Here is a 62225-nt window from a genome sequence, read left to right as displayed (position 1 = left end):
AGGACCTTGTTCAAAACATCTCAATAGGTCAGTTTCAGTCAATGAGATGTAGTTCATGAACCTCTATTTGAAGTCGGCAAAGTTGTCATCTAAGGTCATAAACTTAGGAGGCTTCTGAGAGGTTCCCACTTGGTTTTCCAACAGCAAATAACCCTTTAACAACTCAGAATCAGTGCTCGTCATGGTCTTGGCAGTCTCAAACACGTAATAAACAAAAAAAAAAACTTAAATTTTAAGACAGTCAACTTTTTCGCGCGAAACAGCTTTCAAGCGAAGCGAAAAAGTTAAGCAAGTGAAGCAAAAAAAATTAGGCAAGCGAAGCGAAAAAGTGAACGGTAACGCGAAGCGAAAAAGTTCCAAACGAAGCGAAAAGTGAAGCGAAGCGAAACTCCACGCGAAGCGAAAAAGTAGGCGAAGCGAAAAACTTTCTTGAGCGAAAAAGTTCAGTATTCTAGAAGAAATCCTTCTTGGGATCTGTTCCACCAAACTTGTCAGTACTAGGTCAAAGGTTGGTGCACTGATTTTGATGCTATGAGAAGCGAAATTCTTAACTTGTTAATTTTAACACTTTTCAACAACACGTAACACCAAAATTTATCACTTTTAAGCCTAAAACTTTTTAGATCTAGAACTTGAACACTTGTTATCTTCACCAAGAACACTTTCTAAGACATTTTTATGAACTTGAAGCCGAATCTTTTTGTAGTTTTCGTGATTTTTCTTGTCAATAACACTTGTTTTCTTCTTCTCAAAATCAAAATCCAAGGTTATGATCCAAAACCCTCAACTAGTGAGCTGAAGCTCTGATACCAATTGTAGGTCTCAATGTGGGTGGATTTAATAATAATCTTGGATCAACCGAGCTTAGTGCTAGCGAAAATCACACTAAGCCACCTAAGCGGTTTGAATATTGAGAGGTTATTTTCGGTTAGTTTGAGAGAAAGAGAGAAAGCCGAGAGAGAATGAGAGTTTGGCAAAAAGGTTTCTTTTTATTAACAATGAACAACCAACCAACAACTATCTCTCATGGCATGCTTCCTATTTATAGGGAAGCATGCATGAGAAGTAAGTCACATCAAATGTCCAATAGGCTTTAGAATATTATTTCTCTTGGGCCTATACATTCAAATCTAACAACTAAAGCCCAAAACATATAATTACAATACAAAATGGGACTAACATTATGTATTAATATTTGTCATGTGATGAATAATAGTATTCAAATTAAATTAAATTCTAAATTTCATAATAAAACTTAGATACTTCTTAAAGGGTTCGGGTTCTTCTGTAAAAACTCAAGTTTGAATCTAACTTGTATCATATTTGGGTGGATATTTGCAATAAATGATTTAAGTTAGGCCTTGTGTAAAGATTGTCTGTTCAAATCTTGAGCTCACCCGGGTTTTCATTACACCGTGTGTTACACCAGGAGTTTTTGCTCTTGTGGTGGCACGACGGTTGTTAAGTGACAGTTGGCGGTATGGTTTCACGAGAGGACGCCCAAGCCAAACTCTGAAGCCAGTGTGCGCCCGGTTAAGACAACATAGTCTGACCTGAGTGGGGACATCGGGGCTCTTCAAATATAGAGAGTGCGGTAGGCTAAATACAAAAAAGTCATCGTTCAAATAAAATAAAAACAAAGCTTCTTAATTTGAACTGATTTACATTTGTTGTGTATCATTGTCTTGTCATCCGCTACAAGTTTATTTAGTTGCTACATATTTAACATAAAACTAACGTCCAGTTAATAGTAAAAAAATATTTTATTAATGTTATACTAAAATCAAAAATAACAGAAGATTTTGATAAAGTAAATTAAATAAACAAGTTTTTTATTAGTTAATTATCTTTTTCGATAGGTAAAATTAATATATCAGGTGTCGGTTCTAATATATATAAAGGAAGTTTTGTGATAGGGTAGGATGAAATGAGGTTTGAATATTATTATTCATCACGTAAAGTTTATAAATATTAAAGAGTAATTTGTATATCAATATTCTTTTACCAGTTTGATATGCCTCAAACCACATTTCCTAGAAAGTTGGATATTTAATTCACAAGGGTCAAGATCTGGCATTATTTAACAAATAAATTGCTTATTCTTATCTTGACACTCTCCATCCACACAACTTGGCCACACAGTTGCCGGTTGGATTATCCCACATGCGCCTTATGACCAAATGCCTCTTGTTCCAAAGTCAAATTTTTAACGTGTTTTGACTTTCTATTTTTCAAAATTTAATTTCCTATATAAATAAGAAGCTAGGGACCAAATCATATCAATCACAATTCACAAACCAGCATTCACCAATTCAAAAACCTCTCTACTTTTGCAATCATATTATTCAATATCAATGGCTGATCCACAAAATGAAGTTGAAGTTCCTCGGTTTTTCGTATGCCCGATTTCGCTCGAGATCATGAAAGATCCTGTAACTCTCTCAACTGGAATCACTTACGATCGAGAAAGCATCGAAAACTGGTTGTTTTCAAGAAAGAATAACGTTTGTCCGGTAACCAAACAAGTCGTTCACGATATCGAGCTCATCCCTAACCACACGCTTCGCCGGTTAATCCAGTCTTGGTGCACCCTCAACGCCTCATCCGAAATACAAAGGTTCCCGACACCACGACCTCAAATCTCCAGAACCGAAATCATTAAACTCCTCAAAGATTCAAAGTCTCCACAACATCAAACCAAGAGTTTGCAAAGATTAAAATCTATTGTTCTAGAGAATGAAAAGAACAAGCGGTTGATGGAATCTGTTGGAGCAGCTGAATACTTATCAAGCATCATAAGTAACGTAAACACTAGCATGATCACTTCATCTAATGAACAGGCGTTATGTATTCTTTACAACCTTAAACTATCACCAACCAGTCTTAAAACATTATTTGGAAAGATGGGTGATTTCGTTGAGAAGCTGACGCGCATGATGCAACGCGCGTCAAGCTATGAATCGCGTGCTTACGCGGTCATGCTATTAAAGTCCATGTTTGAGGTGGCGGAGCCCATGCACGTGACGTCATTAAACCCTAATTTCTTCAAAGAGCTTGTAAACATCTTGATGGATCAAATATCCGAAAAGGCTACAAAGGCAACACTAAAGTTACTAATAAGCGTTTGTCCATGGGGCCGGAACCGAATAAAGGCGGTGGAGGCTGGAGTGGTTGCGGTTTTAATCAACACGCTTTTGGATTGTTCGGAGAAGAGAGTGTCCGAGATGATTATGATGGTTTTGGTTCAGACGTGTCAATGTGCGGACGGGCGAGCAGAGTTGTTGAGACATGGCGGTGGGTTAGCGGTGGTATCGAAGATGGTGTTTGGGGTGTCTCCGGTGGCGAGTGAGAGGGCGGTGAGGGTGTTGTACTCGGTGGCGATGTATTCGGGTAACTCAAGGGTGTTGCAAGAGATGGTGGAGGTGGGGGTGGTTGAGAAGCTGATGTTGGTGTTGCAAGTGGATTGTGGAAGGAAGATGAAGGACAAAGCAAGGGAGATGTTGAAGGTGCATTCTAGGGTTTGGAACAAGTCTACTTGTGTCACTTTTGATTTTAGTTAGTAAGAAAAATGAAAGTTAAATATTGAGAAGAAAGAAAAACTCATTTTAGGGAAAAGAAAAAAGAAATTGTAGATATGCCCTTATTGATGATAGTTTTATATTTAAGAATCAAGTAATTGTTGTTAAATATGCTTATGATGAGTTATTATTATTGTGAGATAAATTTAAGGTTTGTATGGGATGATGGTAATGTTTGAAATCTTTAAGGTTTTAGGTTTGAAACTTAATTCAAGGTGGTTTTCTTATAACGGTTTACGAGTGAAATACTTTTTTAATTTAAACGGCTTACTCCAACTTCTATAGTTTTATTAAAGTTATTCCTAAATTTATTTGAACTTCTCTTATAATAAACTCTCGTATACGATAATATACTTTTTATACAATAACAAATTCTTCTTTTTTATTAATGTATTAAAGTGACAATATAAAACTGTAAGAAAAATAGAAATATATCGAGACTGCTAGCTGCTTTTTGTGATGAAGCTACTGAAACAGCTGCGCACTTGTTTACTTCTTGTGATTTTACACATCGGATATAGTTCGTTAGCTAATAGTGTAACATCCCACCCCCCCTGTTCGCTTTCTCGGTTTGTGATTTACTCGATATTCATAAAACTACACCTTTATGCAATAAAAAAAGACTTCAAGGGATTATTATGACAACTTGTTTGTGTATTTGAAAATGGAGAAAAGAAGCTTTTTTTTTAAGGAAATAAGATTCTGATCGGTAAAGTGATTGAAGATGTTAAATCTTTAGCATTTCTATGGATAAAAAAAGAGAAAATGACTGTTTTAGTCCCTGTGGTTTTTAGACGGAGTCACTTTGCGTCCCTGATAAAAAATTTGAACTGTTTACATCCCCGTGTTTTAAAAGTTAAACCATATGCGTCCCTCAATCTAACATTTGTTAAGTTTAAGGTTAAAATCAGGGCCATATACGAAAAATCAGGGCCAAAAATTTGAACCGTTTACATCCCGTGTTTTAAAAGTTTTTTACTGGTCTGTAATATTGAAGTTATCCTAGGTAAATATGAGTGTGGTGCAAAATTACATATATGGCCCTGATTTTAACCTTAAACTTAACAGATGTTACATTTAGGGACGCATATGGTTTAAATTTTAAAATACGGGGATGTAAACGGTTCAAATTTTTTATCAGGGATGCAAAATGACTCCGTCTAAAAACCACGGTGACTAAAACAGTCATTTTCTCAAAAAAAAAATAGATGCTCGTTTAAATCTTTAAATTGAAAAGATTCACGTAAATTTTCTTATTCAACTTCCTTGAATTTTTACTGGTCTAACGTCTTGCTAGTCTGTCTTGTTAATTAAAAGTTTGTCGTTCAAGAAGAAGAAAAAAAATAAATAAATAACCCACTTCTAATATACATAAAATTAGAAGGTTAAATGTTAAATTCACGCCGTCTAAAAGGAATAAAGAATATTTGTTTAGTTCATAGGGTCAAAATCGCACATTTTTAACAAAGGAATTGTTTATTCTTGAATCTTCTCACACTCCATCAACGCCACTTGCCCACACACTTGAATCATGCCACATTCATTTATGACCAGATTTAAGTTGCCTTTCTGGATAACCCCATGCCTCTTTTGTAAAGTCAAACCTTTTACGTGTATTTTGACAATTTCGACTTTCTCTATTTTTTTAAATTAATTTCCGCTCACAACTCACTATATATAAATATAAAGGTAGTTGTAAACGAACATGAACACTGATATATTCGTGTTTATTCATTTAATTTTAAACGAATACGATCATTTAATCAGACAGATATTTGTGTTCATGTTTATTCGTTTAAAGAAATGAACATGTTTATGTTTTTCTGTTTAAAATCTAAGGAAATAGCTCACGAACATAAGGGTGCGTTCGTTTCACAGAATGAAATGGAATTGGAATTGGAATTGGAATTGGAAGGAATTGGATTTGGAATCTAAACATTCCAATAGGAATTGGAATTTGAAGGAATTAAAATCACATTCCATTCTTGATGTGTTCTTTTAACAAATGAATTGGAATCGGTTTTTTTTAATGAGGATAACGCCGGAAACATTTTAGTTTTTTTAGTTTTTTTGTTTTCGATTTATATTTTGAGTTATGATTTTTTTATTATTATTTTTTAATATTTTTAATTTGGGGGGTTTTAAAAACCCCTCAAAAAAATATTCAAAATAGTAATAAAAAATTCATAACTCAAAATATAAACCGAAAACAAAAAAAGTAAAAAAAATTAAAATGTTTCCTTCATTGTTCTCGTTAAAAAAAAAACCCTTAAGAAAAGATTCCAATGAATTCACTTGAAATCCTCCACATTTTGGAAGGATTTAAAATCCCTTTATTTAAAGGAATTGAATTCCAATTCTTTGACAACCGAACACACCATTTTAGATTCCCACGAATTAAGATTCTAATTCCAAGGAAATAAACACAAATAGACATAAACAATCATAAATGAATACACTTAAATGAACACAAACGAACAAATATAAAACCATTAAGTAAATAACTCGTCCAGATAATATTTAATTATTTTCTATTAATATATAAACGAGCATAAATAAACGGACATTCAGCAACATAAATGAACGAACAAAACATATGCTCATGTCTCATTTAATTAAAAGAAACCAAACTTTTTGTTCAAGTTCGTTCATTTATTAAATAAGCAAACAAAAACAAATTTTCCGCTGAACGGTTCACTGAACATTCGTTTCATTTGCATGCCTGCATATCATACCATTCATAAACCACCAATTCAAAAAGATCTCTACTTCTGCAATCTGTAAATTCATCTTTTTTTTAGGGTATTTATTCAGAATCTTGATTCCTGGCGGGTCTTCAAAATAAAGTTTATTACAATAATGTTTGATTTAGAAAACAAAAAAAAAAAAAAAACTTGGTTTTCAATATTCATTAGGTTATTAGAGATATCTTTTAAATGGTTTTAGACCTTCATTTACGTCTCTTAACCTATTAACTGTACTATGACTAATTTAAAAGTTAACTCATTCATTCAACTGGGAGCAATAAATACAAATGCCTACCACCAAGAAAGGCATGTCGGCCATTCATCAAACATTATAAACCTAAAACTACAAACACCATTTCTACATCCAAAACACAAACATTACGTGAATGGCATATACATTACGTGAATATGCATAGCAAGAAATCAGATTTGAGGGTGGGCCGGTGTAAGAATTTGATTATGGGCCTGTAGCTCTCCGCCATAGGCTGATTATGGACCCACTTAACAAATTAGGTTCATTCATTAAAAAAAAAAAAGAAAAAAAGAAAACCTCTTCGTTAATCAGCATAACATATAGCTCATTCATGCCAACAAAAATGTACTGGAAACATTTAGCAAACATAACCTAAAATAACAATGAACGTCAACAACAACATTATACTTAGTTTTGACCGGGATGTGATAGACAACGTCAAAAACAGAATTGATCCGCCATGAACTAACGGTACGCCTTGGAAGTTATGTGGACGCCTCCATTTTGGTAGAATCCATGAAGATGTTCTAAAAACGGGTTGCAAATTATACTCATCAGCCCTAGAATTTTGGTTTTGTTTTTTAAAATAAACTATAAAAGCATTCAATATAAACTTTAAATACTAGTAAATTCTAAATGCACCATAACAAATTCACCTAACTTACACAAACAAATATTCGCTTGCCTATTTTGTCTGGTGAATCTCCTCGCTAGTTTTGTTTTCATACAATATCTTTGCGAAGTCCCAACGAAATTCCATTGCAACAGATGTCTTTTTATCGTTAACAAATATGTCTTGTCCCTTAGTCAAACGGTCGAGAAAAATGCATGTCCAAACACCGCAGTCACCAAGATCACCAGATTGAACAGGAACATTTTCCGGGTATATTCTATTGAACGGTGGTTGCCTAAACTTCGGGCCCATGTCATATTTAGCAGCAGCAACCCAAATCGGAAAATTTGAATCGAGAAAAGCCAAAAGTTCTTGTGTTTCAAGTTCGCAGAACGATGGTAAGCTGTTTTAAATTAACACACAAACATTAATAAACACGGAATGGGATAGCATATTTATAGACTCAATGAAAACAATTATATATATACCTGTTGTATAGTGTCATAGTCCAACTACTCATATCAACACATGCAACGAGCCAATGCTGATACGGGATATTAACGGGAATATAAAACTACCAAAAAAGTAAGAAAGACGGTTATAATATATAAAGGTTCCTATTGGAGAAAAACTCAAAATGATAACGGTTATATATATCTTTACCTTTTGAATGCCATGAAGTGATGGATAGGGGTGCGTCGAACCATCAACAAATTCGAATTGCCAGCTACCGTGATTTTTGATGGATGATAACCAATCTGCTGGCAAGATTGTCCAATTCGCATCCGTCGGTCGACCAAGTAACATTATGGTGATCCACAACTGAATATGCTGCCCGAAATTTAATAAAATATATAAATATAAAATATATAATCAGTATTTTGTCATCATAAACAAGTTATAATAAAACTAAAACACTTACCTGAGTCTCTAACCAACCGTTTTTGTCGTCACCAATTAGTACCTCCCAAAAATGACCGTCCAGGCCTAAACAGGACTGAATAGAAGTGTAAACAAACAAATGCTCTTTTTTAATCCAACCGCGAATAATGTCTTTTGAGAACCCCTTTTCATCATCTTTACAACCTTTTATTTTCTTGATCAGAGCTTCGTACTGGCCAACTAACAACTTCGATGGCTTTCAGACTCTCTTCTCACGTTTACTTTTAGGGTTCGCCTATTAATATTTAAAAAGGTTTTGTGATAAAACCGTCCAAAAAAAATTCTACAACATCAGAATATATGCTTACATTTGGCGATACTTCAGTCACCGAACCCACAAGAGGAGAACAGAAAGCCAAATCATCCATATGTATATCACCCTATGAAAATACAAATCATTATCTTTATATATTAAACCAAATTAAGTTAAATATACAAATGACAAAAATACCTAACATGTTACCTCAACATTCTCCATACTTCCAGTTTTCTTTTCCCGAACACAACTTATATCGTTGGCTAAATTCGAGCTTAATTTCTGTGTTATTTAAAAAAATTAATTAAATGAACTTCATCAATTAAACAAACTAATTAATCTAAAAGCTTACCATTAATGATGTGATAATGTCAACTTGATGCTTCTGACTGGTTTTAATAAATGCCTGGTTTAATTTAATAACATATAGCTGATTAGCCTATAATAAGCATATATAGATAAAAATGAGGTCAAAATATCTGAAGTTTTACCGCGTACTCTTTGTGATACTGTTCAGTTTCCCTCTTGTGATCTTCCTGATTTTTAATGATTCTAGCAAGTTGTTCAGAAACATCCTTGAGTGTAGGATTCTGAAACAAGCTGTTCACAGAGTCCTGCTTTCTCTGGCTGGTGTCGAGCTGGTTACCTTGAAGAGCGGGATTATTAAGTTCACATCTACCTTGGTTCTGTAGGAAGGTTGACTGGTTATCATGACGGCCAGTTTGATTGATTTGGTTCATTTGAAATGTGGATTGATTACCTTCGAAACAGGTCTGGTTAACTAGGTTCGATGGAAGGTCGAAAGGGTTTACTTGAATCACAGATTGGGTTTGAATATGTTCATAAGTGCTTTGAGTATTGGGTACGGTTAATGTTTGCTCTCGTTTCATCTTTAACAACAGGAATTTTCTCTCTGACCATTTTTCATCTAAATACTTTAACGTGTCGCGAAACCATGGAGTGTTTTTCTCTTCTTCTGTAAACGACATCAATCTTGGCAGAAACGGAGGCTGTGATGTAAGTAAAATAGAAAAAAAAATAAAATGTCACTCGGATACCATAAAGAATAATAGATGACCCTAATTTAAAAAAAAATTATATTGTATACCTGCGAAGACTCTTCCATAACAGCTGCAACCGTGCCCCATTGTAGCCCACTTGTTTGTGTCCACCCGAAACACCGTGGAATAGTATTAGAATACTGGCAATGCCGCCTTGATAACAAGTACGGTAGAGACTCAAAGATCCATATCTACAATTATAAACAATAACTTTTACTTAACGAACAATAGGTAACTAACAAACTAACATTAAAAGAATGTTAATATCATAATGATTGAGGTATAACAAACAATAAAACAATAAATAACGTTAACACTTAAGTTTAATGAACAATCAAAAACTAACCTTAAAAGCCCAAACAAAGCCGGTCGTGGAATATGAAGTAGATGGCTTTTTTAACTTGTCTTTGTCTCTTCGAAAATAGCACATGTGTATACTCTTTGATAGTCTGTCCCATATCGGCACACCCCAATGATACGCGTTCCACATTTCTAAATTCTCTACTAAATTGAGATGTACAGGCTCAACGACTTTCGTTGACTCGCATCCCAAAAATACCGAATACAGGACTAATAGATTACATAAACGCACAACGTCTTCCTTCTTTAACTTATGGTAATTTACGTCTAAAAACCGCTTCAACTTTTCTCTTGTCATTGTACCGTTAAACTTGATTCTTTTCGAAAACCGGTCACCAGCACCATCGTCGGTAATATCACAATTGTCACCAAATGTTAAACCTGTGATGCATGAGAATTCTCTAGGACCGAAACGAAGCGGACAAGGCCCACCAACATCGTAGTATAAACCGTCGAATTCGATATCGTAACTCATACGTGATTCCAGTTTAAAAAAAGCGTGCATGAGCGGTGTATCGGTTTTCGTGGTTTGAACATCAATCCACTTGCTAAAACATTGTAAGTTCCAAAGGTCGATCAAATCTTGATCACTGTGAAGTATTGCAATCATGTTTTCCAAGTTATTCCAGTCAACCCTTGTATGAAGCGTTAACTACATCATCAAAGAGTATATATATTAGTGATATTACATTACTAAACTCCATTATTTTATTATTATTTATTCATCATAAAATTTAGGAGGGTTTAGGGTAGGGATGAGCTTACAGGCAGGCAAGGGTCTTAACATATTAGAGACGACTCGATAAACACAAGCATTAAACATGAAAACAAATCGTGTAACACTTGACTTGGCTTTGATGATTTAAGCTTATACATTTTATCTAATTTTATGTAGAAAGCCTCTTAATTTTAATTATTTTAAAAAAAAAGTACAAAATTGCATCGTGCACTTTTTTTTGCTAAGCAAGTCATATCCTGTCTAAATAAGCACGTGCCCAATTTCTCAATTTTGATACGGGTACTGAAATATTGGGGTAGCGTGTCATGTTCTACCGAAAACTCAAAACGGTAGCTGTGTCATGTTGTACCAAAAACTCAAAACTTGTTACCGTTCGGTAGCCGTACCCGTGCACAAAAACGAAGCGTACCTCCTTAACTGGCTTGCCCTTCTTATCCACCTTCGAGTCCGGGTTTGTATCAGGATGCATATCCGAATTCGTATCCTGATTCGAATCCATTCTCTTTGAGAGTGAGTGCTGGCTGGGATGAATACAGGCGTGTGGTATTCTTTCCCCAAAATTGTTACCGGAAAGTATGCGTCGCGACGCGCTTAATTGTCAAAATAAGCGTGACTAGGGTTTCGGGGAGTGATTATTTGGGCGTTCACGGGATGTTAAGTTGGACGATCTGGCCTATTATTTCATTTTTATTTTCCCTTTTCTTCTATACTATTTCCCATTTCTTCTTCTTTTATCCTTTTTTTGTGTTTTTTTAAATGTTTTTTTATGTGATCTATTATATGTGATTTGGTATTAACTTTTTTTTTAATCACTTCTAGGTTTTATTATTGTATGTTAAAAAGATGATTTTCAGAAAAAGAAATCCAAGCTTTTTGTTTTGTTTTTTTACTTTTGGAATACCAAATTACAAATATACCGTCATTCCATTATCTATAAAACTAGTAAATATATTAGATTGTTATTTTTGATCATGTTACCTGCTTAATTATTTTTACAATCATAAAAACTAATCCAAACTTTTTTTTAATAAATTATTTTTAAAAAAACCATACACTTTTGTAAAGTCAAATCTTTACCCGTTTGTTGACCTGAACCTGGTAAACAGGCCATGTTAGTCACACAAAACCTGTTTTTTTCATGTCGCGTAAGGGTTTTGTCGGCAATTCTAATTTATAAGTTCACTCATTCATTCATTCATCAGGGAGCAATAATTATAAATTCACCATCAAGAGGCATATTGGCCATTCATCAAACATTATAAACCTAAAACTACAAACACCATTTCTACATCCAAACTATATATTATTATGTTTAAATTTTCCAAGTCTATCTTACAACCCGTAAATCGGGTTTTCTACGTGTGGAGGCAATAAATTAAGATCTTTACAATGTTGTTTATTGTAATCACGTGTTCCCGGTACCGCACCAGTGCACTGCCTCAGAAATTCATTACCCGTCAAACAATAATGTGCAAAAGCCAACCCTCCATCGACCACAGACGTCAAATTTGGGACTGACTTTGACTTTCTCACAATCCCATTGACTTTATCCGATTCCAAACCGGTGGTGCTGTTTAGTATCTTGTCAAGTTCAGAATACTGCATGAACCTTTGGGTAGCTGCTTCCCATGAGAGATTATATCTTTCTTCAGGTGTGAGAGGTTGAGGGTCACGCGACATTGCTTCATTTATTTTGTTTACAAATTCTTCAGGTGTCTTGTAAGTCAACCAATTGGGAAATGATCTGAAGAAGTCGTTTGACGGGTGGTCTGCACACACTACAAATTTCCCCATTGCTAAGGCTTCGGCTGTGGCGGTGCAGAGCACATCACTTACACTCGGGTTTACGAACACTTTGTATCTGCAACCAATCAAGTATTTAGCAAATGTTTTATAATAATGTATGAATCGCGACTAACTTGCAAATTTGGCCTGTTTAATTATCAAATTGTTAAATTGAGTTATATTTAGTTTGTAACAGGTAAATTTTAATGATTTAGTTAACACTGAAATAGGTTAAACAGGTCCCCAATAATATTCGAAGCTTGCTTCTTACAACTTTTCATCAAAGAAAGTCAGATATTATATTCGAATGCTTACTTCTTACATCTTTTCATTAAAGAAAATTAGATTAATATCTATATATAATAAAGATTTTTAATTACATTAATATATTAATTATCGATAGAACTCAAGAACAATGGTACAAAAATAGTTGGTTGGTCAGTCAGACCCGTTTTGGCATATATTATGACAGGTAAACTTTACAAAGCTTGGTTAAAAGTAGGCTTGTAAACGAATCGAACTTTCAATGAACAAATAAATTTGTTTCTTCAGTAATGTTTGTTCATCTGTGTTCAATTATGTTCGTTCGTTAATCATTCATTTGTACTATTAATGGACAAACACGAACAAGAAAACCCCCACTCATTTAATTCTGTGTTTGATCATTTTTTCAGTTAAAATTGAATGAACGAACACGAATAAGAAAACCATTGTCCGTTTAATTGTTCGTGTTTGATTGCTTGCACGGTTGGAGTAAAACAGAAACACGTACATGCTCTGTTCGTGTTCATTAGGCTCGTTTGCAAGCCTAATTAAAAGTGAAACAAGTCGAATATTACTCAGTGTATTAATTGTTTACAACCTCTAAAATCTTTTCATTCAAAATCCTAGATTAGCATATAGATAATATAGTTTTTAATCACATTTAATCCATAAAATAACTATCAACAGAATTCAAGATAAAAATAAAGAAACATTTTTTTCTTGGGGCAAGCTCAACACGTTTTGACACCTTGACTCAATATAATCTGTTTTAACTTATAACCGAAACTCTTTTAACCCCTTGACTCAAAAGTCAAAACAATCTGTTTTTAACTTTTAACCGAAACTCATTTGGTTCATTTACCCAAACCACCCTGCAGTCAGCACCAACAGTAGAAAATAAGGTGCAGAAATCTTACCCGTGAAGCGAATCATCAGCATGGTCTCTGCCCTTCATAAAATTAACATTTAAGTCCAAACTTTTTGCTGCACTTTGTACTTCATGCGCATCTTCTCCATTGCCATAAACATCAAGTTTAAATCCATTAAGATCCTGCTTTTGTTTGGCCAGCAAATCTATTAGCTCCCAATACCCTTTGGCCCAAACCATTTTACCCAAGAAATATGCCCCTTTTGAAAACTTTTGTTCCTCCTTATCTGCAGCCATTTTTTCCCCAATTTCCAAAAACTTAGGGTTCACACCATGAACATTGCATATCACGGATTTGGGTAAATCTTGTGTTGCAGCAGAAAGACGAAGAACCTGAAATGATAACATTAAAGAACTGGGTAAATTACCGATATAATTTCAAGAACAGCAAAACTAATTTCTTGAACAACATGCTTGTGTAAAGTAAAGGTGGCAATTTTGACCAATCCACCAACGAATGTGTTGATGTGGGACAAGGTTGTATTTATCTCTAACGAGTCAAAATGATATAATGAAAGAAGTTAGATAAAAAAAACATTTCAAATGGTTTGGATTAGACTAACGGGTAGATAGTCCTACAAAATATATCGATAATGCATAAAACCCCCTAAATCATTTTATACAACGTCCAGTTTACAACTGAAATTATATTAACTTTTATAATCTTTGAGACACTACAGATTTACATAAGTAAATAATAAGACAAAAAGTGTGCCTGTAGACGAACCGAACGTTCAATGAACCGTTCGCTTATACCAAACATTTTTGTTTCTTTAGTTGAAAAGTCGAACAAACACACCCCTCGTTCGTTCAATTATGCTCGTTTGTTTATGTTTGTTAATATAATCATTTAAATTTGTTAGGCACATTACATTTTAGTCTGGTTTCAATAACTTTTAAGGCTTAACAAATTGTTCTTCACGTTTACTTGTAATTGGTTTTAGCTCAGTTATGTTCCTTCAGGCTTCATCTATGTTCACTAACATTCATTCGTTTACTTAAATGAACCGTTCGTTTATTATTGTTAGCAAACGAACATAAACGAGCACAAACATGTTCATTTTCTTAGCGAAATAACACAAACAAGAAAACCTCGGTCGTTTAATTTTATGTGTTCAGTCTTTTGTTCCATTAAAGTTAAACGAACAAACACAAACAAGCTTTGTTCATGTTCATTCAGTTTGTTAACAAGCATGAAAAAAGTGCTTTCGGTCAACCCAGCACAGCCCATTTGGGCTTGTACAGGAAATTTACCTATTTCAACCCATTACACAGCAGGCTAGGCCCAACCAGTTTGTGTTTGACGCCTTGATTAGTTATTTTAAAAAATACTTTTTTGGACAGGGTTTTTGTTCCATGGTCAACTCAAGGCCCGCTTTTGCTTGTAAAAACAAACTTAACATTGCCAAACAAGCTCCGGTTGCACATTAAAAGTTAAAACGACCATGACCAAAAAATGAAATGTAAGAGTTGTGTACCTTATCACAATAGGCTCGTGTGACCCAATTGTTGATGTGTTTAACAAAGAAAGCTTGCAGAGCTCCATTTTTCTCCCTTTTAATATACTCCAAATAATTTGTGTGAACAACACCAACAACATGATTAAATTTATCAGTCCACCTTTTACCATGATGGTACCAGTTTAAATGTTCTGGTTCTTCAAGAATTGCAATATCTGCATCCTTTGATGAAATAAACTGAGACGTATCTCCAGCAGGTATTATACTACGTCTCTCTTTTTGAAACTGCATATTTTGACCCATTAAAGATAAATTCAATCCCATTTAAATGATTACCTAAAAAATAAACACAGTGGTACCTTTCCAGGGTAAAATGATATTTTAAAATCAGCATTGAAACCAACTCTTTCTTTAAGCCAATCACGTATATAAACTTCTTGTTCTTCTGGTGAGCTGAAAGTAATATTATTTGGATAAACTAATTCTTGATCGGTTCTAGTAAGCCAAGGAACCAATAGTGTGACACTCTGTTTTTGAGATTTTGCCAAATAAGCAGCCCGAAACAATGGATTGACAGCGGTCCCTGTCATCCAAGGAAGACTGGCGGTTGTAACAATGGCTACATGTCTTCTTTCATCAGAGTCCCGTTTAGTGAAATCATCCCATAATCCACCTTCATAATGATGACCTGTACTTTGAAGCACACTCGCTATTCGTATATCTAGCTCATCGGTTATGTTTTCACTTTCAATAATGGATGATTCTCCAGAAGGAAAGGACCTTAATAACAGTTGGTTTTTCTTTTTGCTGCATAAGCTTTTGACTATCTTGTCAGATATACCTGTCACATATGTATTTAACACAATATTTAGTATCACATAATTTTGGACTAAGAAAGAATATAAAGATTTCTGTTACCTTTCTTAACACCAATATGATCTAAAAATGGGCCAGATTGCCTAACCAGGCACGCCAAAAGCTCTTGAAAATCTAAAGGCGGAACTTCCTGCAATATTGATGCAAAACTAAAAAAAATTTAGCATAAAAAACTTCTGTTCTAATACAGCTTTAACCCATTCTACGCAAAAGGTAGATTCAGATTGTATTTCATTTATTAAGAATCACACAAGTCACAGCATAGACATGATTAAAAAGGTCAAAAGGATATTCAATTTGAAAGTTGCATAAAGTGTATCAAAAGCATACAACCTCAAACATCCTGCTATAAAGAATTGGTCAATTCTGTTATAATATAGTAGTTCTTTAATATTAGTACATCAAGTCAACCAACCAATTTTGTGATTTTGTCCCACTTTTAATATGAACATTAGAAATGTTATTCAACTAGTGAATAGATAACAGATTGCTAAATCGAGATATATACCTTTAAGTACTCTGGTTCTTTACAAATTGCTTTCTGCAAAATAAACAAAAACAGTATATAAGTATACGAAAATATAGTTTCCCGTTGCCAATAAACTATGTACATGTTCCAAAAACGTGTTGTTCTGGACACGCAAACCGTATATGTGCCAATAAACTATGTATAACTAGTAGACTAAAAGAGTTCTCAAACGTATAATAGCATCACAAATCACTAAACTAGTAATAACCAATTCGGCAAAATTAAATTAGTAGCAATTACCAGACTAGATTTAACTTTCTCCACTAGCTCACTATTCTTCAGCCCCTCAATAATCTCCGAAGACGAACTCTTCTGCTCGAGCTCCCTCAACCGCGTCTTCAGCGCCCTAATCGGCTCCCAATTCCTCACAACCTGTCCCTCATCACCATCACCAACACCACTAAAATCCCTAACCCTAGTCCTCCTATACCTATCTCTCCCATCAACCTCCTCCACCTCCGACACAATAGCGTTCCGAATCGCCGACAGATCAATCCCAATTTTAGCCCTAGGGCTCCACTTCTCCAACACTCGTTTACTAAAATCCGGTGAGGAGTAAGCTCGCCGGAACTCCGTCAGCTTCGGCTGCAGCTTCTTCTTCACGAAATCAATCTCCGCCGGAGTCAGTGACGACGAGTTTGAGATGGCGGGAACGGGGAACGTGGATCTGGAAGCTGACGTCAGGAAGTTTTCGAACTCACGGTCGAATGATGACGCTAGGTTTTTGAACGATTTCGCTCTGTCTTTCATCAATTGGAGATCTGCTTCCGTTGAGTCCTTCACTTCTCTCCATCCTTTCGATATAAACGAGAACGCCTTCTCAGCCGTCACGGCGGACGTATCCGACGGCCGGAAATTAATCATCTTATTATTAATAATTAAAATTAATAACTGTGTGTGTGTGTGTGTGTGTTTTTAGGTGTGAAAACGTGTGGGTGAGAAATTAACGGCTGAAGGTTAGACGATGGTGGTGATGAATGATGATTTGTTGCGTTTTGGTATCTTATTGTTTCGTTGGGTGGGCCCATATGTAGCCCATGTGGATATTGGATTTTCTGATTGACGGGCGGGTTTGTATAGGTGGCAGTGGGGCCATTTGGATGAAGGAAATGGTGACGTGGTAATGATGATGGGTTTAGAATTTTGTTTTGGGATTGTTCTTGATTCTACCGGAAGATTCGTGGGCATATCCGGATTCTCTAGGTGGTCCTGGGAGATAATTTGGTGCGGAAATTGATAAATGATGACCTTTGGCTTCAAGTGGTTTACGGTTTAAGTTTAGGGTCAGGCTCGTAAGTAAAGGATGGAAATGTCTTAACTGTTATAGACGTTTTATCTTAACTGTCAAATATATAAGGGATAACGTGTATATTTTCTTAAAATTCTGAGTTGTTATAAAGTTGTTTGAATTTTTAGTCCAATCCGGCTAATCCGACCAGAGTATTGGTTGGCTAAGACTGCTTCAATGGCCATTCCGAGTTTTTAGGCATTACCTACAATGATAATATATGTTACAATTTATATTAGAGTATGCGTAGTGGGGCGATAATTTGGTGGTTTTTGGGCGACAACACTACCCCCTTGAGCTATATTTTGGGAGGGGGGGGGGGGGGTTGACCTACTTTTGTCGCCAGTTGAGTTAAAAAGAAAAATATTATTTTATTAAGTAGACCAATGGCAAGCCTTTGGGACAAGTTTTGGGCTATAACAGCATAACACCCCTAAAATAAAGCCGTCTCTCTGTTGATGTAGCGCCACGTATCGAAAATCTACATATTTTATAGCCCTCCAATGTATATGCCCTTACATATATAGTTTTCTGTAGCCACAAAATTTTGACCATGTAGAAACCACACAATTTAAACGTCTATCACCCCACACCTCATATCACATTTTATAGGTGTTGTCACTTTCTAGTTGTAGAGTTGTGATTACCTCACTTTCACATTTTGTAAGTGTTGTCACTTTCTCCTTGTGGGTGTTCTTTAATTATCATAGTATAAACTCAATTTCATTAGATGGTAATTTTGGACTCCCTTTTTTCTAATATACTAATCATTAAGGGCTTTATTTTAACAAACCAAACATGTTTGTATTTGAGCGATTCAGTTATTGACATCTGAATAGAACGATTTAGTCACAAACAAACAACCCCTAAGTAATAGAGTATTATCTTTAGTAAATATTTTTGCTATTTTATTAGCATTAAATAGCTAGAATATTATCTCCAAAATAGGAGATTGCTTTATAATTATATATATGAATTATTGTTAATAATGGAGAGATCATTCAAAAATAATTCCATTCCAAAAAATTATGTCGTCCATCATTAATAGATGTAATGTCTAATTTGACTGAGGTAATTTTAATTGAGATTATTCAATAAAAACTATGATCGGTTGAGTTTAATGGCTTGAATCAAACTTAAACCTAAAGTGATATTTTTTATTTAATTATGCAACTTTATCTCAAGCAGTTGAGCTCGAGATCAACTCGAATCATATCACTTGTTTGTAAAACCACAACCACAACATTTGATTAGTTTACGATGAAATAAGTTTTGTCTGAATTCGTTGATCATATTACAACATTTCTTTCATCTAGTTCAAATCAGCATGCATTAACTTCTACTAACAAGCATTTTCAAGAATTCATAACATAATAAGTAGGATTGCACCTATTAGAAAGTGATCACCTAAGAGAACATGAAAAAAGAAAAACAAAACAAAAACTTTCTTCTAAAAGAGAGCTTAGCACAACAAACATTAGTTTATCTTCCCCCTTAATCTACTCGATTATAATGTTTTCTCTAGTGTTAAAATCTACTGACTAAAATCTTTAAATCAGTTTTGAACTTGCTACAACTTGAAGTCTTGAACTCATTTTGATATGCTTCACCTTTTAGCCCGAATCTATGTTATTTTATCTTACCGCTAGTGACTAGTCACCACCCTTATAGGAAATAACTATTTCCTTACCTCCAACAAAATCAATCTGCTTAACGCTTCCGCCTACATCGTCGCCTTTGATAAGTTCAATGCTTCTTATAGCATTTGACAAGAGTTTTAACATTATATTGTGCGAGTCGATAATGGAGGCCTTGAAATTCTTGCCAGAGGGATCTGTACACACCCATGATTTTAAATTTTGAAGGCTAAATGATGTTTAATTTGTTAATACAAAGAGTGTTTCAGGCATTGCAGATGAATGGTTGATAATGATGTATTTATCGATTCAAACTCCAGCCATGGCCGGAGGCTAAATTGACACTTCAAAATGTGTCGTTCACCGTTCCCATGTTTATCCTTCCAGTTGAAGGCGCTGACGTAATTTTAGGGTTAGCCTGGTTACGCACCCTAGGCCCATTACTTGCGGATTTCTCTATCCACAATTAACATTCAATGTGGGCCACCAAGCCATTACCCTCAATCCTGTTTCACCTGCCTCCTTAAAAACACTTATACATAAAGATAACGTGGCTTCCCTCCATGCACTTTACTTTCGCTACCCCACCCCCTACATCACAACCCATACCCTACCCTCACATCCTGACATAAACGTTGCTCACCTTCTTCAATCATATTCTCATATCTTCCAAACACCCACCCAGTCGAACACAGGATCACCATATTCCAACCCTACCCATGTGTAACCATACCGATACCCACAATACCAAAAGCAAGTCATGACAACTTTGATCCCTGAAATGCTTCGAGATGGCATCATTAAACCAAGCCAGAGCCCTTATTCCTCTCCGGTACTGCTAGTACGCAAAAAAGACGGCTCATGGCGCTTCTGTGTCGACTATCGGGCACTAAACGCCATCACGGTTAAAGATCGTTACCCGATTCCCACAGTGGATGAACTACTTGATGAGCTTCAGGGTGCGACGGTATTTTCAAAACTCGATTTGACGGCAGGTTATCACCAGATTCGGTTAGCCACACAAGACGGCATTTCGAACTATCGACGGGCATTGCGAATTTTTGGTTATGCCTTTCGGCTTAACCAACGCCCCGTCTATGTTTCAAGCTACGATGAATGATTTATTTCGGGATGTCTTAACGTAGGTATGTCCTCGTGTTTTTCGATGATATCCTGGTTTATAGCCCAACTGTTGAGCAACATTACTATCACCTTAAACAAGTTTTTGAAACCTTAGCCAACAACCACTTTTTTGCTAAGCCCTCTAAGTGTACTTTTGCTGCTCACTCCGTTGGATATCTGGGACACATTATATCTGCCAAAGGAGTCGAGGCCGATCCCAAGAAATTACAGGCAATACAAGATTGGCCTACACTAACATCTTTTACCACACTTCGAGGCTTTTTAGGCCTTACCGGGTTTGTTCCTCACTATGCTCAAATAGCTACACCACTCACCGATATCCTCCGCAAACCGACCTTCCTTTGGAAAAACAGTAGTACCGATGCTTTCAACCAACTCAAACAGGCCATGATCACTCTACTAACCCCCACTTTGCCTAATTTTTCCAAACCCTTTGACATCACCACTGATGCATCAAACATTGCTATTGGCGCCGTTTTATCCCAATCTGATCGTCCCATCGCCTTTTTCAGTAAGCGAAGGTGCCCGCGTATGCAGGTTGCCTCGGCTTATGTTCGAGAGCTTTTTGCTATCACCGAATCCGTTAAAAAATGGCGCCAATATTTGTTGGGACAAAAATTCCGTATATTTACCGACCAACGGAGTTTAAAACATTTATTGTCTCAAGTGGTTCAAACCCCGGAACAATACAAATGGGCTACTAAATTATTGGGGTTCGATTCTGAAATTATTTATAAACCAGGAAAAGAGAACAAAGTTGCAGATGCTCTCAATCGAGTGAATCCACCTCAACTTGTAGCTGTTTCCATTATGAAACCCAAGTGGGTGGATGAGTTGAAGTCCTTCTATAAGACAACCATGGGTAAAACCTTGCTAACTAAGCTGTTAAAGAAATCACTGTCTTCTGTTCCTTTTGTCATGAAAGAGGGGCTGCTCTATCACCATAACAGGTTATTTATTCCAGAACATACACCGATTCGGCAGCAACTTTTACATGAATTTCATGCATCTAAAGCAGGTGGTCACTCAGGAATTCGCCCCGCTATCAAACGGTTAGCCGCTACCTTCAGTTTTTCGAAACTGAAAACGGACGTGACAGCCTTTGTGAGTAGTTGTCAGGTGTGCCAGCAGGTCAAGTATCCAACACACAAGCCGTATGGTCTTCTTCAACCATTACCAATTCCATCTAACGTGTGGCAGGACGTTTCTATGGATTTTATCACCCATTTGCCACTTTCAAATGGGAAGAGTGCAATATGGGTCATTGTTGACCAGTTTTCAAAGTTCGCCCATTTCATTGCTCTTCCACCATGATATGGCGCAGTTACATTAGCCACACTCTTCTTGCAAAATGTGTATCGGCTATATGGTCTTCCACAAAGTATCGTTACAGATCGGGATCCCATTTTCCTTAGTAAGTTTTGGCAAGAGTTGTTCAAGCAAGTTGGTACTAAGCTAAAATACTCCACTGCCTATCACCCACAGTCCGACGGACAAACCGAAGTCGTCAACCGTTGTTTACAAACCTATTTACGTGCTTTTACGGGGGACGAACCGAATACCTGGAACAAGTACTTGTATTTGGCGGAGTATTGGTACAATACCGCTCATCATAGCTCATTTAACATGAGCCCATTCCAGGCTCTCTATGGTCAGCCGGTTCCCGACACTCTTAACTACTAACCAGGTAACTCTGACAATCCCTCCATCAATAACACCCTTCTGAAATTGCAGCATCTTAGGTCCATGCTGAAAGAAAATCTTAAGCGAGCACAGCAGTGTATGTCCTCACTGGCCAATGAACATCAACTTGATAAGCATTTCAGTGTGGGCGACATGGTGTTTTTGCGACTACAAAACTATTGGCAGCATTCGGTGGAACTAAGAAGGAACAAAAAGTTGTCAAAACTGTTTTACGGACCATTCAAGATTATCAAAAAAATAGGGGCAGTGGCGTACCGTCTTGAGCTTCCACCAGGGGCAAGAATCCATCCGGTTTTTCACGTATCACTTTTAAGAGAAGCGAAAGGCAAACCGGAGCCGATACCGCTGCCAGTTTTGGAAGACCAACAACAAATCCAGCCAAGTCGAGTTCTGGATTACCGCGGCACAGGAAACAGTCGTCAAGTGTTAATCGAGTGGCAGAACCTACATCAAGCCGAAGCGACGTGGGAACCTTATGATGAGGTAAAAGCAAGGTTTCCAGAGCTACAGCTCGAGGACGAGCTGAGTGTTAAGGGAGGGGCAGTTGATACGGCACCCTTACATGTCCAAAGTGAAGACCGGGCCATGCCCGAAAGAACCATTCGCAAGCCCAAACGTTTTCAAGAATGATCAATCTAGTTGAAGAGTCCAATTGCATTGTAATTCAAGGGTCTGCACATGTTTATTTTTATATTTTCATGTGTTTTATTTGCATATAGTTGTTAGTGGGAAAAGTCAATAAAGTGCATATAGTTAGGAGATAGTGGAGTCATGCTAGTAGTTGCTAAGATCGTGGAGTTTGTTGGGAAGTCTGCATATTTATATTCATGTACTTGCATTGGAAAATTATTCAGAAAATTTGCCCCAAAGACTCTCTTCTTCTCTAAATTATTCTTGGAGCTTGACCCCCTCTAAGGGTTGCTTATCAACTGGCGACCACATGATCCGTCGACAAAGACAAAACACAATCTATGTTCTGTTTTCTGATGTTGGATGTCGGCGTTGCTGATTTAGGCGGCCATCTGGTGTCATCTCTTCGTATCGATAACCACAAGCAAAAAGGTTGTGGAAGCTAAACTTTGATCAGGATTTACCAAAACTGGCGAAAGGTACGATTCACGTTTTACCAGCCTTCTTTACTGTTTGCCCAATCAATTGATGAAATGCTATACAATTACCTATTTCTTTACATTGCATGAAGTTGCACTAGCAGACAATGAAACTCATGAGAACTGTATTCAACAATGAGTGGTCTAACCTATGAACCCAGTTCAATGGAACCGGTAATATATAGTGAAAGAGTCAAAAGGTTGTTTATTCACTTTTACAATACATCCATATATACACAAGAGATGCCAAATTAATAGGAGTAATTTACTCCTTTACTAAAATATAGAAACTAACTAAATGAACTAGTCAACAACATTTGAATTTTAAATCCAACACATGTTCAGATCGTTTATTATTTTCAATAAAAGGTAAACGATGTGCCTTAGAGAGTTCACACGAAGAGCATAAACCCGATTTGGGTAATAAAGATGTAACAAAAACTTGTCCAAGTTTATTCAAAATAGAAATAACATCAAACGAGACCTGGCCTAAACGGCGATGCCATTTATCAAAAGAAGCACGAAGATGCGGGGCGGCAAGAGCAGCTACAAGAGACTTGTGACCGTGAGACAGAATGTAAAAACCATTCTCACAAGTGCCTTTAGCGAGGACCTTCGTTGTTTTCGATCCTGAATGTGAAAAAATGTATTAGAAAATAGAACATCAACCGGTGAATCATTTGTTAATCTACTTACGGATAGTAGATTTTTAGTAATATTAGGCACCACAGGCACATTATTTAAAGGAATGTGATTAATTGTAGTGCCGCCGATTTGGGTAACCGGTAACGATTGACCGTTACCGAAAGTGACATAATTATTACCCGTGTTGGTGTGAGATTCATCAAGACCATCGGTAGAGCGGAGCATATGGGCGTTGGCACCGGAATCAGCGATCCAATCCAGATTGACATTGCATTGAGCATGGAAGGCTTGAGCGAGATTTGCATCTAGGGGTGTGACCCGTTGAGCATAGGAGGCAAGATCTGGGCAAGAGCTTGCATAGTGACCATCTTTTCTCCACAACTGGTAGTGAGGTGGTCGCCTATTAGTGGTGGATCGGCCACTTCCGTATGAAGAGCCACGAAACCGACCGGATGACGAGCCACGAGAGGATTTGGGATGCTGAGAGAATCGGTTGGACTGGGCTGAGAAAGCAGCCGGGGGTGGTGACTGAGTATTTAGAGTCTGTAGGAAAAGTTCATGATTTTCGGCTTGGTCTAGAAGATCGCGAAAGGGAGGAGCGGGACGAACCATCCGTTGAGCGGTAGAGAACATTTCAAACGAAGAACCAAGGCCACAAAGAAAAGAGTGACGCTTGTCCTCATCAGAAAAGAAGTATCTGATGGCAGCGAGTTGATCAGTTATGGATTTGAACTTCTTGCCAAATTCGGAAACAGAGGAAGTACCCTTCTGTAATTGACGAAGCGAGTCTAGGAGGGTATGCATACGCTCAATAGAGTTGTGACTATAGGCGCGTTCAAGAGCACGCCACACCTGATGAGCAGTGGTATGTCCGATGACTTCAGACATTGCTTCTTCAGTGAGAGTGGAGTGGATTGAAGGAGTAGAATAACCCGTTGTCCTCCTCCTTCCAGGTAATGAAGGCTGGGTTCGGATGTGATTTACCATCAGCGATGGTGTATTCAGACGGAGCAGAAGTCGAACCATCAATATGATAAAGAAGATTCATGTAAGAGAGGACCGGGTACACTTGATTTTTCCATGGGAGAAAGTTATTAGAGGAAAGCTTGATTGTTATTAGGTGGAGAAGAGTATGTATAGGGGTGATTATGGAGTCAGTGGAGGAGTTTGTTGGTCCGTCCATTTGATAATGAAGGAAAAAATTTCTGCAATAGTGAAAGAGAAAGGGCTAGGGTTTAAGGACTCTGGCTGATACCATGAAAGAGTCAAAAGGTTGTTTATTCACTTTTACAATACATCCATATATACACAAGAGATGCCAAATTAATAGGAGTCATTTACTCATTTACTAAAATATAGAAACTAACTAAATGAACTAGTCAACAACATTTGAATTTTAAACTTTATCTTTTAACTCCTATTATAAAGCATGTGCGGTTCCGGTTGTTCTGCATTCCATCGCTAACCGTCGGTTCGGTCCGGGTTTGAAACCAGCGGAACATGGCGCACCTATGAAACCCGTGAAGTTTAATCGGCGCATAATATCCCTAAAGCAACAAAGTATGTTCATTCTTTAAAGCAGTTAATCAGTTAATTGCTCTATAATATAATGTGTCTTGGGTAAAGTATAGTTCTTTTACGGAGCTTTATATAATCTCTTCGTGTGACTATATTAAGTTGGAGATTTTACCTTTTTTTTTCTTTGTTCCAAATCATTTAAAGTTTTAGAATACGAAAATGGCACATGGTCCACGAGTTGACAAGGTGGCACATTATTTGATCTTTTACTCTTTCAAGACCATTAGTTCAATTTTTATTTTTAAGTGTGTTTTAATTTGATGAAATACCAGCAATTACACACATTACTAAGCTGCTACAAGCCAGCAAATGCTCATAAATTGCTGCAAACTGAACCTTTTGAAGAAACCCGCTAACATGTGCACGTACCCACAAAACCCATTTGAATATCCGGACCAACTCATTTGTGATATGTCTGGTTCCCAATTCCTGCTCGTTGCACAGTTTTCTGTTTCACTAGCACTCTAGTAGATGGGCCATTCCATATTTTTTAGTGCCTTGCAATTGTAGCATTCGTTATTTTTAAAACCCGACCCATTTTTTTCTATTATTTGGATCTACGCGTATTTCATAAAACGACGAATTATTATGACTTATATTATCTTCTTTATGTCTAATTCCATTTAAAGTATCAATTATGCTCATTTACCCCCTACACTTTAGTTAGTTCATATTTTGATCAATACGCCAAAGGCCAAAGACTAGGTTGCAAATATTTAAAAATTATCTCCTCCTCCTTTCCTTTCCTTCTCGCCACCGACAGCCCCCCCTGTAAGTTGGCCTTCAATTGAGCCGTAATATCCAGGATATGATGTAATTATTTGATCCTTAACATTCACGTATCATTTCAATATGGTAAAAACACGTAATTGATAGCTAGAACTTTGCAAATATGTTCAATTTCACATTAACTCACCGCGGACTGATCTTGACCTCGTAACCCTATAAATACATGACCATAATTCAATTAAACAGCACCACACCATCCTTACAACATTCCGAACATAAGCCCTAAACTAATTGTTGTCTGCAAAGTTGTCCAAGTCAGTTCGCATATCAAACGGAAGCCGTGGACCCATTCTCCCTCGATTCAGCACCATTTTTGGTAATTCGTACATGATTCTGGTTCGTTTTTGTCTAATAAACATTAACCCTAAACCAATTTCAGCAAACGATGATCGATTAAACAAGATAGAAATCTAGGGTTTATAATTGGGAAGGACTTTGATCTTGCTTGTGTTTATAATATATTGGTTTCATTCTTTAACTGTGTTAGACACCTGCCAATTCATTGAACCGCCTGGGGGCGCGGGTTCGAGTCCCCCCAGGCGCGTTTTCCTTGTTTTTATTTTCAAATGCATTTTTAATCAATTTTAATTTAATTATTTACAATTATAACACTAGATAACCAGTTTTTCTTATAATACCGAACCTCGAGGTATCATTTCTCTTGTTGATAAATTTCAAGGAAATCGACCGTGTTTATCTTAATTTTATCGTCAACTCATCTTCGTTAATCCACTCGTCAAGGTGAGTTTACATACCCCTTTTTTCCATCTTTTATGTTTTGGGGGGTAGCATGTATACCGTATTAACTTTACTCATGTTTTATTTCCTCATCTATTCAAAACACAATTCAATTTATGTTTATGTGTGATTATTGCATGCTTTATGACTATGCTCTATGTGCCTTAAGTGTTTATTTTATGTTTGATGGTTGGTATTTCATCGATCCTCATCTATTCTCATATAGTATGATCATACATTTACCCAAGTACATTGATTTTGTATCAATATGAACGGGTCCACGTCTATTTAGTTGTTTACATTTTCATAAGTGTTGTGATGCTCACCATTTACATATGAATTGTGATTTACCTATATATATATACAACTAAAACTTATGTATTCTCACCAACATTCGTGTTGACAAACTCTATTTTTATACATGTTATAGGTTCAAGTATTTGATATATTCAAGATCGAAGATAGTTAGTTGACCTTCGGATATTTATTCAAATTACAAGTTATGATGTACTTATTGAATTTGTGTACTTGCTTAATGTTAATGAAGTTAAATAATTATTGTCGCTTTAATTAGTGTCTTTTGAGCTACTGTCCAATCAATACGTTACGCCCCGGCATATTCCGCCTTTGGTCGGGGGTGACGGCAATTATGCAGCTCCCAAAAAGTTATTACGCATGCCATGTGCTTTGTACTTATGACACAAATCAAGCGGTCACTAACGCTTGCAAAATTCTTACGGATCCTGAGCCAATAAACAGAAGATTATTACATGAACAACCACCACAGAATTATCGGCAACAACTACCCTCATCAGTTAAGATGCTACTTAAACACAAAATACCACATAGTAGCATGCAACACATTGAAATAGGTTTAACACGTTGTTATAGCACATTGAAAACTACTACTTTTGCCATGACAAACATGTCTCTTGGACACAAAAAATAGTAGAACAAAACGACCATCTTATATGATGTAGTATAGAACAAAAAAACATGTACGCCACAAACGTGTAACAACATTTCTTAATTATTGTCAAAAACCTACTAGTTATTTTTTAATACTAAGAGGGTAGGTTTGTCATTTTAAAAGTAGTTTTTTAAACGCATATTTTCCCGACCCATGAATAACAAGGAAAAAACTTTTGAATGGAAATAGCAAACCACACGTAGTCACTAGTCACGCACGCCAATAAGGAATACCTTCCATATACACACACATAATAATAATAATAATAAAACTTTTTAGGGATGTATTGGAAACGAATACGGATGAGTTGGATTATTATTATAAATAAATTATTATCTACCTATTCTAATAAAGTAAAATAATTGTGGACACTTGTTATGTTTTGGTTAATTCTCATAATTTTTTTCCCTCCAAAACTAATATACCCTAATATATGTTATAAATCAATAATTATTCACTTTTCTTTTATAAAAATATACAGTGTAAAAGGAAAGTGAATAATTATTGATCTATTACATATATTAGGATTAATTAAGTTAGTTTTGGAGGGAAAAGAATGATGAGAATTAACCAAAACATAACAATTGTCCACAATTATTTTACTTTATTAGAATATAGGTAGATTATTATTATTATTATTATAAATTGTCATATAAATTTATAAATTATAATCTATGCTTTAAATCTATTCATTTATTTTTCGATTAATTTAGTAAACTATATATATGTTAAAACGTAAAGATAGTATATACTAATCACTTTCGGACATAACAAGGTTTATCATATTTTATTTCTTAGTATTGTTATCTAGGATTGTTCCGGGTTTTTTTGTGGAACTTAAATTTGATTTTTATGGGTCAAAAGTTGGTAAATAGATTGTTTGGTACAAGTTAACTACATTTAGGATCAAAATTTGTTATAGGTAAAAAATGAGAAATCTGAGTATTTTTAAAAGTTTGAGAATGCAAATAGATTTATCATCAAATTTGTTATGGGTTCAAAGTGTTGGCTTAAAATGTCAAACGGATGAAAGTTAGAATTTGTATGTGCATTTTTTTTATTAAGTTAATTTAAAAAAATCATTTTGTGATATAAATAAAATTAATTTATGTATAACTATTATAGATTCGGACATATATGTAATATATTTTTTCAAATACGTTATGTAATTATTTACTTTACTTGTAATTTTTTAATTTGGATAATCACGTGTGTGACACGGGCTCTAAAACTAGTTATCTATAATATATATAAACGAAACCCCTAAGATCCTACGTGTCGCGATGTAGTCTCTCCCTCATTTTATGGAAGCCACCAGATTGCTTGATTTTTAAATTGAGGTCTCTCATTTATTAAACCCAAATTCATGGGTATGGGTCTTACCAAAACCAGATAACTCTTAAACGAGTTATAACATCTCATTAAATTAAAAATTTATCTTATCAATTATTTGATATGAAAATCCTATAAAATAGGGATATACTAAAATTTAATATCCAATTTAAAAAGAAAAGATATTATTTATAATTAATAAGCAATTTTGTAGTAAAAATATTGTGCTTATAAAATAAACAAATATTTGCGTGGCACGTCCAAGTACAACATCCCTTTATTATTTTCATACTATCGGAATTACTTTTTAGCTCTCCTTTTTTTATTCATTTTATAATGAGCGGTGGCAATTCATCAATTCATCAATTTTATATAAAAGCTATTGTAACATTAGTAATTTTGACATTTTGTATCAATGAACATTGTCAACTTAGTATAAAAGTTCTCGTATTTGTTTTCAGTTGTCACAAAGTTAACATCTTGAGTTTGCTACTACTTAAAAACGCTTCCTACATTCTCTCAAGACACCAGATTCTTTTATTTGTAAATGGAGGCTTCTCAATGATTTGATCCGAATTTATGGGTATGGGTTTCACCAAACCCAGATAACCCTTAAACTGGTTATAACATCTCATTATATTAAAATTAATCTTATCAGATATTTGATACGAAAATCCTACAAAATAGAGATATACTAAAATTAATGTCTAATTTTAATTAAAAAATATATCATTTATAATGAAGAAACAATTTGATAGTAAAAAAATAGGCGGGTCATGGGTCTCACCAAACCCAGATAGTTTTTAAATGAGTTAAAACATCTCATTTGTTTCTGAAACAATTTAATAATCAAACCTAAGTATATTATTAACTTTCTAACGATAAATAAAATTAAAATCTAAAAAATATATAAATATTATAAACGAAAAATGAAAACAACCCCGTAATACGGGGATAAAACCTATCTAACATATTAAAGCAACACAATTTTGTCTACATGTCATTCACCTAAGTTGTCCACATAGGCTTCCATGTCATCAACCTTCCATAAATCTATTTTTCACATATTCACAACATAATTTTAATCAATGGTATTGACTTTTATATTTTTGTAACTTATTATTGTAATTATGATATTAATTATTCTAATTATTGTTAGAATTATGAAACTTATTAAATTTACTAGGTTTAAATTATTCATCGTTTCTTCTTTAAAAGGTACATGCTTCGTTTAAAAATCATAACGCTCCCCATCGTTTTAACCAGATTCTTCGCCTCATCCATAACCGGTTCTTCATGATTGGTTGTTTTCATAATCCAAACAACATCAAATATGTTCATCGTTTGCAATTATCAAACATGATTTATATTTTAGTGTTTAATTGATTTTTGTGAAGAACAACATCTAATCTAATCAAATCTAACTAATATATTAAAGCAACACAATTTTGTCCACAATGTCCTTCACCTAAGTTGTCCACATAGGGTCTTTCATGTCATCAACCTTCCATAAATTTATTTTCCACATATTCACAATAAAATTTTAATCAATGTTATTGATTTTTATATTTTTGTAACTTTTAATGTAATTATGATATTAATTATTCTAATTATTGTTATAATTATAAAACTTATTAAATTTACTAGGTTTAAATTTTTCATCGTTTCTTCTTTAAAAGACACATGCTTCGTTCAAAATCATAACGCTCCCCATCGTTTGTAACCGGATTCTTCACCTCATCTATAACCGGTTCTTCATGATTCGTTGGTTTCATAATCCAAACAACATCAAATATGTTCATCGTTTGCAATTATCAGGTATGATTTATATTTTAGTGTTTAATCAATTTTTGTGAAGAACAACATCAACTTGATTCGCTGTTATTGGATTTAGCGTTTAACTGCATGATTTTTTATACTAACGATTAATAGATTTGATATTTTAATATTCCTATTAATCGATTTATGTTTTAATCTATTTAGGGTTTAAAGGTATGATTTTTTTAAATTATCGGTTAATTGATATGATTTTTAATATGTTTGTTACTTAAAATTATGTTTATATATTGTGATTTTTTGTTTCTAATACGCCTTTTTCCAAGTTTCACTAATATTAATTTAGTTTTATGACCTATCAATTTAAAATTTGAAAATCTTATTATGTATGAATAAGAACCTAACTGTTATAATAATTAAAATATTAGTTTATTATATTTAAAACACTCTTTTATTTGGTATAATATTAGTCAAACAGTAGTAATTGATCTAACGAGCATATAATCTAACTAATATATTAAACCAACATAATTTTGTTCACATGTGCTTCACCTAGGTTGTCCATATAGGCTTCCATGTCATCAAAGTTCCATAAATCTAATTTCAACATATTCACCATAAATTTTAATCAATGGTACTGACTTTTATAATTTTGTAACTTATTAATGTAATTATGATATTAATTATTCTAATTATTGTTAGAATTAAAAAACTTATTAAATTCACTAGGTTTAAATTGTTCATCATTTATTCTTAAAAACGCACATGCTTCGTTCAAAAATCATAACGCTCCCCATCGTTTGTAACCAGATTCTTCGCCTAATCAACAACCTACATTTTTTGTTTCAAAAGGTTTGTGCACGAAAACTCTACACGGTTGAAAATATAAGGTTAAACCTGGCATGTATTTGTAAGCTTAGTTTTCAAATAATATTACCAAATCTGTTACTAATGTGTTTTTTCTTATTTTTTTTCAAGTATAATGGTTCATTTATGTTATATTATTCATTGTTTACTGAATTATTTATTTATAAAATATTTTATTTTTATGTTATAGACATAGTTTAACATCTTTTGTAATATCTGCTGGTAAAAAACTTATGTCAAATATTCGTGTTGATTGAATATGTTTTTTACATTTTATATTGTTTCTTGATATGTTTTCCACCCTCGTGTAACACGGGTGGCAGAGAAAGTGTGTTCAATTGAAGATCTCCTGAGTGAAATCTTAGCCGGATTACCTCCGTGCTCCCTACGCCTGCTCAAATCGGTGTGCAAGCTATGGCTGTCGATAATCACCGATCCTACGTTCAACGCCCTCCGTAGCAGAAATAGCCCGAAAGGCCTGTTATTCCAACTACAATCGGCCTCTATATATGTCCCATTGAACTCTAATAATCCTCCTTCAATACCAACACCAATAAGCTTCCCTGATGAATCCCCTATACAAATTGGAGGTTTTGCACTCATGTAACGGATGCCCGATATATATAAGTTATATGTATTCAATCCAACCATCAATCAGTGTAGGTTGCTTCCACCGCCCCATGTCAGATAGACTCATCAAAGTTCTCGCCTTGGCTTTTGACCCCCACTACAAAATCCTCTACGCTTGCGAAGATGTCACTAGGCCCGGGTTCCGTGTTCGAGTAGAGATTTACTCCTCAGAAACAGGCACTTGGAGAGCTTATTTCGTCTCGGACCTTTTTTAGCATTTGATAAAAGGGTTGTTTACTGGCGTGGCGCCATCCATTGGCTCTCCCGTCTTAACGTTTGCCATTTCAGTTTAGACGGAGAGGAGACTTTATGCATGTCGAAGACCATAGAGCCTTGTATGGGGTTACACACGTTATTCATGATAGGCTACTCGTCTCACGTGCTCCAGCCCGACCCTCCTCTGCAGCAGATTAATATTTATGAGATGAAGGTTCCCCGCTGGTCTCTCAAGTACCATCTTAATCTTCGGTCCCCTCCCGCTGATCCCGCTCCCATTCCCAATGTGCTTTCGGTTATGCTTGGGGACGAAGGACGGGAAAGGATTCCTTTCTTGTCTTGGAAGCTACCGGGGGGACTACGCTCTTACGCTATAACATCGCCTCAAACACTTTTCATCGACTCTGTGATTTGACCCGCTTTCAACTTTGTGGAACAGCTTCTTCTTCACCTCGTCTCTTTTTCCTGTCTGAACTGTATTATATTATATTATGTATCATGCTTTTCACCTCCTGTCTTAATTAAGTTTATTTATCATTCACTCTTCTTTTACTTGATAATAATTTGCTTTCTATAATGCAATGCTTATTGTCAAGTATCATTATGTATGATATTGTTTCATGTAACCAGCTGATCTGAATTGAATTCAAATGGAGTTTTGTTTTGTTTTGTTTTTGGGAAGGAGGCTGTAACATGTTTGTACTGTTTTTGGGAAGGAGGCTGTAACATGTAGTTGTAATTTGTTTTATTTAAATGAGGTGGAGATAATGTTGGTAATAATTATAATATTGAATTTTTAATTTATTTAAATAGGAATTTGCTGGAGATAAAATATGATTTAAGGTTAAAAATAAAAAAAGCGTTGCGAAAACTTCTGCCTGTGTGTGATTCGAACACTGATGAAGCAAATATGCTAAGGGTTGAAGAAACTGCAAGAACCACTGGCTAATACAACAAATTGGTGTAAATTTTTTTATTCTTTTAATATATATTTATAGGTACAAAAATATAAACAGGGGCTCAAAATTTGGTGGCCCTAAGCTAGATCTTGGGCTTATTATACGGGCCGGCCCTGACTAGCAATTGTTTGGACTTTGGTTGAATGGGTAGAGCTTCTTAAGGTTCTGCTTGGTGCAATTGTGATTGCACATTGCATTGGGCCACTGGGCAAGCTCTTGTTGGGCCGACGTTGTTATGCGTATTGTATTTCTTGTCCAGTTTAAAATGGGCTTAGGTACAAATGCACAATGAACCATTTACATCAAACAAAATTAAGATTAAGGCTCGTGGACTGTGGCTCACCAGTTTTGGTTATAGCTGTAAACTACTTTTAAACCCGTGTATTACATGGGATTTGTTAAATAATAAAAAATAAGGTTTGCTACTTGAAATAAATGAATAAAATTAAAAGTAAAAAAGAAATAAAGAATATTGTATTAATAATAAGAAGTCTGGAATCTTAAATTTATAAATTTGATAAAATCTTTTTATATACAACACTTGTTTTTTTTTTTATCACAAATATTCAAATCCATCCAATATAAACAAATTTGGGCCATGTCTATTGTTACCCTAAATAACGCAACATATAATGTTCATGACAAAAAACTGGACATCGAATGAACAAAACAACCTTAAAAAAATATTGTTCTTTATTTTTTTTCTACTTGTTTTCATATTTCTACTTGTCTGACATTCGATCAATATTTTACTTTCAATTTTGTGACTATTTTATAACACAATTGTCAAAATTGTTTTGGTCCATGACTCATTGAAAGTTAGTATGAATGAAATGGAATATTAGAATATTATAATGGTAAATTGACTATTTTATAACCCAACTGTCAAAATGATTTCAACTCATAACATAGAGATAACGTGGATTAAGGAGAATAGAGATCAGAAATTAGGATTTAATTTGATTATTACACATTATCATAATTATTTTTGTTTATTAATAGAGTAAGTTAAAATAAGATGTTTATTGTCGTTAATCATCTATTTTATTGGCCTTTTCTTCATCTGTTCTTATGCGCTATTTTAAGAAAGATAAGTTATTCATATTTATAGAAGATTTCTATAATGCAAACTACTGCTTATCTATTCTATTATTCTTAAAAAGCATAATAGTTTATTTATAAAACCAATACATATACAAATCATGTGTAGGCTCTTTCCTACACATGCATAGGTTATAAATCATGAACAATTTAGTTTAACGTTTTTCTATATAGGTAACATAGACATTTGTATTTAATAAGTACATGTTTTAAAAATATGAACCATTGTACGAGAAATTAAACGGCGTAACAAAACTCTCCCTGCTAATTTGATATTTATGTGATTTAACGAAAAAATTATGGGTATATTCAAATGTAACATCCTGACTACTCACGAGTCTAAATGCAGTTTAGAGATAGAGCTTGAAACGAGCCGAGTTCGTGCTCTCGTAAATTGAACTAGCTGAGCTCGGCGAGGCTTGAACTTGACTCGGCTCGTTTGCACCCGTGAATAAGAGGCCTAGTCCTCTAAGTTGGGATTCGTAAAACGGTAGAAGTACAACACCCTATCACATTTAACGATGTTGGCCTTTATATTACTTTGTTTTCATTTGCAATGGACCATGTCCTAATGTTATGCACAAAATGTGCGTATTGTTCTTTTTAATATTGTGCCTTCAGAATGTTTATGGGTGTGCATCAGACCTTCATGTTTAATTCAGATGCATCATACTTTCGTTATTGATTTCCGTGTATAAGGCAATTTAGCCTTTTAGTCTGCACATCTAATGTGGTGCATTTAGCATGTATATTGATTTGTATCAAACATGTGTATTGTCAACATCAAACCTAAGTTAATCTTTTAACTGATGCCGCGAGTGATGCGCATCAAAATAAAGGGTACTTCGTATCATAGTTAAACCCCACTAAAAATCTAAAATATGTTTTTTTTTTTTACTAAATAATAAGTAAGAACGATTTTTAGTTAAAGTCTTAAAGATAATAATTACAATTTTATATAATCTATTTAACAAGAAAAGGTTCGTGTGCTAACCAAATTTGTGATTATTATATGTTTAAAAAATCGAAAAAGCTGAAAAAAATCAAAACAATTGACAAGTGGCTATCAACAAACCAAATTTCTATTTTCCGTTATGATTAAAAAGCTATCATTCTAAGAAAAATGGTCATGATTTTGGTTAAGTATCATAACTTAGTTTAACTTTACTTGCCATGTGTTTATATTACGTAATTAGTTTACCATTAAGAATTATGAGTACCGTATTATCTATCACTCATAAGTGATGAAAGATAGAAAAAAAGGTGGTTATATATAGCCGTATAATGTATCATATTTGAATCTAAATTTACAAGTATTTATATGATTTTATATGTCTAATGTATCATACCTAAAACACTATTTATACATTTTTTTTTCAAAAAACACTATTTATACATGATTATTCTTATGTGTTCTTTACAGTGCTCAAGATCAAATTTGATTATGTATTTGAACTTCCTCCTATTCCTGATTACGTCAAATAAATAAAAACTATAATTATAATTTTTGAATCACGATTACGTCAAATAGTTATAATTTTTTATTGTAAGGTGACCCGCGATTTTTTAATTTATAACTCATTTAAAACTCGTCAATTTGTATAGTCATATGCTAGTTAAAAGTAACAAAAAAAAGAATATTTATAGTTTTTATCCTTTTATAGTTGGTAAAAATAAAATATGTCAAGTGATAAATAAAAAAGGCACGGTTGATTTTCAAAAAAAAATCTGCATTTCAGTTCTTAACCTGTGAAATTCGAACATACGTTGCGGTAGGAAGGACCAAATGTTGCAGCGGGAAGGTACAAACGTACATAGTAAATCTTATAAATAGCAAAAGTTATTGGTTGGAGCAGGTATAATTTAGAGAGACCGCTTTTAAAAAGAGTTCCGGCTTCAAAGCAATCAACATACATGCACCAATAACAAAACAAATATAAACAAGTGGTATATTAAAATAAAAACATATTTGACATCAAGAAACCCAAACAGACAAAAAAATAAAAATAGAAAACATGAAGACAATGCATAGTCCACGTAAATGAATTTAAAGTTGTGCAAACACAATTACACAAAAATAAACTTTTAGGCTACAGCAATACGTTGTTGACACAAAATTGAATTTAAAAAAAATAATAATAATAAACATTCGTAATTCATTTTTTGAATTAAGCGTATATTAAGAACTTAAAAATAAAAATGTAAACTATACATTTTAAAATATGAAAATAATTATAATTATAAATTATAAGTATGTCACACCCCGACTAGCACAATGCGGAAACGTAAAACGGGAATGTAACAGACACCTCTGGTATCAACACACTGTTTATAAAGAAACATTACAAACTAAATTACAATATATTATATTTCTTTGTTTTGTCATCGTTTTACAGTCTAGGTGATACAAACCAAACTAGTTCGTTAACTTTACGATCTTACTACTAACTTCCTTGCTTCTATTCACATAGCATAAACCACACACCTTGGGTAAGTAACAGATCACCAAATCATTCCGATTTAGGTATACCTGAAAAGCAGTTTAAAACGGGTCAACTACTAGAGTTTGTAAGTTTTACGAGTTTCAAGAAAACAGTAATGAGTATTCACAAGTTAACACTTGTAATCATGAAATAAGTATGTATGTATGTAAATGATGTAATTATGCTAAGCTACAGTGAAGCCTTGACTGTATGTGCTGCATGCATCCATTTCCCACGCTCAATCAACCTGTAACACCCCGACCGATGGCGGATTATACATCGGGGCGCCACGTATTGTTTCATTACTCGCGACACTATTTGGGTGTCAATATTTAATAAATACATTTCATTGCGCACGCGCAGAACATGACATAAAGTAACATAAATCATATCATAACTTAAAATATTCAAATAACATAATTTGTCTTGTTACATTTTAATCTAGGTCCAAACAAAAAGAAAGCATCTTACGCGTCCAAGAGATTCCCAAAAGCAGCTACAGCAAACCTGAACATGTGTTAAAATAAAACGTCAACACTTGCTTGTCGGTGAGAAATCAAGTTTAATAGATATAAATAGATAATACAAACACTGCGCGCAACATGTGCATAACTGGGGTTTAACATAGGGTGTAATCAGATTGTGATCAAGCCTTAGATCATAGCTCATAGTTCAATCCGTGCTCCCAATTGAGCACAAAAACAAGAAAACATTCGTGCATGTGTAATAAAACAAGAAAACCGTAAACGATAGGTCTCCCGTGTTCATCTAATGGATCCATGAAAACTTCGGAATAGGCCGAACAAAGCGGTTAATGATTCACACATACAAATAAACAGCCAAGTAAACGTCCATATCACATGGGGTTTTGCGCACATAAAGTTCATAAACAAGTTTAAGACTCAAGTTGTACGAACACATGAACATCCCAAAACGTTAAAAATAAAAGGGGATTAGGTACGAGATTACTCACCTGTAAAAAGGTGTGCTGAAAGATAATGCAAGAACCAACTTTTAACAAGCACAAGTTAACCTATAAATAAAAGGTTTATTGGTTTAACGATTGGTTTTTATGTCTTGAATATATGCAGTAAGTATCGATTTTATGTTAGTTAAACAAATTAAAAATATATATATTTATATTTACCGGGATTCTGGGCAGAACAGAAGAGAAGACGGAGGCAAAGAGAGGAGCTGAGGATCTTCGGCAGAGAGCAAAGGGAGAGGGATTTGGGGAGATGTTTTAGTGTAGTGTGTGTAGTGATAATAAACAAGAAAATAGTTTTATTTATAGGAAAACCCTAGGGAACACAATCCCTAAAAAGGAGGAAAAGATCTTCTCAAATCAAGCAAAAGATATTAAAAAGCACAAGAAAACAAAAGCAAAAGATATCAAAAGATATGCCGGCAGCTGCAGGGGATGGAAAAGCTGACAGGATACAGGTCAAAGCATGGGAGGCGTCAGAGAAAACACTGTTCAAGACATGCAAAATAAGATTTCAAAAGATTATGTCAGTCACTTTTTCTGTCAACCAATAGGATTGGTGCGCATGCTGCGCCGAAAGTGGCTTTTCGGACAGATTTTGGAACTGACCTAAAGAGCTCAAAAGATAAGATCTCAAAAGAATACAGGCTGACCTAAACAGAAGAAAAGACTTAAGGTCTAGCGCGAGAAGATACGAGCGCACGCGCGAGGGCGAAGGCAGACAGAGAACAATCCTTAGCGCGCCGCGGGAAGAATTATAATCCTTAGCGCGCCGCGGGAAGAACTATAATCCTTAGCGCGTCGCGGGAAGAACTACCATTCTTAGTGCGCTGCGAGAAGAACTACAATTCTTAGCGCGTCGCGGGAAGAACTACCGTTCTTAGCGCGCTGCGAGAAGAACTACAATTCTTAGCGCGCTGCGAGAACAGTTCGCCTCGCGTATCGCAGGAACAACTGGTCTTCACGCAGGCTTCCTTGTAAGGAGTCTGGCGCGTGGAGCTGCGCAGACATCCTTAGGCGGGAAGAACCAAAGGACAAGCAAAGAGTTAAGAGAAAAAGGGAGGGTTCAAGGCGTAAAGGTTAAGCAGAGGGGCGGGACGGCGACAAGAGAGAAAGAGAGGCGGGAAGGAATTTATTATTATTAGTAAGTAATATAAAAATATATATATATATATATATAATTTATTAAATGTTAAATTTACAAAGGTTAATAATCAAATTTTAAATCATAAAAAGAATCGGATTCGAAAACGGGTACCTGGGTCGGGTCGGATTGGGCAGATGTCACAGTCTCCCCTACTTTAAGAAATTTCGTCCCGAAATTTATCTCGAAGTAGGTTGCGCAGAGAAAAGGTGCGGGTACTTGATCTTCATCTGATCTTCCCTTTCCCAAGTGAACTCGGCTCCGCGCTTGGACTGCCAACGAACTTTAACAATAGGGATGCGACTGCGCTTGGTTTGCTTTACCTCGCGATCCATAATCTCAACAGGCTTCTCAACGAAATGCATAGACTCATCAACTTGAACTTCATCAAGTGGTATGTGGAGGTTCTCGTCAGCTAAACATTTCTTGAGATTAGATACATGGAAAGTTGGATGCACATTGCTGAGCGCGGGCGGTAGGTCAAGCTTCTAGGCAACTTTTCCCACCCTCGCAAGAATCTTGAATGGACCAACATAACGAGGTGCAAGCTTACCTTTCTTCCCAAAGCGGACAACACCCTTCCAGGGCGACACTTTGAGGAGAACAAGATCACCAACTAGAAATTCGAGAGGCTTCCGCCTGCGATCTGCGTAACTCTTCTGTCGGCTTCTGGCAGTCAGCAGATGATCACGGATCTTGGCGATTTTATCGGTTGTCTCTTGAACTAGTTCGGGTCCTGTGATTTGAACTTCACCCACTTCGTTCCAACAAATCGGTGAACGGCACTTTCGACCGTAAAGTGCTTCAAATGGGGCCATACCGATGCTGGAATGATAGCTGTTATTATAAGAGAACTCGATCAGAGGTAGGTGTGAATCCCAATTACCTCCAAAATCAAGAACACAAGATCGAAGCATATCCTCAAGGGTTTGAATGGTTCGCTCAGACTGTCCGTCAGTCTGAGGATGATATGCAGTACTCATGTCCAAACGAGTTCCTAACGCAGATTGGAGAGATTTCCAAAAGCGAGATATAAAACGGCCATCGCGATCGGATATGATGCTCAAAGGAGTACCATGACGGCAGACAATTTCCTTGACATACAGATGCGCAAGTTGCTCAACACGGTAGGTTTCACGAATGGGCAGGAAGTGGGCAGACTTGGTCAATCGATCCACTATTACCCAAATGCTATCATGTTTGCTTGCGGTCAAGGGTAACTTGGTGATAAAGTCCATTGCTATACTTTCCCATTTCCACATAGGAATTTCAGGTTGTTCGAGCAAACCAGATGGGCGTTGATGTTCAGCTTTTACCTTAGAACAAGTTAGGCATTTAGCTACGAACACAGCAATATCCTTTTTCATACCAGGCCACCAATAAGAAAGGCGCAAATCTTTGTACATTTTGTCAGCACCAGGATGAACGGAATACCTAGTTTTGTGCGCTTCACTCAGTATGACAGAGCGAAGATTCTCATCATTGGGGATCCAGATGCGATTGAGATAACAAAGAATTCCATTCAGGTTAGGGACTAGATGTACTTCTGCACCACACGCTAACTCGGCTCGAAGGTTGCCTTTGCTGATCGATGCGCGCTGCGCGTCGCGAATGCGCGATTCCAGATCGTTTTGGATCGGCGCGAAGCGAAGCTGCGTGCGCGGCAAGATACAGTTGAGTTGGCTGGGTTTGCGGCTGAGCGCATCGGCTACCACATTAGCCTTTCCAGGGTGATATCGGATCTCACAATCGTAATCGCTGATGAGTTCGTTCCATCGGCGTTGTCTCGTGTTAAGTTCCTTTTGATCAAAAATGTGCTGAAGGCTTTTATGGTCGGTGTAAATGATGCACTTAGTCCCATAGAGGTAGTGTCATGAATTTTAAGTTGCCTTGACGCGTAAGCGATAACCTTGCCTCGTTGCATAAGTACACAACCGAGACCTTGGTTGGAGGCATCGCAATAAACGACAAAATCGTCAGTACCCTCAGGTAACGCTAGAACAGGAGCTTCGCACAACAATTGCTTGAGCGTTTGAAAAGCTTCTTCTTGCTTCGAGCCCCAAATATACGGTTTGCCTTTGTGCGTTAAAGCTGTTAAAGGCAAGGCGATTTTTGAGAAGTTCGAAATGAATAGCCGGTAGTAACCAGCTAAGCCCAAAAAGGAACGGATTTCGGTAGGAGTGGACGGTGTAACCCAGTTCTTGATTGCTTCAATTTTGGATGGGTCGACATGAATACCCATCTTATTTACAACATGACCAAGAAACTGTACTTCATCCGACCAAAATTCACACTTGGAGAGTTTGGCATAGAGTTGTTCGGTTCGAAGCTTTTGCAACACCAACCGAAGATGTTGCTCATGCTCGGCCTTGGTTTTGGAATACACCAGAACGTCATCGATAAACACGATCACGAATCGGTCCAAGAAAGATCTACACACCCGGTTCATTAGATCCATGAAGACAGCGGGTGCGTTGGTTAAACCGAAGGGCATGACCAAGAATTCAAAATGACCATAGCGGGTTCGAAAGGCAGTCTTGGGAATATCCTCTTCGCGGATACGCAACTGGTGATAGCCAGAACGGAGATCGATTTTGGAGAAACAAGAGGCACCTTGGAGTTGGTCAAAGATGTCGTCAATACGCGGTAAGGGATACCGGTTCTTAATGGTGAGCTTGTTCAGCTCGCGGTAATCGATACACATGCGAAACGAACCGTCTTTCTTTTTAACGAACAACACCGGAGCACCCCACGGCGAAGAGCTAGGGCGAATGAATCCTTTATCGGTCAACTCTTGAAGTTGACTTGCTAATTCTTGCATTTCAGCGGGTGCAAGTCGATAAGGAGATTTGGCTACGGGGGATGCACCAGGGACAAGATCAATACGAAACTCGACTTCCCGAGCGGGAGGTAAACCAGAAAGATCATCGGGAAAGACTTCAGGAAAGTCACGCACGATGTGGATTTCAGAAAGTTTCTTCTTTCCTTCATCGGGTTTGACCACATTAGCTAAGAAAGCGACACATTTCTTTCGCAAAAGTCTTCGGGCTTCAGAGCATGACATAAGTTTAAGACCGTTAGATGGTTTCTTGTAACATCTGCCCGAATCCGACCCGACCCAGATACCCGTTTTCTGATCCGATTCTTTTTATGATTTAAAAATTAATTATAATCTTTATAAATCTAACCTTTAATAAATCTTTATGTATATATATATTTTTTAAAATGTTTCTTCCGCCTCTCCTTCCTCTTCTTCTCTTTTCTTTCCGCCGTCCCGCCTTCTTTTCTCTTGTCGCCATCCCCCCCCCTTTGTTTAACCCTTGAGCCTTGAACCCCTTTTTTCTCTTAACTCCTTGCTTGTCCTTTGGCTCTTCCCGCCTAAGGATGTCTGCGCAGCTCCACGCGCTAAACTCCTTACAAGGAAGCCTGCGTGAAGATTGACTGTTCCTGCGCTACGCGCTAGGAACTATAGTTCTTCCCGCGGCGCGCTAAGAATGATACTTCTCCGCGTGACGCGCTAAGAATTGTAGATCCTCCCGCGACACGCTGTAAATTTGTAGTTCTTCTCGCAGCGCGCTAAGAATTGTAATTCTTCCCGCGACGCGCTTCCGGAAATGACTGGGATCACCGCAGTTAAAGCACGATCTTGGTTGGGGATTCTGGTATGTTGGTTGTGGGTTCTGCGGGTAGGTTGGTGGTGTTTGCACAATTGGGTTGGCGGGAGGGACTCTACAGTACTCAGCAGAGTGACCAGCGCGGCCACATTGGTTACATTGCCTACACGAGGCTACAAGTACAGATTACGCAAGCGAATCCGGTGAACCAAATTTCGAACCAAGTGACGCGCTGACAAACTTTTAGTATAACCGCGCACCAAGCGCAAGCGATTAATGACGTAGTTAATGGTACATTTTTTTTAACGGGCATTATGCATCTATACTTTTTGTTACTGGTGCCGATAGAAGTTTTATTTCTCGCGCGTTTGAGCAGAAGCTCGCGCGACCGCGCATTAACTTAAGGAAAACTTCTGTTGAATTGGCTAATGGCGAAACTATTTTAATAAACTTTATAATCATGGATTGCACGCTTAACCTTAATGAAAACGATTTTTTTTGATCGACCTTATCCCCGTACCTTTTCTTTGCGCATCCTACTTCGAGATAAATTTCGGGACGAAATTTCTTAAAGTAGGGGAGACTGTAACATCTGCCCGAATCCGACCCGACCCAGATACCCGTTTTCTGATCCGATTCTTTTTATGATTTAAAAATTAATTATAATCTTTATAAATCTAACCTTTAATAAATCTTTATGTATATATATATTTTTTAAAATGTTTCTTCCGCCTCTCCTTCCTCTTCTTCTCTTTTCTTTCCGCCGTCCCGCCTTCTTTTCTCTTGTCGCCATCCCCCCCCCTTTGTTTAACCCTTGAGCCTTGAACCCCTTTTTTCTCTTAACTCCTTGCTTGTCCTTTGGCTCTTCCCGCCTAAGGATGTCTGCGCAGCTCCACGCGCTAAACTCCTTACAAGGAAGCCTGCGTGAAGATTGACTGTTCCTGCGCTACGCGCTAGGAACTATAGTTCTTCCCGCGGCGCGCTAAGAATGATACTTCTCCGCGTGACGCGCTAAGAATTGTAGATCCTCCCGCGACACGCTGTAAATTTGTAGTTCTTCTCGCAGCGCGCTAAGAATTGTAATTCTTCCCGCGACGCGCTAAGGATTTATGTTCTTCCCGCGACGCGCTAAGGATTTCAGTTCGTTCCGCGACGCGCTAAGGATTTGTGGTTCTTCCCGCAGCGCGCTAAGGTTTGTCTGTGTCAGCCTTCTGTGTGTGCCTTCGCGCTCGCGCACTCAGCTTTCTCGCGCTAAGTCTTGTGTCTTTTATCTTGATTTATCCAGCCGTTTACCTTTGGTGATATCTTATCTTTTGTGCTGTTGACCTAACTTGCTTTGTGTCTGAAAAGTTACTTTCGGCGCAGCATGCGCGTCAATCCTATTGGTTGACAGAAAAAGGTGACTGACAATATCTTTTGAGATCTTCTTTTCCTTATCTTGAACAGTGTTTGCCTGACATATCCCATGTGCTGTGAACAGTAACCTGACAGCTTTTTCCCCTTTTCCTGCTGCCATATCTTTTGCTTAGATTTGGTGAGATATTTTCCCCTTTTTCCGGGATTGTGTTCCCTAGGGTTTGCCTATTTATACCCAGCCATTTTCTTTAACATTTCACACACAGACACTTAATCTCTTCTCCTTCTCCCTGCTGAAGATCCTCGCAGCGCAGCCGTCAACATAACTCCAGCTCTCCTTGCCTCTGTTTTTCTTTCTCTTCTTTTCTGCCCAGATCTCGGTTAGTAAATGTTTATAATTTGTTTAAGTAAATCGATGCATATTACCTATGGTTAGTTATAATCAAGACACTAAAACCAATCGTTAAACCGATAATCTTATTTATAGGTTAACTTTGCTTGTTTGGTTCTTGCTTTATTTATCTTCATCGCACCGTTTATCATGTGAGTTATCTCGTACCTAATCCCTTTTTATTTTTAATGTTTTGGGATGTTCATGTGTTCATACAAACTTAGAGTCTTAAACTGTTTATGAACTTTAGTCGCGCAGTATCCCATGTGTTGAGGATGTTTACTTGGCTGTTATTTGTATGTGTGTATCATTAACCGCTTTGTTCGGCCTATTCCGAAGTTTTCATGGATCCATTGGATGAACACGGGAGACCTATCGTTTACGGTTTTCTTTGTTTACACTTGCACAGTATGTTTTCTCGTTTTTGTGCTCAATTGGGAGCACGGATTGAACTATGAGCTATGATCTATCTTAGGCTTGATCACAATCTGATTACACCCTTGCTAAACTCTAGACATACACGTGTTGCGCGCAGATTTACTGTATTGCATTAAACTTGATTTCTCACCAACACGCAAGTGTTTGACGTTTATTTTAACACATGTTCAGGTTTGCAGTAGCCGTTTTGGAGCTTGAGGACACGTAGGAAGTTTTCTTTTATTTTGGACCTAGATTAAAATGTATCAAGACAAGTATATGTTGATCGAATACTTTGCTTTATAATATAATGATTTTTGTTGATTTATGTTATCTTGTGTTGCGCTGCGCGCGCGCGATAAATGTGTATTAATAAATATTGACACCCAATAGTGTCACGGGTAATGAAACAATATGTGACGCCCCGATGTATAATCCGCCTTTGGTCGGGGTGTGACATTTCTCGCCGTAGATATGAAGATTTTCACCAATTTCCCGAGGAATGCGGATCAACTTCTTGGCGCAGATTACTTCGGCGCGATTATGCGAGAGCTAGTCCATTCCAATAATCACATCAAAACTTCCAAGAGGCATGGGAATGAGGTCGATTAGAAAATCATGTTCATTAAGGTTAAGCGTGCAATCTTTGATCACAGAGTTTATTAAAATAGTTTCACCATTAGCCAATTCAACTGAAAAGTTTTCGTTTAAGTTTACTCGCGGTCGCGCGAGTTTTTGTTTAAATGCACGAGAAATAAAACTTTTATCGGCGCCAGTATCAAAAAGTATAGATGCATATTGTCCGTTAAGTAAAAATGTACCATTAACCACGTCATTATTCGCTTGCGCTTGGTGCGCGGTTATATTAAAAGCTCTGCCGCGCGTCACTTGGTTTGAAATTTGGTTAACCGGATTAGCTTGCGTAATTTGTACTTGCAGTCTCGGGCACGCGTTCCGGAAATGACTGGGGTCACCGCAGTTGTAGCACGACCTGGGTCGTGGATTAGGGTATGTTGGTTGTGGGTTTAGCGGGTAAGTTGGTGGTGTTTGCGCGATTGGGTTGGCGGGAAGGACTCTACAGTTCTCAGCAGTGTGACCAGTACGGCCACATCGGTTGCATTGTCGACACGGGGTTTGAGTTGGGTGATGAAGTCTACAGGTTGGGCAAAAAGGTTGGTTTCCTGTGTAAGGTTTCTTAGTTGACGGGGCAGGGAGTGCGGGATTGGTTAAGGCATAGTTATGGACTACAGGGGGTGTTGGGTAAGTTGACAGTGGGTTAGGGGCGTGTACTGGAGGTTGGTAGGCGGGTTGCTGGACAACAAGCGGGTTGGTAAGCGCATAGGCTTTGCGCCTGCGCTTGAGGTTGTTACGGTTTGAGGGTTCTGGCTTGGTTTCTGTTGGTTCTGGGACAGTCTTGGTGAGTTTGGTCTTTTCGGCTCCTCGCAGGAACAGAGTTCCTGCCCTGACATGGTTGTCGCTGAGACACAGCGGCCAAGAAAACGGGTACCTGGGTCGGGTCGGATTGGGCAGATGTCACACAACCACTGTGGCTCCCCTTCCGCCCACAACATACCCCGGTAGCTATGTCTAACACTACATAGCCTGTTTGTATAAATATGGTCATGTGCAAACGACGCTATGTGACACAGCAACCAGGCCGATTCCGTTTGGTTTGCCAAACCAATAGTACTATTCACAAGCCACTGGCTCGAAGTTAATCACTGTGATCGTGGGAACTTTCGTGTGTTAGCACTTAGATAATTCACATCAATAAATGTTTCAGGTATATATCATAATCAAACATGATTTTCACCCCAAAAGTTCGTAAAAACTGTTTAAAGAGTGGGGTCATGAAACTCATTGTTTAGTAGATAATCAGTAACACGTCGGTTCGAGGTTTGTATAACTTGCAATCACGGTTTCTTATAATCAATATTATAATAATATTAATACTTTAATATATTATAATCTCAATACTAAACTGGGCTGTATAACTAATCTGGGTATAGCTGGAACGCCCAGAAAGTGGCAATATGCTTAGGTTGTGATGTTGTTCAATGTCTAATACTTAAAACCGAACTTGGCTCAGATTCCCGTTTTCCCAGCTGGGCCAAGTTGTTCGTTTATGCATTCAGAAAACAGTTATGGGGAAATAAGCTTGGGTAAATGTATTGGTTAATAAAATGATTAAGTTATAAAGAAGAATCACATATTGGGGTCCCGGATTAGCCACGGGGCCCGTTTCCGTTTATTCAGTTTGATTTAAGAAGAAACGCGCACAATCCAACCGGATTGTCCAGGTTTCTCATAGAAAAGTTCGTTTTTACTTAATTAGTCCAAAAATATGATTTTTGATCACTCTTGGTGTTTTGATATTCCCGCAGGCTCGTTAACGCGAACTTGCCGGTTTTTATAAAAACTGAATTTGTTTAATCTTTAAATGAGCATAATTAATTAACCGTTAATTATTAAATTATAAAAATTTAGCCACTTATCAATTAAAATATCTAAATTTTTATGAAAATATTTCTGGAATTATTTACTGATTTATTAATTTATAAAAATTCATTTTATCAGCTATATTTCGCCTGAAAATCGTCCGTTTACCCCAAAAAATTTCCAAAAATTCCAAAAAAATTCCTGAATACTCAAGTTATGTCTCAAAACAACCTGTATCAATTCCAGAATTTAAAAAAGCTCGTGCATTATTCTTTTCTGCTCAAATTCGGCTATAAAAATTCACGCGAACGCATATACACAAAATACCTTTAGACTTCTCCAAATGATCCCAAAATTCATACGTGATCAAAATACATTAAATCTGAGTTCCCAGAAAAATTTCATAATTTTTGAAGTATTTTAGCTATTTTTCCCAAATAAACGTCCCAATTCGGTAATAAATTCGCCAAATGTTCTCGGATGGTCGAAAAATTACCAAATTTGAACAGAGACTCAATGACATGGTCCCTGATGTCCCTGAAAAATTTCAAGGCCTGAAAATATGCACATCACAACCTTAACCTAAACAGCCCGTAAGCGAGTGTTTCGGCATTACCTTAACGGTTTTGGTTCGTTTCTGCCTTTCTAATCAACTTTTCAAGCTCTTGTGCTCCTATGTAGGCTAGATACAAGTCCTATATCACAAACCAAGCAAGTTTCATCAATAGAACAGCCCTTTAACTTAGGGTTTCGGCTAGGGTATAAAAACAAACTTTTGAACCGTAAAAATGCCGTTTCAACCCTTTAATCCGTGTTTATGGTCAAAAAAACTATCAAACCAGGTTCCTTACCATGTGTATGATCAAAACATGTTTATGGACCATTTTTAGGATTTTTACACGGTTAGGAATGATTTTTGGCAATCAAACTATGTTTATTTGATATTAATCAATGTTAAACAAGTGTAAAAGTAGCTTATTTAAGTTATTACCTTAGGGTTTTGGAGAGTTTCTGAAAAAACTGACTTGCAGCTGCTTGGACTTCAGTTTTTATCAAATGAAATGAATAAACAAGCTTACATAACAAGTTTTATAAAAAAAATGGGGGTGGGGGATGCTTGGCCGATCGGAACTTCATGGGCCCATTTTGGCCCAAGTTTCTGATTCTAAAGGCCCAAAAACAAAAAGCCCAGTCCAAATTTAGTTCGGGTTCGGTTTTTGGCGCGAAAAACTTATCTGGTGCGTTAAACAGTGCGAAACTGAGTGTTTTTCGGCTAGTTTTGTGTAAAATTATAAAAACATACTATATGTTTGTAAAAATCAAAAATATTTTCACTGATCGCTTAAAACATTTCAAATAAGTGTTTGGTAAGTCTTTTTCGGCTTAACGGATGATACAATGTTTGGTCTGTAACTATCTTTCGTGTTTAAATCTATAGCGGGTAGTTAAACGAGCATGTTTTCGTTTGACTTGTTTGCTATTGAACTAAAGCCATATTACTAATATTTTAGCTTGTATTAAACGTATATCACTTATAGACGGCCCCCCGGAATATCTGGGTCATAACCCGACCCGTTCGGTTAATCATTCGTTTGTTATGCAAAAAGCGTTTATTTGCTTAATCGGTAAATACGTACTAAGGTGTACCTTGTTTTGGCTCAAATGTCACAAAGTACTAATATAATTAAAAAAGTAAAATAAAGTATCATAGTGAAACACCTGGCACGAGGTGAATAAGTTCGAATTACAGTTGAGAAATAAACTTCAAAATAGCTATGTATTTAAAAATTTCATAAAGATCAATATGCTTACTTTCTACTTTCTAGCATTTCCAGTCTATTGCTCGTCATCGAAGGTAAAGCATCTTGTTCTCTATATATGTTTTGTGTAATTTTATTCATATATAAATAATGATTTAATAGGTACTTAGATTAAAAGAATGGTTGATGTGCAAAGTTAGCGATGAATTTTATACGATTGTCTTAATTTAGTAACCTTCTTACTTGACATCACTAATCCTTGATTAAGCAATAAGCTTTAATAATTGGTTTTAAAATTTTGTGTTATGATACTCTTCTTTGATTGTGAAAGTTTTCATATCGAATGGAACTCAATAAAATAAATGAAATAGTTACAAAACTTTTATGTATGCTGTATAAAACTTTTATGTATGCTGTATTCATTCGTCGAATTTGATTTACTCGTAACACCATTTATTATTTAACGTTTTTTGTTTTAAAATTTGTCTAAGGCCTATTAAATCGTAACTAATTTTTTGTCTTTTTAGAACGTAAGTAACTAAATATCATAGGTGTGAAATCTTGTATACTGATTGAAACATTTATATAATAGGCTTTTAAAGACAAAGTTACAATACTTCTGATACATTCTTAAAATCAAATCTTTAGTTTAAGTTGGAACTTAGAACCTCTAACCAAAAATTAATTACTTTTGCCAAGTGAGCTACCGTACATTAGCATTTATATTCTTAGTTACTAAGTAATAACATTTCTCAAATATTAAACCAAAATAAATAGGTTTATTGGATTTTAATAGTCCATATTTAATTGTATTGGCCGATAATAATTCATATTCATTTTATCGCCACCAGCGATCCCAAATTTAAAAAAGTTGACCATCAATGGTCGCCCGTAAAAAAGAAGTTAACGTCGTTATACTTTATTTCCGAATTTCAAACTAATGTTTTAGGGCTTTTAATCGGAAGGAGGATACGAGCCGATTGATGTAAAACTTAGTTCGAAACGGTGCTCCAAAACAACGAAACAATGCTTTCGGGTCCTTGAACTTACAATCAACAAGAATCAAGCTGTTTGGATCAACTTTTCGAGCTAAGTTTTACATCAATCAACTTGTATCATCCTTCCGATCAAACACTCTAAACATTAGTTAGAAATTCAGAAAAAAACATAACGCCGTTAAGTCCCTTTTAACGGGGGACCATTGGAGGCCAACTTTTTAAAATTAGGGACCATTAGCAGCTATAAAATGAATAGGGATTATTATCAGCCAATACAATTCAATAGGGATTATTAAAATCCAACAAACCAAATAAATATAGGAAAATGTTAACGCACAAATGAAATTAACGTGCTAATTGTGATAATCAAGTAGAGTAATTATATATACAAGCAAAGTAATTAAATTATATATACAAGCAGAGTAATTAAACAGAGCAACTATATGATGTAATTACATAATTACTCTGCTTGTATATATAATTACTCTATAATTTAATTACATAATTACTCTGTTCGTATATATAATTAACCTACTTGATTCTCATAATTAGTACGTTAATTTCATTTGTATTTTATTCAAACTCAATAAATATGCATAGTATGATAGTACATAGCTTTAATAAAAAACAATAAAAAGCAATTAAGTTTAATAGCTTTTTCATTAAGTTAACTAATTCCAAAAATATTTCCCTACCACAAAATAATATCAAAAACTTAATTATCCGGTTTAACGAAACGTAAATGACATTAACAATTAACAAAATAACAAAATAAAAATAATTAAAAAAAAACACTAGTTACAGTTTTCATACCGGAATTTACCAAGGGGTAAAAAGCGTAAATAGGTAAAATGACATTTCAGGACGAAATTTCAGTGAAGTTTCTTGCACGGCACAAGGGTAACCTCGTCATTTCAATCCCCAGGTACACTTAAGCCCCAAGCAACTCTATTAGGCAAAATGACATTAATACCCCCATACCATCGTATAATTACATCCCCAATCTTGAAACCCACCGCTTATATAAATACTCACTCTCCTCGTTTCCACGCGGTCTCTAAAACTTTTCCTCTCGAAAAAAATTGATCGGAAAAAATGGTGGAACCACCACCAGACGATGACGTGGCAGCAGCAGAAGCAACAGCCGTGTTTCCAGTGGTTCTATACGACGGCGATCGCGAAGTGAACGTAGGCAACATTAGCATCCATCCGGATCTCGTGTACAAGGCGTTTCAGGTCAAATTAAGCGAAATGACAGGCATATCGTACAATAACCTAACTACATACTTAATCGACAGCAAGAAGTCAAAGTCGTCACCTGACCGCCGGAAGATTCTCATCACCGGTAAGGTTAACTTCGCCGTTATCGTTAGAGAATGTAACTGTTACTTCTTCGTTGTGTTAAAACGCTCGCGTGGAGAACGCCGTAGACGACCTGCTAAACCAATCGATCACGATTATCATGATTATCATTATTATCACCACTACATGAACATGATATTAAACTCCGGTTACAAATTGGACGCGCCTAATTTTCCGAGAATTGAAGATGCGTACCCTAAGGTTTCGAGTAACTTGAACCGGTCGTTGTGTGTGGATTGTACGGTGGCGCAGAAGCAGGGGAAGACGCCGGAGTTTCATTGCTGTGTTTATGATGAGGTGGTTGTAGGGTGGTTCCGGTCACCGGCCGGACCGGTTTGCCGGCCGAGGTGAACGGCGGTTTTGAGTTCCGGCATCGGCTACATTTTTGTGAATGTTTGTATAGAAATTGAGCAGGATGGGATTGCTCTGCTGTAGCGTGGTGCACGGTAAGGATATGCGTTTTAATTGGTTAATCGTGGTCTGTTGATACAATGAGTCAATGATACATTGATATACATTGCTTAGTTGATTATGACGTGCTATGAGAATTCAGAATTACCATTTTACGGTTTTTACCCTAGGTTAGTTACTGTTTTTTACTTTTTTCTTTTAATTAAATTATAGCTTATATACAACATATTATGCAAATGTGACGTGACACCAAACCTCTTGATAGAGGTGTGTGTAGTTAACGTGTGGATTTCCCGGTAACATGTGATATGAAGATTCACACGTTATGCTTTGTTATGATGATGTGTTTTCCCTTTTTGGTTACACAGGGTGCGCAAAGTATGGTGAATGGTCGCACGTTACGGGGCATGTTTTTTTTAGTTACAGGAAATGTTAACTTTTAATTTTGGCTTTTAGTTGATAATCATATTGTTAGATGAATATTATATGCAACATTAATGCACCGAGAAGGCTAGAACCTCAAATGTGAATTTTGAGGCTTTTGAAGTGGTCTCTTAACCTTATTAACAATGATAACTATCATTGTAAATGGGGATACCATAACCATTGACAATGATAACTGCATTTTACCAATCTCGGCTAGATTCCCTTATGATTTGTAGATAATTTGGAACATCGTTTTGGATTGAATGTAAGATTATGTGTTTTTAGCTCATTTGATTTTGAAGTTGTTTGAATTGAGATAATTGTGATACAAAGGCAACATATGCAACGTCAACCTACATTGAATATATGTAACTTAGTCTAAAGGTAAGACTTATTATCTACAAAGCAATTTCAATGTCTTTGTGACTTTTGGTACAGATGTGCTTTTTGATGTTCTATACTTCTATTAAGGCTAAAGTGAACCAAAAACAGGAACTGAAACTAGAACAATTGTGGCAAATATCCGTCAAGAAAACGATAGTTTGGGTCTCTGACAAATTGCTTATTGACGTATAATGAAGTATGTGGTAGTATATCTTTTTATACCACTTGAGTAGTGGTAAGTTCTTGTAAGTAGAAATCATGTTGGATTATAAGATGAAGTTGTAAGATTCAAACATTGTGTATATACATGCAAAATAGTGGTAATTATAGCATCCGACCCCTCATACTAATCAATATTTTATGTTTTCTCCACTAGAAATTTCAAAGTTTATTTAAGAGAGTGGAGACTTTATAAAACTATAAAAGATCACAAATACTAAAATCCCTCTCATGTATGCACAATTAAATAGGGATTTCTTTTATTTTCCACAACCAAGCTCCTAAAATCCGTAAACGATATTTGAGGATGGGTAACACCTTCGGTTGTCTCTACGGATTTAAGTGGAGACATCATAAGGTTTGAGTGAAAGTTTTCAAAAAGGGTAACAAACACTCACAAATTTGTTTTTAGTTATCTGAGTAGAGACATCCTAAGTAGCTACCCATCCTGAAAATTTTAACTAATCTACCACGCCACATGTGAAGTTCTTTCTAATTCACAACTAAAGCACCCAACGAAACATTCTCTATAAGTTGTGTCAGTCACTAGAAGCATAAAAGATACATCGACTTAATTGGATTGTTAAGTGTAGTGCATAAGCTTCAGAAGATAAGTTTATGACTCGTAGTTTGTATTCGACCTTAGGGAGGTGGTGGGTCTCATACTCTCATGTTATACCAAACTTACAATGGCGGTTTGTGCAATGGTGGTATTGATCTTGGAAGGATAGTCAATTCTGTTAGTCGACTGTCACGGGATTTGACATGATGCCCAGGTAGTGTGAGTTCAACGTAGGAGAAATAGTGCATCTCATTCATACATAGATAGAACTTAGAAGGCCAAATGAGTCTATGACACGATGCAAGATGATGATGTTAATGGACTATAGATACATTACGTGTGCGATAGACCGCAGTTACCTACCGAGCGTTCACATCTTTTATTAACATTCAGTTATGACCGCTATTTTTCACGAGCATTTGAAGGACATTCGCATTCCACATTCTTCTTTATGGGTATGAGTTTTCATCTGATGGATGTCTTTCCTTTCCATAACTGGACACGGTAGGCTTTTAGTAGGCCAAGTGACATCAAAAGTTTTATACATTGTATGTGATAATGTGGCATTATTTAAGCTTGGACCTTTACTATTATTTTATTTCTAATAAAAATCACTAAATACTATTTTAAAAATATATTGTAAAAACAACATATCTCCATAAGGTTCCAAGATATATTTTCATGGAAAAATAAAAAAAATGATATAATTAAGCTTTGTTAAAAAGGAAAAACAAATAATAATTAGTAGAATAGAAGTTATTAGTGGAAAACAATGAGGTTATACGTAGCTTTCAAATAGTAATATGTTTATAGAAATATGCTATCGTCCTGAAATGGGAAGTTGTCTAGCATAAGTTTCAATGTTTCATGATTTATCCAAAAAAGTTTATTCTTCCGTGGTTTTTCAAAAAGATTGAATGCTTTTTTTTTCATTTTAAAATAATAACAATAATATAAATTTTATATAAACAAATATATTGTTAAAAATGTGTCCAAACCGATTCAACATGCATAACCATTTTAACTAATCGTGATAGATGGATTAAGATGCCAACGTACACAAAACAATTAGATTTGTTTATCATAACAAAGTAGTTTTATAACTAATTAAATATACCACACATTCACTCCCATATCCAAGGCCGACCCGTGGACCGGCGAAATGAAAATAGGGCTTTAGGTCTACACTTATGGGGTGTTTGGTAGAGGGAATTGAGGGGTGAGAAATGGAATTGGAAAGAATTCTCTTGTTTGTTTATGAAAGAAAGAGGTGAGAAATGGAAATAAACCATTTCCATTTCTCTGATTTTGTTTCTCTAACAAAAGCGGAGAAATGGATTTCTATGGGTTTCATTTCTCCCATTTTCCCACTACCTCTCTCTTTCTCTTTCTCTCTCTCTACGCAAATCCTCTGTCCACAGCTCCAATGGCCGACGGCGTAAGCACCTACCAGAGCGGCGGAGCCGGCGGCAAGTTCCGGAAGAAACCTAGCCGCCGTAGTTCTCACGCCACGCCGTACGATCGGCCTCCAACCGCAATCAGAAACAATAATAATAATAATAACAATAATAATAATTACTCTAGCCTATTAGCGAAGCTTGTGGACCCTGCGTCTAGGCTGTTATACGCTGGTGCTGATAGGTTGTTTGGCGTGTTTCGTAAGCGGCTTAATTCTCAACCTGCACAACGTTTGACAGGTTAAAAGCTTTTCTCGATTAGGTATTTAGGTTAGGGTTAATTGAATTTGGATGTGGAATTAAGTTAATTGATTTTGTGTATGATTGTGCTGGATTAGATGTGGCTGTTTATGTTGATTGCTGAATGCTGATTATGTTTATTTGCTTAAGATGTGGAGGAATTTGGTTAATTGATTTTTGTGTGCGACTGTTGTTGGAATTAGATGTGGTCTTGTATGGTTTATTGGTTGTTTATGTTGATATGCTTAGGGTTCATCTGACTGTATTTGTTACCTTGTAAAAGAGCATATTTTTGGTGCCACTTTATAGTAATTCTATCATCATGGTGGATTGTTTTGTTATTGTATGTTTACATTGGCTTATGTTTGTTTTGGTTTTAGAAAGAAAGTGCTGTTTTAATTGTAGGGGTATACGTTTAGATTTGATTTGAGTGGGCGTAGTTTTGCTATAGTTGAGGAGCTGCTATTAGATGAAATCTTCAGTTGGTTAGATTTAAGAGGGGATTTGTTTCATAGATGAGAATTGGGAAAATTTTTTCTGTTAATACTAAGTTTGTTGTTATGTTTGTGAATGTTCTTTAAAATCACCAGGGGTATGTACTTTGTAGGTTTCTGTAGATGTGATAATGGAATGTGTCCCATACAATCATACAACATGGGTTTAACAACATGGGTTTAACAAATTTAATCTTTTAAGTCCAAAACATTCAAAAAATCAATAACGAAAAGCCATGATAAATAGATTTGCTTATTACACATGCATTTCAGTTAATTACATAAACTTTTTGACTAATACATTGATCATAAATGAAAATATTATATGATAGATAGATATATGTAGATAGATATCATATGTTTGTATAATAGTAAGGTTTGAAATTGGCTTCAGTTTAAAAGAAAACTATGTTTAATCAAGCATAAATTTTAAAACATAGCATTTCTTTCCATGTAACGACAAATATTTAAAAAAATATTTACTTTATAATGGCCTTTATTGGTTTATAAATGACGTAATTGTATCATAGATGATTATACTATAACAAAAAAATAATTGACGTGTTTGTTATACAATAATATGAAGACGGTACAAATTATATAAATATACATGTCATAAGTTTATATACAAAAAAGAATAAAATGATAGCGTATTACATTAAATAGGGACAAAATAAAGTTACAATTATATTTTACAAACTTATAAACAAGTCATAAATCTTTAAATATTTCTTTGACACGACATTAGACACCATATTTGTAACTTTACCATATGTATCTAATATTAATAAGTTTACCTGACTCCGCTACAACAGTTCATGTCTGCCTGAAAGCTGAATGTTTTAAACACATACCAACTTTTGATAGCGATTGTCATTGCCTTTTATTAATCGTCTTTACAAAACAATGATGAATGGATAGATGATGTTTACTGAAATAGGCCAACCGCACTGCCTGTAAAATCAAAATATGTGAATACAAAATAAAAAAAAATGATGGCCATGCTATAACTTCAATATGAGTTCTTACTTCTTACCCTTGAGAATTCCCTATCCATAAAATTTTCACCCACGGATCGAAATTGATATGTTTACATGTCATCAGTTTTATTGCTTTGCAAAGATAAAACAAAAGAAGTTGTGGTACGAATAACATATATAACATCAATTGCTTCATTGGTAGGTATACTCATTGTGCAACTGTAGTCTTGAAGGTTCCACACGTTTACAACCTAAAGTTATCAGTATAGCTGAGGGATTAATTGAACAACACTTACAAGTAAAGCAAGATAACATACAACATCGGCTTGTTGCCCTCTTACCTGTCATTTTATTGCAATTGTTTTAGTTTAATAACATAATGAGAATTGACATATTTAAATAGTAAATCAATCAAACGAATATGTGAAATTTTCATAAACGCCTAACCTATGTTTAACATTAAGAATAAAAGGTTCCAAAAAGATAGTCAATTGGTCAAACCAAATGTTGAAAACATATTATATTTGACCAAAATTGTCAAAGGGATGGACAAATTGAGCAGACACTGTCTAATGCTGCAATATTTAGATGACATGGGCAGATGCTATAATTAGAATAAAAAATTGATTAGTGGAAAGCATAACAGGAATAAAAATGAAAGAAATAGGCATTTTCCTTGAAACTTTTCTTGTCCTCATTCTATAATTAAGGTATAGAATGAGAATTAAGGTGTATAATGATAAGATACTAAAATTATAGTATCCATTTATGCATGGTATTGATTCGAATTGGAACTCAATTGATTTGAAATTTGAAATCGATTATTATAATTGTTAATAAATGTATTAGTGAAATAAATTGTTGATATTTTAGTTAAACAGTACGTGAAATGAGTTGTGGTTTGACATTATGTTATATGGTATGTTTTTTAAATCCTGATTATATTTTTAACAATAATATATGTAATTTTACAACAACAATTATTTACAATTTACTTAGCAAACACAATAACTAACGAATTTGACTTAGAAGTTGAACACAATAACTAATGAATTTGACAATTTACCTGATCACCAGTTGCTTAGATTAGCAATTGCATCATCAAGTTGAGCATCAATATTTAACTTCAAGAAATAAAAGTATATAAACCATTACTTCAAAGCTCACGAGTACAATGACGTATAGGAACAAAAATCACTAAAGAAAGCAGGATCATTAATGAATTCGACAAATTACCAGAACAGTTTGAGGATATTAGCAATTGGTTCATCAAGTTGACCGACTCAGCTTCAAAAAAACAAAAATATATTAATGAAGAACATAAAGGTGAGAAAAACTTCAAAACTTTGATTTTTATGATTGAAGCACTATTTCGTATATAATGGCAACCTAATCAGAACTTGCAAACATTTGTATAATTCAATAATTTGGTAACGCGTTCATGAAGAACAAAATTTTGTAAGCCGTGACCTAATTTTAGTATATTTAGGTTGCGTTTCATAATCCATCAACTCATAACTAATTGAATCGTACTGCCCTAATGCTATATGCGAAGGGAAATATATCGAAAGCACACAATTATAAACAAATAGTAATCAGAAATATGATAGTAATCGAATATTGGCATTAGTAACATACCGAAAAGATTCCGATTGAATAATCACCAACGGGGAGGAGCATGCACTTAGAAGGCGATGGAGAGGAAACTGGAAGATTTGGTCGCCGGTGATTTTGGTGTTTGGGAATGAGTTCCGAAACATTATCAATGGGGCACAATTGATTTAGGGCTTCCCAATAATTACGATGAATCTAATTTTTTTGGTTATAATATCATATTTGGGTTAAAAGATCTGAAACCGTGACTGTGAAAGAGGCGGGATTTTGAGAGAAAGAATAGGCTAGGTAGATGAAATGCGGTAAAAGAAAACTTTTATTTATTAAATAGTATAGATAGATTACTCTCCCTTAAGCCTTTGAAGGTGACTTGTAAGTTATGCTTATGCGTATCTAGAATCAGTAATTTCGATAAATAAATGAATATAAATACGATGATGGTAAAGGATTAAATATAATCAGTGGCGGATCCAGGAATTCTTTTCAGGTGGTGCACTAGGTTTAAATGCTTCAATTTCATAGAGTCGGGTAAAAAAGTTATGGGTTGGTTCGATGGCTTGGGCAAAGTTCATTACATAATAAAAATACGATAAAATAATAAAAGAGACATCGTCATTAGAAATTACAAAACACGTAATATAAATACAATAGTTTTTTCGAATAAAAAAACTAACAAACTAACAAATTAAAACTAAAATTTAACAAATAACTTAAAATTTAAAAACATCAAGAATAATTAACACGAACAATTTCGAGTTTCGAGGAAGAGTAGAAGGCAGGAGGATTGAAGGAAGGCAGAAGGTGGGTGGTCGGCCGGAAAAGCAGCAGGCAGCGACGGTGGTCGGAGAACGGCGGTTGGTATGGTAGCCGTGTGTGTGAGTTTGAAGAGGGGAGAGAGGCAGCGTAGTTGTGTACTGTGTGTTCTATAAAACCCTAAATTGATATAAGACTATGTATAGTGGCTTTAACTAAATGTTTAGTTAAAATGCCACCAAGACGCCATGTAGGAAAAAATGAATTCATTAAAGCCCATCTTAAATTAAGTGTAGTGGTTTTAACTTTTAAGTTTTAACCAATTGCAATTATTACTCAATCACTTTTTTTATTTACTTAGGATTTATAAACATAATAATTTTAATAATAAAACCACACAATAAATTTCTAGAACATTTTAATAAAATAAAAGTTACAAGCACATAAGAAAAAATAATCGATACTTGATAAAATTCGCGGCACGTATGTTTACTTAATGTGGGTTATTTGGGTTGAAAGCGTTCATCGCGGGTATTGGGGTTAGGGCTTGGTGAAGTTGTAGGTTGAAGAAGATGAAATAAGTGGGTATTTTATTATAATAAAATTTAATTATTAAATAGCCAAATAAATTGACACATAATACGCCACGTCATCAGAAAATTAAGGGAGTTAGCGGCTAGTTAGTTTGAGATTGCTATTGGTAAATAAACTGAAAGTTGGGATTGCTACTAGTCACATTATTAGTTGAGATTATTATTGGACAATAAACAATAATTTAGATGATTATAATCTAATTTTTCACTTTTAAAGATCCAAAGCGTATAAAAGAATTAGGGCCTTTTTTTAAAGACTATTTTGCATTAGATCCTACAATTTCCATATCGTCAATGTGTGTGCACGCATAATTCTAGACTAGAAACCCACCACCAACAATCTTAAACCCTAAAATTACTTGCATATAATCCTTTTTTTTTGAATTCAAGGGTCCTAACTAAGTGTGGACCAAAAACCTTTGCTTTATTTCACTCTCTCTTGAATCGCCTTAAGTGATGTACACGTATTTAATATCTACAACGACATTCAATAAGAATAAATATGCACTGACGAGATAAGTTGTTGAAAATTTCTACTAATCATGACGTTATAAGAAAATTTAGCGGTGAATAACTGAATATGCATAATATTATGTCTAGATTCACTATTTCATTTTATTGTATCTTACATTATTCTCAACACATCCCCTAAAATTATGTGAGAAGAGTTTGCAAATTATAGGGTGGGGTTATGAGTGGTTGTGAGTGTAAATTATAGGTTGAATAGAGAAAATATAGTGATTTTTTGTAATATGGAAAACCTTTGTTTGCCCATATTTATTTTTTAATATTTATTGAATTAGTTGTGAGTACATGAGAGAGAAAACTGTAATGATAAAAATATAAAAAACTTACTATTTAATTGAACATAAGGAATAAATGTAGTGTTTTTTTAGTGTAACTATAGAATAAGGATAAGGGATAGACTGTGAATGCTCTTATGCGTGCAGATTATACACAATATTATCATATAGGGTAGGGATATTGTAGAAATATATAATTTTCTAAAAAGCCTAGGAATACATATGGACATTTGGATCAAGATAGTTAATGGTTTAGACATACAGAGTGCTGAAAATAGTATATTGCCCTATTTAAGAAGTATAGTGTTCTATTTATGTAAAAGACTTTATTTTAATTTTAAGTATTCATACACTTCATAAGAAACTTTCATTTCTTATTTAAATAACACGTCAAAAGACAGATATTAAATCTGAACTCATATAATATGAAATCGTATATAATATCTTAGTAACCAAAGGGTTTTTAGCCTAGTGAGACAAAGATATTCAAAAATTGTTCCTCTTCAAGTGATTACGGATTTTTTAGCTAAACATGCGGACAAGTTGTAAATTCAAAAGTAGGTTTAGATGAAAACAACTATACCCAGTCAAAAGTTCAGCCAATAGCAAAACCATCAATAAGGTGCGGGGATTATGGAATGTCAGCAAACCTTACTTTTATCATAAAAGATAAAATATTGCTTCAAGAGAGACCCTTAACTTCAAAAAAACCTATATGACATGTATCATATAAAAAATATATAGAGTTCTACATAGACTCTATAAAACATAGAAAAAGCTATAATAATAAAATAACAAATAGTATAAACTAGAATATTAGTATAGAAATAATATACTAAAATAATATAATATTAGTAATATTCAGATAACATAAAAGCAATGGAAAAGTATGATAAAACATCACATAGATATAAAAACAAAATAAAAATAAGCTCACAAAACAAGTTATAACAAGAATTAACCCATCTCCAAAAGGTATTTATCATTAATAATACGTTTTCGAAAAATTCTATCAACTACGTCTTAGAATAGATATAAACCTATAAAATCATGTCTAATTCTCTCCGCCTAAGTTAATTTGATTTTATTTGTATTCTTTACCCCTCCTCAGGGCATTCTCAGCGTATTCCCTGTATTTTTGTGAGGATGTTTTGTAAATTATATGTATGATGAGTGATCGTGACTTGTGAGTAGAGGAAAGAAAAAATGTTATATGGAAAAGTTAAATTTGGGTTTCACTGTTCACACCGTATAATTTTTTAATATTTTTTTAAATTGTGAGTGAAAAAGAGAGAAAAGATAATAATAAATTTACAAAATGTATTAATTAATTAAACATGAAAGAGAAAATGTAATAATATTAGTATAATTATATGATTATATAATATATATATATACTAGATTTTATCTCCCCGTATTACGGGGGTTATTTTACATTAGAGCATGTTTGGGATTGAGTTTGAAAAA

At 35.5% G+C, this 62225-nt stretch overlaps 4 protein-coding genes and 1 pseudogene across 4 annotated transcripts; 2 read left to right on the top strand and 3 right to left on the bottom strand.

The window, feature by feature from the left end:
- The first annotated feature begins 2308 nt into the window (after positions 1–2308).
- On the top strand, positions 2309–3574 carry LOC143577767 (E3 ubiquitin-protein ligase PUB23 pseudogene; annotated as a pseudogene).
- Positions 3575–7263: 3689 nt separating this feature from the next.
- Positions 7264–8671, bottom strand: LOC143578746 (uncharacterized). Its single transcript, XM_077062231.1, has 5 exons — positions 8442–8671; positions 8114–8368; positions 7855–8022; positions 7680–7765; positions 7264–7594 (listed from the first exon to the last, which is right to left on the bottom strand). The coding sequence occupies exons 3-5, from the start codon at positions 7996–7998 to the stop codon at positions 7264–7266; spliced, it is 561 nt and encodes a 186-aa protein (XP_076918346.1). The 5' UTR covers positions 7999–8022; positions 8114–8368; positions 8442–8671.
- Positions 8333–11048, bottom strand: LOC143578738 (uncharacterized). Its single transcript, XM_077062222.1, has 8 exons — positions 10959–11048; positions 9797–10462; positions 9498–9641; positions 8881–9399; positions 8742–8828; positions 8597–8671; positions 8442–8513; positions 8333–8368 (listed from the first exon to the last, which is right to left on the bottom strand). The coding sequence occupies exons 1-8, from the start codon at positions 11046–11048 to the stop codon at positions 8333–8335; spliced, it is 1689 nt and encodes a 562-aa protein (XP_076918337.1).
- Positions 11049–11851: 803 nt separating this feature from the next.
- On the bottom strand, positions 11852–17255 carry LOC143577756 (digalactosyldiacylglycerol synthase 1, chloroplastic-like). The gene is made up of 7 exons (XM_077061500.1): positions 16632–17255; positions 16371–16403; positions 15905–15992; positions 15346–15827; positions 15005–15271; positions 13516–13859; positions 11852–12410 (listed from the first exon to the last, which is right to left on the bottom strand). The coding sequence occupies exons 1-7, from the start codon at positions 17253–17255 to the stop codon at positions 11882–11884; spliced, it is 2367 nt and encodes a 788-aa protein (XP_076917615.1). The 3' UTR covers positions 11852–11881.
- A 4950-nt stretch (positions 17256–22205) lies between these two features.
- On the top strand, positions 22206–22793 carry LOC143578720 (uncharacterized). Its single transcript, XM_077062205.1, has one exon. It carries the CDS (start codon positions 22206–22208, stop codon positions 22791–22793), a length of 588 nt encoding a protein of 195 aa, XP_076918320.1.
- The last annotated feature ends 39432 nt before the right edge of the window (positions 22794–62225 follow it).

The sequence above is a fragment of the Bidens hawaiensis genome, unplaced genomic scaffold, assembly GCF_021521415.1.
Source record: "Bidens hawaiensis isolate Kalapana, Puna unplaced genomic scaffold, B.hawaiensis_p1.1 tig00001461_1, whole genome shotgun sequence".
Lineage (NCBI taxonomy): Eukaryota > Viridiplantae > Streptophyta > Magnoliopsida > Asterales > Asteraceae > Bidens > Bidens hawaiensis.
Note: the sequence above shows the minus strand (reverse complement) of the source record. Positions and strands in the feature narration are given on the sequence as shown.

Bases quoted from the DNA above. Each gene is read 5' to 3' on its own strand.
- LOC143578738 (XM_077062222.1), bottom strand. From the start codon at position 11,048: ATGGATTCGAATCAGGATACGAATTCGGATATGCATCCTGATACAAAC. The intron at 8,829-8,880 runs GTAAAACTTCAG...TGCTTATTATAG, and splicing joins AGTATCACAAAGAGTACGCG to GCTAATCAGCTATATGTTAT. The intron at 8,514-8,596 runs GTAACATGTTAG...GTATTTTCATAG, and splicing joins GAAGTATGGAGAATGTTGAG to GGTGATATACATATGGATGA.
- LOC143578746 (XM_077062231.1), bottom strand. From the start codon at position 7,998: ATGTTACTTGGTCGACCGACGGATGCGAATTGGACAATCTTGCCAGCA. The intron at 7,766-7,854 runs GTAAAGATATAT...CTTTTTTGGTAG, and splicing joins CACTTCATGGCATTCAAAAG to TTTTATATTCCCGTTAATAT. The intron at 7,595-7,679 runs GTATATATATAA...AATTTAAAACAG, and splicing joins ACTATGACACTATACAACAG to CTTACCATCGTTCTGCGAAC.
- LOC143577756 (XM_077061500.1), bottom strand. From the start codon at position 17,255: ATGATTAATTTCCGGCCGTCGGATACGTCCGCCGTGACGGCTGAGAAG. The intron at 13,860-15,004 runs GTACACAACTCT...TTATCATTTCAG, and splicing joins CACGAGCCTATTGTGATAAG to GTTCTTCGTCTTTCTGCTGC. The intron at 12,411-13,515 runs GTAAGATTTCTG...GATTGGTTGCAG, and splicing joins GCTGATGATTCGCTTCACGG to ATACAAAGTGTTCGTAAACC.
- LOC143578720 (XM_077062205.1), top strand. From the start codon at position 22,206: ATGCTGAAAGAAAATCTTAAGCGAGCACAGCAGTGTATGTCCTCACTG.